The sequence below is a fragment of the Aegilops tauschii genome, chromosome 4, assembly GCF_002575655.3.
Source record: "Aegilops tauschii subsp. strangulata cultivar AL8/78 chromosome 4, Aet v6.0, whole genome shotgun sequence".
NCBI classification, from domain to species: domain Eukaryota; kingdom Viridiplantae; phylum Streptophyta; class Magnoliopsida; order Poales; family Poaceae; genus Aegilops; species Aegilops tauschii.
The window spans coordinates 243403929-243476017 of NC_053038.3; the positions used below are offsets into that span (position 1 = coordinate 243403929).

Consider the following 72089-nt stretch of genomic DNA (forward strand, 5'->3'; position numbering starts at 1 on the left):
TTTCAGCCTGCTGTTGAAGATTGGAAGGCGGAGTACGTGTTTCAGCTGCTGTTCAATCCTTCAATCATGTTGTATTATGAAGACATGCCGCCTGAGCTACGGGATATGGTTGCAAACCTCGGGCTTACTTCCCTGTCGCAGTCGCAGACGTCGTAACAATCATTTGGCATTGTTTTTCCTGGCTAAAAGCCTGTGTATGGACAAGAACTAGGGTTCATGTTGTCTACCGTGTGCTGTCTAAGGTAGATAATGCATGAAAAGACTTTTTTTCTATTGTTGTGTTTCGCCCGCTTTTTGCAGCAGCGTATATGGACGAATTTGTGTGTGTATTTTATTTTATATAAATAACTCATATAGTATATATATGTATATATTTTTTATTTGTTGACAACAAGTTCTGTGCGAACAGGCATTTGTCACGCTAATATGTATCGTACGTGTCCCAGAAACTGCATTGCATCTGATGCCGAACTTGTTCGTCCAACAAAAAGCACTGCATTTGTCTACAGGTTTGTACTGCACCAGTATTTTTTTGCTGTACTTGCTGCAGCCCCTGCATTCATGTGTGTATTCTAAAACTGCATTGCTTATGATACTGCACTGCTTTGTCTAACCAAATGCACTTCATTGTCTAAATTTGCATCTTGCAATTGGTTTTTTTTTGTTTGTATGGTATGGAGGGCTTGCCCCCCCATTTTTTATTTGTCTATAGGTTTGTACTGCACCTGTATTCCCTGTCCTTAGCGCACTGCATGCGTTAGCGCGTGGCCGAGCAGGGGGTGAGAGGGGCGGTTGTGACCCCCTCCCCACCCCCCGTGAGGCCAAGCCTGGTACGAGCCGGAGCAGGCACTCCGCGTCGCCGTATGCGTAGGCGAGTCCGTCACACCCTGTCGCCTCCCTGTCTATCTTAGGAATGTGGCTCCGAGGGTTGCGTGCGTCCTAGGGTTGAAAAAACAGAACGTCCGCACTGCGCCTGTCAACCAAGCGCACTGCGGGCGTTAGCGCGAGGCCGAGCAGGGGGTGGGAGGATGGTCGTGACCCCCCTCCACACCCCCCTGTGAGGCCGAGCCTGGAACGAGCCGGAGCAGGTGGCGACGTGGCGTGCCGCGTCACCGTATGCGTAGGCGAGTCCGTCACACCCTGTCGCCTCCCTGTTTATCTTACGGGTGTGGATCTGGGGGTTGCGTGCGTCCTAGGGTTGGAAAAATAGAATGTCCGCACTGCGCCTGTCAACCAAGCGCACTGCGTGCGTTAGCGCGAGGCGGAGCAGGGGGTGGGAGGGGGTCGTTACCCCCCTCCGCACCCCCCTGCGAGGGCGAGCCTGAAACGAGCCGGAGCAGGCAGTGCGCCGCGGCGCCGCATGCGTAGGCGAGTCCGTCACACCCCGTCGCCTCCCTGTCTATCTTAGAGGTGTGGCTCTAGGGTTGCGTTCGAACAAGGGTTGGAATAACAGAATGTCTGCACTGTGCCTGTCAACCAAGTGCACTGTGTGCGTTAGCGCGAGGCCGAGCAGGGGTGGGAGGGGGGTCGTGACCCCCCTCCCCACCCCCGTGCGAGGCCAAGCCTGGAACGAGCCAGAGCAGGTGGAGACGCGGCATCCCGCGGCGCCGCACGCATAGGCGAGTCCGTCACACCCCGTCGCTCCCTGTCTATCTTAGGGGTGTGGCTCTGGGGTTGCGTGCATCCTAGGGTTGGAAAAACAGAATGTTTGCACTGCGCTAGTCAACCAAGCGCACTACGTGCGTTAGCGCGAGGCCGATCAGGGGGTGGGAGGGGGGTGGTGACCCCCTCCCAACCCTCCTGTGAGCCCGAGCATGGAACGAGCCGGTGTAGGCGCCGCGTCGCCGCATGCGTAGGTTGGTCCGTCACACCCTGTCGCCTCCCTGTCTATCTTAGGGGTGTGGCTCTGGGGTTGCGTGCGTCCTAGGGTTGGAAAAACAAAATGTCCGCACTGCGCCTGTCAACCAAGCGCACTGCATGCGTTAGCACGAGGCCAAGCAGGGGCTGGGAGGATGGTCACGAGCCCCTCCCCACCCCCTGAGAGGCCGAGCCTGGATTCAGCCGGAGCAGGCGAGTCTGTCAACCAAGCCAGGGTGTGACGGGGGATTGTGCCATTGTAGCCAAGAGAAAAGATTTGCCAAGTGGAGGAGGCAGTTTGACGCGGGCTAGCCATGGTAGTGTTCTTGATTGGCTGGAAAAAACAATCGTCTAAGCGAACTGCAATGCTTTATTGACAGCACATGTTCCGTCCCATACCGAACTGCATAGCGGACTGCATTTTTTTAGGTGGGAAGGTACTGGAATTTTGTGCTAGTTGTGCGTTGTTGGGCTTGTTTGTTTTCGGCTATGAGAATTTGCTGGGTCCGTTGGGGTGTAAGACGCATTCGGCCCAAGTCGGCCTGTCAGCACGGCTGGTTCCCTGTGCGATGTGTGTGCGCCCAAATATTTAGTCCCACCTCGCCCGCGGAGAGCGCGCTTGACCTGTTTATAAGTGCTAGCGAGGCAGCTCTATCGAACTCCTCTGGTTACTTGTTTGGGCGCTTATACACGGCGCTCGATGCACTTATTTCTCTGACCTGTGGGCCCATGTGTGCTCCGCCCCATGCATTGTGGCTCAGAACGACTCACCTATTGTGGGTGCAGACCTATTACGAGACTGGCGGGGGCCTGGTTGCACCGGGGCGGTTAATTTTTTTCCGTATCTGAGGCATTTTATTCTTTTGCAGTATATATATTTCGTGGTAGTACAAATGATGTCATTTTAACTGCTTGCACCAACATTGCGGACTGCACTGCGTGTACCAAGTTTGTGTGTTGTGCACTGCACGAAAGTGACTGCAGCCCCTCTCATTCTTCATTTAAGCATGTACTGCACTTCATGTATACACTTTGTGAACTGCCTTATATTTCTTCGATGAATTGTATTCACCTTTGTCTAGAATGGTCTACGGGTTACATTTTTTAGAAATATTAATATTAATGGTCTTTTTTCTATAATTACTCTTGTGGATTGCATGTGGACACATGTGTACTGCTTATGCTTACCACTGTGAACTTCATTCATCTTTCTTTTTTAGGTATGATTTGTAGTCAGAGTACTTAATTTTTTGTTTAACGTTGTTTTGAATATGTTTTGTATCTGTGTAGTATGTTTTGGTATCACACATTAAATTTTTCAAAGTTGTTGGGATACTTGTTCTAATACAAACTCAGCAATCATTACCTAGTCCAAACTAAGTTACAAGCGATTCTGCATGACAAGCAAACTAAGTTCAGCAAAAGTAAATTATCATAATCAAACTAACGATACATAAGCAAACAACAGAAAGAAAATTTGATGATAATTCTAAAACGACATTGTTTTTACAAAAGAAACGTTCGATATGAAGCAACGGACATAATCAAAACCTTGCTGACATGAAACAAGGAACAACACAACTACTAAAGTAAAATGAAACTAAACATAGCCCTGTTTATTTCTAGTTGATGTATTGGATTACAACCTTGTTCTTCTTCTTCTTTGCTTATGTTTCTCTTTTTGCCCTGTCCAGACCCATTATGACATCGTAGATGATTCTCCATGACTCATATGTTGTGAATGCATCTATTTCTACATACTTGATAAGCTTGTCTGGCAGCGGGAAAAATCCCCACAGAGTATGGTCCTCCTTGCGGTTAATTTTTTTTCTCATGTCATGGTAGTGAATGTCTATCATCCTGCCGGCAACATCAGCCAAAGAGTCAAACTCCTTTTTATTGTATGGGTCTCTCCATTCCAAAGAGACCCCCTTTCTTGCTCCTCTCTCCCAAAGAGACCCCCAACCTGCTAGGAATTCTCCCTGAGATCGCATCAGATGGCGCCCGACAAGGCCAAGTCCTCGCACACCTCACCCGCCTGGTACGAGCTAGCCTTGAGCGCGCCCACTGTCTCAGAGGAGAAGCTCGCCGCCGCGCGCTGGATGACGATGGGTGATGACGACAAGGGAAGAGTAGCGGCGCTGCGGGCCAGCTCCGCAAAGCCCGAGGCTCCAGGTAGCACCTTTCGTCCCTTCTTCCTGAATAGCGTGTTCGCGGGGATGTTTCCTCCCTTTTCTAATTTCTTCTACGCCATGCTCAGCCACTACGGCATCCGTGCTCTTCACCTCCATCCCAACTCCTTTCTCCTCCTGTCAATTTTTGCCTTCTACTGCGAGGCATTTGTGGGGGTGATGCCATCTGTGGCGCTGCTGCGCCACTTCTTCTACCTACGGATCAAGGACGGACACTACGCGAGATGCGCCAATTTCGTTGCAGCCAATGGGACCAACGCAATCTCGAAGGCAGGGAAGAAAGCTGAGGGCTTCAGGAACAAATGTGTCCTTATGGATGCCAAGTGCTCCTACCCCCGGCTGTCGCTGCCGACCGGGATGCCTTCTTCTGATGAGAGTTGGCTCAGCGCGAAGCTCTCCGACCACCGGACGAAGCATGTTCTGGAGAAGATGGCCGCTGACCTGAAGGCCGACGACCCGAGGGCGCAGAAGCTGACGGGGACGAATCATGTTCAAGGAGTTTCTGGCGCAGCGCCTGGCCCCGCTTCAGGCGCATTCACGCCACTTGTGGAAGCTCGAGGACGAGGGGGACGACCTCGACCCGCGTGCTGACTCTCCTTCCGATGAGGAGCTGGACGCAGCCTTGCGACTCCTGGTCGGGGAGGACCAGGGATTTCCGCGGGACTCACATCTCCCGCTGTACCGCCGTGCTGACGGGGCAGAGATTGCTGCTGCCATGCCCGTCTTCAATGATTACGGGCTCGTGCCGCCGGTGTCCTCCGAGGCCCCGGTGGTGACGGCTCCGGTGGTTGTGTCCTCCGACGACTCTGACGGAGAGGAGGAGCAGGACTCGGAGGCGGCCCCGGAGGGGACCGGGGAGACCTCCCCTCCACACAAGGCTGATCTCCTTCGCGCCCTGCCTGACAATGACGACGCCGGCAACCACCCGGTGAGGGAGGTCCTGCCCCCTGCTGGGGTCACCACGAGGTCCAAGGTCACCCCCTCGATGAAGTCGCCGACTGGGGTCCTAACGAATAGCAGGTCGGCACTGGTCTCCCGGGGCGATGCTCCTGCCCTGACGCCGCCCGGCGACACCACCGGGCCGGCTGACGGCCTCATCTGCTCCGGGGGCTCGCGCACCGGTGCCCCATGCTGTGAGGAGCCTGGGCTCCGCGCTCCCGAGGAGGCCGCAGAACTACGCCGTCGTGGACCAGTAAGCACCTCATCCTGACTTTGTCCTTGCTCTTGCTTCTGTTGCTGCTTCATGATGTTCTCTTCTTGCACTGTCAGGCTAACTCTATCGGTGAAGAAGAAGAGAGAGGAGGCGGCTGCATCCTCGAAGGCCCAGCAGCCTGGCCTGGCCGCACCCCCTCTGGCGCAGAAAGGCGGTGAAGGCGCCCCTGCTTCCCCTGCTCGGTCGTCCTCGCGAGGCCAAGTGGACCACCCTCAGGAGAAGGTGACCTCCTCGGCGAAGCCAGCTCCGGAGGCGCCCATCTCCAGCTCGCCCGTGGATGTTGCCGAGGCTAAGAAGCTCCCTGTTTCTCTTCCTGCCATCATCAGCTCGTAGGTCTTGGCAACGATGCAGCCTCCTCTTCCGGTTGCACCGCTGGCTCGTGATCCTTCCGCTTCGCCCGACGCCCTAGAGGAGGTCCTTTCTGCACTGACGCGGCTTCGGGGCAACCTTCAAGGCGTCGATCATCGCCTGGTGGCAGGGCGCCTGGAGCTGATCTTGGGTTGGCTGCAATCTGACGTGTCTGTCACGGCGGCGTTGGGCCAGGCCGTGACAGCTTATGAGGAGGACAAGCGAGCCACCGACCAAGCCACAGCCGCCCGCGAGATGGCGCTGAAGGACGCCGAAGCCGCTAAGGAGCGCTGCCGGTCGATGGAGGCCGAGCTGGAGACCATGCGCAACGAGCGCGCGGCCGAGGCTCGCAGTCGTAAGGCGGAGGAGGAGAAGATGAAGGCCCGAGAGGACGCCATCACCGGTCATGACGCTGAGTTGGAGCAGTTGGCGAGGGCGAAGGCCGCAGAGCGCAACCACCTGGAGAAGCTGGAGCGGGAGGTGGAGCCAGTGAAAACCTAGCTGGAAGCGAAGGCGAGGGTTCTGGCTGAGGATGGCGCGGCTTTCAATTCCTTTGAGGAGAGATCCCGCGAGGCGCTGGGGGCAGTCTACAAGAAGGGCTTGGAGAAGCCGCTGGTGATAGACGACGAAGGCACCGCCTACCTGCTTCCTTATCTTGTCGTGGCGCTCGAGGGTGTCGTCGACGGGATCGGCCCCATGGTGGCGGGGGAGGCCCGCACGCTTTCTTCTTCAGCTCCGACGCGCGTCTTCAGCCATCTACATCTTCGCAACCTGAGCGCTAACCTCAGCGAGCTGCTCAAGCCCGTGGAAGAGGAGCGCTGCACAGCTGCTGCCACAGCTGTGAAGGGCCAGATGGCACCGCCAACGAGCCTGCACCACCAACTGATGGCGCCGCCAATCCTGCGACCAAGGCCAGTGACGCGGCCGATGGTGACGCGGCCGACGGTGACGCTGCCGACGTGATGGCGCTCCCCGACGACGGCACCCAAGGCTGAAGAAGAGGCTTGCTGGTGAAGAATGGCGCTCCTTCTCGCTTTATTTTCCTGCGAACTTCCCTGTGACATGAGACGTGCCTCGTGGAGGCGCTAAAACTCTGCTTGATGTTTGGAAGACAATATGTTGTGTAATAATTTATTTAAGTTCCACGATTTCCTTCCCGTTTGCTTGATGTTCTACATCGGCAGGGCCCGACCCCGCGCATACCTCAGCCGCCGTTGGGCCGTCAGGATCACCAGGACGGGACCAAGGGGTGAGGGGCTACGTGGCCAGTTAGGCTCCTGAGTCGCGATGCTCAGGAGTCCCCCTTGACATGCAAATGGCCCGCAGGAAGGATATGCAAAAATAGGCCTTAGGGTTCTACGTCGGCAGGGCCCAACCCCGCGCATACCTCAGCTGCCGTTGGGCTTTCCGGATCACCAAGACGGGACCAAGGAGTGAGGGGCTACGTGACCAGTTAGGCTCCTGAGTCGCGATGCTCAGGAGTCCCACTTGACGCTCAAATAGACCTTCATACCTGTCCTCGCCGAGGTCCCGCTCGGGAGTGGTGCACGACGACCAGGTCTGAGGGACCTGGCAGGGCGGCATACGCTAGGCGGGGCCTGAGCGTAGCCCCCGTGCCCAGCCCCCTCGCACGAATCTCCTAAGGGGAAAGCGTTATGGTAAGGCTGGACACTGAGCCGGGTGGCTGCCTGAGGTTGGTACGGCCATGAGGCCGCCCTCAGTTGTTTATCACCAGCGCGGAGCGTAGCGCTTCTGCACTTGCACGGGCATAGCTGCTCGTCAACCGTGTCGACTGCAAGCACGGAGCATGGTGCTTCCACTGGTGCATGGGTGAGGGCTCCCTCTGAGTGGAGCCCCGGGGGCATGTACAGCCCCGCCCTGACACGTGGCTTGCACGGTAGGGCTAGACGAGGTTTGTCTGGGGACCCGTGAGCCAGCACGGGACTCACGAGGCCCTACCTCAAGGCGGGTTGCGCCTGGTCTTTGTTCTTGATAGCTTTAGTGGTCCTGCGAGATGGTTAGGCAGCCTGCGCCGGACAAATTTCCTGAGGCGATCACATGGGAAGGTCAAACACCAACGACCCCAGGAGGTGACGTGAACGGGGCCGGCCCGCCAGACAGAGCTTAGTCATTGGGTTTATCGACGCTGCAGGGACGGACCCGAGCACAGACGCCGTGCCTAGCCTACTCATGCAAGGAATCCTAAAGAAAGACAACCGACGCGCGTCTCCCATGGTAACGAGGGCGGTCACGCGTGGGGTATCGGAATATCGAATAAGAAGGTGACAATCATAGGACAACTCAAGCAAAGAAGCAGGTTAGCTCAGATAGATGCAAGAACGGCACATGCCACTGGGATGGACCCGAGCGGCCTGGGAAAGATGCAGCCCGAGGGGCGCTCCCAGCAGAGTAAACTAAAGATGCAAAAGGATACACGTCACAGGGACAGACCCGTGCGACTTGGGGATAATGCTGCACGAGGGGCGCCCCCAACTGAATGAACGGGAAATAGTCACCTGATACCGTAGCCGGAGCAAGTTGGAGTAGCTGAAGATGCATGTTGAAGAGTTGATCCTCACGAGCCGCCGGGGTCCCGAGCCTCAGGAGGCTCTGCAGGCCGAGGTGGCTCCTAGAGAACCGTCGCGATCTCCTCCAGGACGGCATGATGTCTGGCCTCCTGAGCCGTCAGGATGCTCCACAGGTGGCGCTGGAAGGTGACAGCCGCGTTGGGCAAGCCGAATGGCATGCGAACGTAGCTGTGAGGTGGTCCCTTGCACGGTCCCACGCGCAAAGGCCAGAAACGTCCTTGAGACACGACCCTGTTGAGCCCTGGAATGTCGACGCAGACGCTCAGCCCGCCTTCCTCGCCAGGATGGTGAGCTGCGCCGGGTGGTGGGCGGCGGTCGCCGTGTATGGTCCTTACTTCATGAAGCTCCTGGATCGCCTTGGTGATGAACTCCTGAGCACTAGGCGCTCCTCGCCTTGTGCCCTCTTGAGGGAAACGTGCGGCGAAGCACGCCTCCACGTGGTGCCCGGGCGCCTCCCTCGTGACATTGGCTAGGTCTGAGGCCCTCCAGAAGAGAGCCCCCGAGCCCATCCTGAGGAAGGCGCCGGGCACTCCGTCCTATGCGAGGGAGGGAGGCGCCCCGACTGCGGGCGCAGATCCTGAGGTGGTGCCGCGGGAAACGCCGCTCTCATGAGGTCCTGGGTGGAACAACTACTTCTTCTTCTTGGGGATGGCATTAGGAGGGTACACGGTGCCTTCCTTGTTGGGGTTTTCGACTGCTACTGCCTGGTAGGCGCGCACGAGGGAGCACACCTCATCTCTTTCTTCACATGGGACCGTGATGATGCCGCCGCTCCCTGGCATCTTGAGGACGTTGTAGCCGTGGTGGGTCACTTCCATATACTTGGCCAAGGCTGGATACCCAAGGATGGCGTTGTACGGCAAGTGGATGTGGGTGACGTCAAAGTCGATGAGCTCGGTGCGGTAGTTTTCACGCTGGCCGAAGGTGACAGGGAGGCGGACTTGTCCTATCGGGGTGGTGGAGCCGTCGGTCACTCCTGAGAAGGGCTTGGTAGGCTGCAGCTGATCGTATGGCACTTGAAGGCTGTCGAATGTCTTGACAGACAGGACATTGAGCCCTGCGCCGCCGTCGATGAGGGTCTTGGTGACTTGGACGTTGCTGATGACGGGCGAGTAGAGCATCGGGAGGGCGCCTGCTGTTGCCGCGCACTTGAGCTGGTCTAATGAGCTGAAGGTAATGGCGCACTTGGACCACCTGAGCGGGCGTGTGGCCTCGAGCCTGGGAGGGCCGTGTTCACCTCACGAGCAAATTGCTTGAAGATACACTGAGAGCCTTGGGCTTGGGCGCCACCCAAGATGCAGGCGATGGCGCGAGGCTCTTGGAAGCCCCCGCCCCCCTCGTCCTCATGATGGTCGTCATTCCTCCATGGCGATGGCGGCAGTGAAGGGAGCCCGGCGTTGCCCTGAGGGCCGTCCTCACAGGGAAGTTCTCTCCAGGCGCCCTTGCGAGGTGGGTCCTGCCAGCGGTCCTCACGAGGCCGGTCGCGCCACTCCTGGCGGGGGCCGCGGTCCTCCCAACGTCCCCCGCTTCGTCCTCCTCCTCGGTCGTAGCCCCGGTCATTGCGCTCGTCGACCAAAGCACCCATCACGGATGGCCCTGAGCTCCTGACAGTCGCTGGTGTTGTGGTTGTGAACATTGTGGAAGGCGTAGAATGGGCGGTTGGCCTTGGACGACTCGGGGTGGTCGCAACCACGCTTCATCTCTGGTTCTGCCACGAGCACGGCAGCCCCCTTGCGCTTCACATCCTGGACCTTGGCCTTCTTGTCCTCCTGGTCGGCAGCTGGGAGCTCGAGGAGCGAAAGGCACCCTTCCTCAGCTCTTGCGCACTTGGTCGCCATGTTAAACGTCTCCAAGGCCGTGCATAGCTCCTCGTGGATGCCGACTTCTTCCTTCATCTTGACGTCGCGGACGCCATCAAAAAAGGCGGAGATGATGGCTTCGTCCGTCACCTTGGCGATCTTGAGGCGAACGTTGTTGAAGCACTGGATGTACTTCTGTAGGGTTTCCCCTGGCTGCTAATTGATGCGCCGCAAGTCACCTGCGACGGCGGGCGGTCGTGAGTGCCTTGGAAGTTAGCGACGAAACGCTCGCGCATCTCACCCCAGGAGGAGATCGATCCCGCGGGCTGGTTCAGGAGCCACGAGCGCACCCCATCTTTGAGGGCCATAAGGATCCAATTCGCCATGACCTTCTCATCGCCGTTGGCCGCCTTGATGCTTAGCTCATAGAGCTGCAGGAACTCCGCGGGGTCGGGGGCACCATCATAGCGCGGAGGCAGGTCCGGCTTGAACTTGTCGGGCCAGACGATGCTGCGCAGCTCGGGAGTGAAGGCACGGCAACCTGCTGTGGTCACCGGAGCCCGTCGCGGAGGCGGAGCCTGGTCTTGATATCCACGCGCCATCGCAGCAAGCAGCGCGCGGTCTTGGTGCTGTGGTGTGGGGAGCACAGGAGCGTTTTCTTGCGGCCGAGGGACTTCTTGGCAGCTTCCTTCTTCATGCACGGGCGCCCGACATGGCGGGTCACAGCACGGGGCCGCGCATCTTGGTGCGAGGGTAGCATCTTGACGTGGAGGTGGTGGAGGCGCTCCATGGGCGACGTCACCCGCTGCTGGAGGTGGTCGATGTAGCGAAAGGGACAGTGCATGAGAGCCCCCAGCGACGCTGACGAGCTCGGCGATGCGGTCAAGCCAGTCGTCGACCGGACGGTAACGCAGGAGCTCACGCGCCATGAGCAACGCAGCCTGCGCGTCCGTGGGCGCGCGACGAGCATGGGACGACGAGCCATCGGAGTCAGCGACGGGGTGGCGGTGCGTCCTTCCCGCCGCACGGAAGGGTGCAGCGATGAAGCTTGCTACTCGTTCCTTGCCGGGCCGGAGACGGCGTTGGCAGCGGGTGATGGAGAACGGCTGGGGGGTCCGCCGACGGGCGCCGTCTGGGTGACGCGAGCGGCGAGGGTGGCACGGCGCTCAGCACGGGCTCGGCGAGCATCTGCCATGGATCCGGTGGAGCAGCGGAGCGCGGATCTACAGAAGAAATGCTTCGGCGTACCCCTACCTGGCGTGCCAAATGTCAGATTCTGGGTTCCGGCTAACCCTTGAGGTTCGAACACTAGGGTGCGGACAAAGATCTCTCTCTCTAGCTTGCTCTCGCAACGATCTCAAGGCTTAACTCGGCGAACCCAAAGAACAAGAGCCACGAGGGTTTATACTGGTTCGGGCCACCGTTGTGGTGTAATACCCTACTCCAGTGTGTGGTGTGGTGGATTGCCAGGTAGGCTGATGATGAACAGTACAAGGGATGAACAGCCTCCCGAGGAGAGGTGTTCTTGAGCTCGGTGAACTAGTATAGTGGCCTTGGTGGAGTAGATCCAGTCCAAGATGAGATGCTTCCTACGGTGGTGGCTAGTCCTATTTATAGAGGCCCGGGTCCTCTTCCCAAATATTAGGCTGGAAGGGATCCCACAATGGCCAATTCGAAGGGGGATAACTAGTACAAGTTATCCTGACAAAAGGTGGTCTTTGCCAGCCAAAGGCTCTAGTGGTGACGCCGTGGTGGGCTCCGCGGTGACCTCCGTCCTGCCATCCTGCTGCTTTTGGTCTCGTTGCAGCAATATGGAAACATTTGCCTGATGCCTCGGGACTCCTCGCCTGCGCTTGCCCCTTTAGCACCAAAGAGGCAACGAGTACTCTGCGCCCGCTGGCGCGCACCTGGCCTTGGTCGTCATGGCTCACGTCACGCAAACCTCACGAGGTACCCCTTGCATAGATATCTCTGCTCCTCGGGAGCCAGCCTAGGGAGGCCGCCCCTGTGGAGGTCTTGCGTTGTCCGCCTCGCGAGGGTCTTTAGTAGTTGTTGATGAAGATGGGCCATACCAGGGCGCTGGATGAGCCACGCCCTGGGCCGCAGGCAGGCAAGTCTGGGTACTCCCGTTCCCTGGACTGCTTTTTGGACTGTTGTACTCTTCATCTAGCTCGTGTCTGTAGTATGTGTATGTTTTTACTGGTTTGTGTAAAGTATGAGAATTGTACTGCTAGTTTCATCGCCAAACAGTATTTTTTTGCAGAAAACCTCCCAATGAGCTATTAGGCATCTCTGACTCAAGAAGAAGGGGATTCTCTAAGTTGTTCTTGGTAATGGACACCTGAAACCAGTCAAGTACCATGTAGGCGTTGACGGGCAGCTATGTCCGCAGAGAGGCTAGAAGGAATTTGTCATTGATAGTGGCTTGAAGTCTGAGCAAGTTGTTGTCCTCAACTTCTTTGAACTCGAGGATCGTACGGTTAGAGTAACGTTTGACGTGATTGGTTTAGGTTATGAGGTTGATTTGTAATAAGTACTTTTGCGTGTCAAACGCTTCATCTTATGATATGTTTTTGTAATAAGTACTTTTGTTATCTGAACCGCTTCAATTATTATTCAGAACCTCGTGCTGCCAGTGAGCTAACTGCATTTTTTCATGGGTTGTGGATCAAAATGTGTCAATGTTTACTCTAGACAGCTATATATATAGTATACCCTATACATCATTTCTCTTTACATGGTTTAGTTGAATAACTCATAGTCAGCGGGAAATTTGTGTTTACACAAAATTTAAACTGATACATAAGTCGTACAGATATGCAAACTGCCATGTATATGATTAATTTATTGAAGTTCATCTATTTGGTCGTTAACCTGCTGCTTCTTCGCGGTGACTAGAGCGTGTCTAATGTTGCACTTTCTTTTGTTTTCTCAGGCAGTGTTGCTGGTTCTTATCTCTGCACCATTGTGTTTGTAGCCCCTCGCGTGCTGGTTGATGGCGGCTTTCATTTACCAGCACTGTGAACTGCATCCTTCTTTGCTCCTCGCGTGCTGATTGATGGCGGCTTTAATTTTCCAGCGATGTGAACTTCATCCTTCTTTGCTCCTCACGTGCTGATTAATGGCGGCTTTCATTTTCCAGTGTTGTGAACTGCATCCTTTCGTGCTCCTACCTTGTTTTTTGAACATGGTGTCATTCTCTGTTGTTTCTGTACAGCAGGTTTCCCTTGTGGTGGTCTTGTGGGCATTGTTTCTTCATGTTCTTCGTCCTCTTCAGTCTCTTCACTCTCTTTACTCTCTTCTTACTCTTCCTCCTCTTCTTCATCTGCTTCTTCTCTAAGCCACTCCTTCAGTTTCTTCATGTTCTTTGTCCTCTTCACTCTCTTCTTCTTCCTGCTCTTCTTCATCTGCTTCTTCATAAGTCATTTCATCTTAAGTTGTGTCACCATCTTCTTCTTTGATTTCATCTTGTTCGTCTTCCTCGTTTTCTGATCTTGTTCTTTTGGGGTAGGTTCTCTAATTGTGTCTCTTCCTCTTTTTGCAGATACTACAATGTCTCAGTTTCGTCCATTTCTTAGTGTTGTGAGTCGAATGTCTGTTTGGTTGTGCATCGCCATGTCCTCGGTTTTCTTGTTCATTTCTTTGTACATGTCCTGCAATTGTGGCCACTGATTTCTTTACATGTCTTGCACCTTCTTATTCCCAATGGGTGACCATCACTGTCCAGCTCAGGCTGTGGCTTACTGTTTTTGTCATCATCTTTCTCCTTGCCTGCAACCTTTTTCTGGGTTGCGTCGCCCCATTTCTTCCTTCCTCTTGTGTTTGAAACAGGAGGTGGAGGAATTGTTTCTTTATTGATAGCACCAGTTGCGCTGTGTTCGGTATTTTTACTTGCTCGACTTTATTGTCATGCTGGGATTTGTCTGCTTGCTTTAGTTTTGCTGCTTCTTCTTCTTCTTTGTTGAGCACATCAACTTCCTCGATCAGTGCCCTCATACCAGACAACGCTCTGTGGCACCCAAGGTCGGACCTTATCGCTCTGTTTGCAAGGTCCATTGTTGTTTGTGTCAGCAATTTTCTACAGCAAAAAGGTGAGCTTCCATCTTGTGTTGTTTGTTCGTAGTCTCTTCTGTCAAACGTTGCATTTGATCTTGCGTTCCGGGTGTATCTTTTCATGATGTTCACCTCAGGAATCTTGAGTACTCTCAAATGAGAAAGCATGCATAACACATGGACGCAACAGAGCCCTGTAGACAACACATGATTTCTTTGTTTTGTAAGTGAACTGCATGAAATTAATAAACACATTTTTTTTATTTTTTCATTTTAAGGAAGTGAACTTCACTCGCTTTTATGAATTACTCATGCATGTGGACTTTTGAAGTTCACTAAGTGAGCTTTCGTGCATGACTATCAGAAATTAGGATTTTTTTTGCTAGCGAGTCGCACCTATGTGTATCCAGAGTTTGCACACACATTCGTAGACACCTTTCTATGTATCGGCGACCACTTGGAAATTATGCCTTGCCCAGTCAAATGCATCCGATCTATTGTACTGGTGTACGAGATACTTTGTCGGGTTCTCATGTAACACCCCAGATGTAACTTTCCATATTTGTAACTCCAACTCTTGCCATTTTCGGTATGTGTTATGATATTCCCTTCGTGGTCGGGTTTTGTTCTTCGTTTTGCATTTTGTTCATGTCATGCATCTCATATCATGTCATCATGTGCATCTCATTTGCATACGTGTTCGTCTCATGCATCCAAGCATTTTCCCCGTTGTCCGTTTTGCAATCCGACACTCCCACATGCACCGGCGCACCCCTCTTGTTTATTTTCATGAGCGGGTGTTAAACGTTCTCGGAATGGACCGAGGTTTTTCAAGTGGCCTTGGTATACCACCGGTAGACCACCTGTCAAGGTTCATTCCATTTGGAGGTCGTTTGATGCTCCTACGGTTAACCGGGTAACCGCAAAGGGCTTTTGTGTGTTGCAGCAAACCCCCCCTCCAAACAGCCCAATAACCCATCTAAGTCACCTCCATGCTCTCGGTCATTCGATCACGATCGTGTGGGCGAAAACCGCACTCCATTTGGACTCTCCTAACTCCCTATGCCTATATAAGCACCTCCCCCTCCGAAATTTGCGTCCAAACCCTAGCCTTCTCCTCCCTCTCGCCTGGCGGACATGTCCGCGCGCCGCTGGACGAAACCCGCCGCCGCCCCGTTCCAGTGAGAGGCCGCCACGTCAGCACCGCGCCGTGCCACCGCCACCGGCCCGCCGGGCTCGTCCGCCGGCCCCCGCGGCCCGGTCGCCCGCCGCTCACGCCCTCCCGCGGCCGCCCGCCACTCCGTCCTCCTCTCGGTCATCGCCCCCGCCGTCCGCCGCGCCCGAGCCGGCGAGCTCCGGCGCCCCGCCGCCGTCCGCCGCGCCCGAGCCGGCGAGCTCCGGCGCCCCGCCGCCGTCCGCCGCCCGCAAGCCCCGACTTCCCCACGCCGTCGCCTCCGCGCCTCCGCCCCTCCCTCGAGCTCCTCCGGCCCCTCTCCGGCGACCCCGGCCCCGAGTTCCGGCCGCCGCCATCCCCCCTCTCCTCTCCAGCTCCGACCGCTGCGCGCCCCGACTCCGGCCGTCCTCGATCCACGATCCGCGCCTGATCTGGATTTGGAACCGAGAGGTTGACTCCCCCCCCCCCGAAATTCTCTGAAGTCCTAAAATATTGCATTCTGTTGCATTTTTTGACGCGTCATAACTCTGTGACCGTAGCTCCATTTCGTGCGTCTAATATATATAAATGTTCATCACGAGATGCTCTTCATTTCATTCCATTGTGCCAGGCTCATTTGAGTTCATCTTGATGCCCAAATCTCTGATGCAAGAGTGCTATGTGTTGTTTACTGCTGTTACTTAACAGGACTTGGTGATTTGTTATTTTTATTGCCATTGATGTGTGCATCTTATGGGCATGAGCTCTATAGGGGTTTTGATTTATGCCATGTCATCTTTACAGAGGGGTATGCCATGCATTTTTGTGATCTATGTGGTGACTGCTGTTATTTTGTTGCATGTATCCATGTGGCTACAGAGAGATCCATGCTTCTTTTGGGCATGTTCAGTAAGGATGTTTTGTAGATATAGTTGTGCTCTATCTATCCATGCCCTTGTTTGCATTTATAGAGGGCCCTAGCATGTCTCAATCTTGCTCTACGTTTGCTATAAAATGTTTCTGGCAGATTGTTAACATGATATTCAATTTTGCCAAGGTTGTTGTAGTTGATCCATACATGCTATGAACTTGCTCTTGCCATGGTTAGCTTCATAAACAGGCCATCTTGCTTTAGGTATGCTTGTTTTGTCATGCATGGTTTTTTGATGAGTGAATCAAGCTCACCAAGATGCCCTCATAATTTCTGTTAATGCCATGCTCTGTTTTCTGCAAAGTCTGAAACCTGTTAACGAAACTTGCTATGTTTATACGGGTTGCATCATATCTTCTGATCCTTTTTGGCTCATGGTCAGTAAGGGACTTTTGTTCTATGCATTTAGTAGGTTCATTCCATCCCTTGTTTTGCTATGTTAAGTTCTTGTAGCATGTTGATTGCTTGCTCTAAACATTGCTACTTAATGCTGTTTATGCCATGTCCAGTAATTTCACTAAGTCTGTGAACCTGATATCTTTCGCACTTTTGCCATGCTTGTTTGAAACTGTTATTGTGTGATCTAGCCATAGCTCAGTGTTCATCTTTTGTCAAGCATCTCCTGTAGTTTACTACCATATGCTTTTCTGCTATGTTGGGGTGCTGTAGCATAGCTACTTGATGTATTCTAAGTGCTATCATGTTGTTAATCGCAGAATCGTGTCATTCTTGTTTAGCTTGCCATTTGCAAACCGTGCATCCGTTTCCGGTGATCTTTATATCGATTTCGTCCGAAATCATCTCATCTTTCCAGTGGCATACTTGGTTTTCCAAGGTACTGCCTTGTCCATCCTTTCTCTTCCGGAGTACGCATACACATCGCATATCATATCTCGCATATCATGCATGTATTGCATCATGTTGTTTGTGCATTTCCTGTGATTGATTGTGGTTCCATTGCTTGTGTTCTTGCTGTGGGTAGAGCCGGGAGACGAGTTTGTGAATGAGGAACCTGTTGAGTACGCTTACGAGGATCAAGCTTTCGACAACTCTGAGAACCTTGTAGGCAAGATGACCATACTCTCGAAATCACTTCTATCTTTGCATTGCTAGTTGTTCGTTCTATTGCTATGCTGCGCTACCTACCACTTGCTATATCATGCCTCCCATATTGCCATGTCAAGCCTCTAACCATCCTTTCCTAGCAAACCGTTGTTTGGCTAAGTTACCGCTTTTGCTCAGCCCTTCTTATAGCGTTGCTAGTTGCAGGTGAAGTTCAAGTTGGTTCCATGTTGGAACATGGATATTTTTTTGGAATATCACAATATGTCTTATTTAATTAATGCATCTATATATTTCGTAAAGGCTGGAAGGCCCGGCCTTATGCCTGGTGTTTTGTTCCACTCTTGCCGCCCTAGTTTCCGTCATACCGGTATTATGTTCCTTGAGTTTGCGTTCCTTACGCGGTTGGGTGATTTATGGGACCCCCTTGACAGTTCGCCTTGAATAAAACTCTTCCAGCAAGGCCCAACCTTGGTTTTACCATTTTCCACCTAAGCCTTCTTCACTCGGGTTTTCGCGAGTCCGAGGGTCATCTTTACTTAAATCCCCGGGCCAGTGTTCCTCTGAGTGCTGGTCCAAACTAGAGCCCTTTGCAGCACCACCTCGGGGAAACTTGAGGCCTGGTTTTAGTTGTACGTACTGCTCATCCGGTGTGCCCTGAGAACGAGATATGTGCAGCTCCTATCAGGATTTGTCGGCACATTCGGGCGGCTTTGCTGGTCTTGTTTTACTGTTGAGGATATAACCCTTAGAGTCACCCGCCAGGAGGGGCCGGGTTACTCATAATAGTCATCACGCGAAGCCCACTACCGAGCTTGAAGACGGCGGGTCAATGATGGGCCTAAGATCCGGAGATAGCTTAAAGCCCATAGTGATAAACCGCCGTATGGTAAGACTTGTAGTGTAAGGCAAGAATAGTTGAGAGTCCGAGCCGGACATTCTTATGAGCCGGCCGGGACTCTGAGAGCCGCTGGGCGTCAACCTCTCTATATAAAGGGACGACTCGGCGGCGGTTTAGGGACAAGTAAGATCTCGTCGAGAGCCAGGCATAGCAATCAAGCTCCCTGGTCATCGAAACCCTAATCAATACCACCTCAACTGGACGTAGGCTTTTACCTTCACCGTAAGGGGCCGAACCAGTATAACCCCCGTGTTCCTTGTCCCGTTTAACCCCTTTAAGCTTCCTAGCTGCGATGGCTCCACGAATAAGTCCTAGCTCGAGTACATCTGCTGTGACAATTCCACGACAGTTGGCGCCCACCGTGGGGCCAGCGCACGGTGGATTTGAGTTCTTGAAGGGCAGCTTCGAAGGGCTCAAGGGATACTCTGTGGGCCGGATGACCAAGAGTCGTCGCGGCAAGCTCTACATTGACGATGCAAACTGGGGCCCCGGCGCCAGCTCAGTTGAGTACGGGTACCGGGTCCCCTTTGGCGGAATTCATGTCTTCATTGGAAAGATTGGTGAGCCGGGCCCTGAGCCGAATCTCTGCGCCGATCTCATCGAGACGGCTCAGCGTGCACGGCCCGCCTGGGCTCTACCTGCCTTGAAGCCTGCTTTTGTGGGATGTGTTCATGAGGGACTCTCTGAAGGGTCTAGATCTGGCGATGAGACGGCTGCCGGCTCTGACGGCGAGTCGTCTACGGATGAGTCAAATTCGTTGTATCAACTTCAGGATGGCAGGCTCAGGGGTTGTTCCGATGGCGACAGCATTCCGGACCCTTTAGAACCGCCGAGCCGGGTTGGAATCTTCATGGACGGTGTGCAACCTGTTCAAACCCGCCTCCGGGTCAGGAAGCCCGGTGCCTTCACCGGCTCAGGTGCTGATGGATCTCACAGACAAGCTGACGGTCCTGTTGACCGCTACGGTGGCTCCAGCGGATCAAGTTCAGCATGACACGGAGGTGGCACAGTTAAAGTTGGATCTAGCAAAGGCCAAGGAGGATCTGGCGGTGGAGGGGATCAGGATGGCTGCAGAGAGGGCGGCTCTCGACGCCCAGACTCAGCTGATTCAGGCACAGTCCTTCCGGCTCACGATGGATCAAAACGCATCCAATGAGGTCATGAGAAGGAGGCATCAAAAGGCCCAATGTTGACTCCCTCCAGTTTACGATCCTCGAAACCTCTTCAACACGCCAGGTGCAGGGTCGAGTAACCCGCCGGAGATCATAGTGCCCGGGGCTGGGAGACCAATTCAGCCCCAAGTAATGGGACCGCCCCGGGTGAACCCTGCCCCGCCTCCGTACGTGCCAATTCCTCTGGGTCATTATGCCAACCCGTTGGAAAACATGGTCGCCGCGGCGGCACGGCTGGCGGCTCTCCCAATCGATGGCGACTCTCCAACGGCGGTTGAAACCCGCCGGGTCAGGGAGCTCCTTCAGACAGCTCAGGCGCAGCAAGAGGCATACACTTACAGCTGGGACAGGATTCATTCAACCCCTCGTCCAGGCCGGAGCCCGAGTTATAGCAGACACATGGATTCAGCGACCGGCTCCAGTAATGTCCGACGCCATGACTTGCCACCTGGCCATGGCCCGGCTCATAATGGGGCCTTTCACGCAACAGACCAAGACAGAGCACGGCAAGAGGCGGAGCAGGTGCCTCAGTTGACGGCTTACCAGACACCCCCGGCTTATCCGACGGCTTCCGTCGACGTGGGTATCCCTACGAGGACTGGAGGTGTCCCTTGTTTAGTGCCAGCTCTCCGCAATGAACGTCTACCCAAGGACTTCAAAGGGCCTAGGAAGGTGCCTAATTACACGGCTGATTTACAACCCGGAGCCTGGATCGAGAGCTATGAGATGGCCATGGAATTGCTGGAGGTCAGTGAAGCGGCGATGGCCAAGTACTTCACCTTGATGTTAGATGGGACTGCCCGCACTTGGTTTAAAGGGCTGCCACCGAATTCCATCGGGTCTTGGGCTGAGCTGAAAGCCCGATTCATCCAACACTTCAAAGATACCTGTAGACAGTCTATGTCAATTGTGGATTTGACTAACTATAAACAACAGGAGGGTGAGTCTACGACACATTGGGTTCGCCGGGTCAAAGAGATAATACATTCATCTGATAAGATGGATGCCGGCTCTGCAGTCTTAATGTTGGAGCAGAATTGTCGCTTCCTGCCCCTGAAGATGAAACTCGGGTGGCTCAAACGCGACTGCAATGATATGGGTACGCTGATGGCGGCTCTCATCAAGTACGCCGACTCTGATAGTACCAAGGACCCCGCTTCAGATAAAATAGCTCTCTAAAGAGCAGCAGGCTGGGCTCTTCTCCAAGATAGACTTCGCAGAATACTTGGAAGTTGCATATATTTGACACGGAATTGGGTCCTATGTCTTGCGGCCGCAGATCGAAGAAGTTTAGAACATCCCTAAAGAATTTTGAGCCGGGCGGTGCGAAGCCCCGGCTCATGTGATCAGCAAATATCACCACCTCACCATCTCTAGGTTGAGGTCTCTCCTCCGACGGGTCAGGGGCACGATAAGACATGATTTCCTTCTTGGGCAAGTAACCCTTCTTTATGAAATCAGCTAAAGTGTCGTCGGTGACATTGGATCTCATCCAGTTGCACGTGATGGGTGCCTTGGGAGCTTTAGGAGGCATTGTGAAAGATGAAGCCTATGACAAAAGGAAAATGTCCGGTTCAATTATAAGCCGGCAGACATCTACAGTTTAATACTCAAAAGGCGGCTTATGAGAGGGGCCTAATGACATATGGTTAAGTGCATCGCGTTATTTAAGCCGCTGAAGGTATCGTGCGTAATTCAAATTGTCTACAGCTTTATCATAAATGAGCCGGAAATTTTACAGCGCGTGGCTTCTTTTAAGCCGGAAATGTGAGCCGCCATAGCTCACCGATGCAATTTTTGACTAAGTGTGGTGAAAACAAGTTTCACAGGTCGCAGTAATTATTTTGGATCAAACAGTTGGCTAAAAGGAAAAATTTCTAGACCTAGAACAGACGCAGAAAAAGTTCAAGGGTTTAAACGGAGCCTTTATGCAATGAAAGGGGATCTATGTACATTGGGAACGGGTGTGAAATAGCTACCGCAGCAGGTCTGTACAGTCTAAAGATGAAGAAAAGGTGGTAATAATGGAATCTATCAAGAGCTCGTGATGAACGGCGACGAACACGGGAAGAACAGCAAAAGAACCCTAATGCGGATCTGTTTTATGGAGTGGCAAGGGCTTACGGGTGCTGGAGAGTTGCGGAGGTCGCCGCCGTTTCTCTGGTCACGTCAGGTTGATGCAGCGGCCTGAGTCGGTGAAGACGAGGAGACCCGCGGCGGCGGCGGCGGTGGAGCTCGAGCGGCAGTACAGTGGCGAGAGGAGGAAGACGATGGAGGCGACGAGTAACTGGAGCCTCATGGGCCGGGCTATTTATAAGGTGAGGCTCATAAGTGGGCGCGAGAAACCAGGAGGCCACGGCGTGATTATCTCACCACAAAAACGCCTCGATTTTCGGGATGGCCTTTAAAGATAAGATCCGTTGAGGATATGGGGGGATAAAAAACTGGACTTAATGGAAGATGACGTCATGGCGGGTTACCAGGAATCCAGAAGATGACGTCATGGTGGGTTATAGCCTTCACACGACCATGAGCCGGAAGATCTTTTCTCTCAAAAGAATTGAAGATTGACATGAACCGGTTCGAATCAATCTGGGGCCTAATGTTGAGGATATAACCCTTAGAGTCACCCGCCAGGAGGGGCCGGGTTACTCATAATGGTCATCACGCGAAGCCCAGTACCGAGCTTGAAGACGGCGGGTCAATGATGGGCCTAAGATCCGGAGATAGCTTAAAGCCCGTAGTGATAAACCGCCGTATGGCAAGACTTGTAGTGTAAGGCAAGAATAGTTGAGAGTCCGAGCCGGACACTCTTATGAGCCGGACGGGACTCGGAGAGCCGCTGGGCGTCAACCTCTCTATATAAAGGGACGACCCGGCGGCGGTTTAGGGACAAGTAAGATCTCGTCGGGAGCCAGGCATAGCAATCAAGCTCCCTGGTCATCGAAACCATAATCAATACCACCTCAACTGGACGTAGGCTTTTACCTTCACCGTAAGGGGCCGAACCAGTATAACCCCCGTGTTCCTTGTCCCGTTTAACCCCTTTAAGCTTCCTAGCTGCGATGGCTCCACGACTAAGTCCTAGCTCGAGGACATCTGCCGTGACAATTCCACGACACATTGTCGAAATGTCTTGTAAACCGGGATTCCGAGACTGATCGGGTCTTCCCGGGGGAAGGTTTATCCTTCGTTGACCGTGAGAGCTTATAATGGGCTAAGTTGGGACACCCTCTGCCGGGTATTATCTTTCGAAAGCCGTGCCCGCGGTTATGAGGCAGATGGGAATTTGTTAATGTCCGGTTGTAGAGAACTTGTCACTTGACTGAATTAAAATACATCAACCGTGTGTGTAGCCGTGATGGTCTCTTGTCGGCGGAGTCCGGGAAGTTAACACGGTTTGAGTTATGCATGAACGTAAGTAGTTTCAGGATCACTTCTTGATCATTTCTAGCTTCACGACCGTTGCGTTGCTTCTCTTCTCGCTCTCATTTGCGTATGTTAGCCACCATATATGCTTAGTGCCTGCTGTAGCTCCACCTTATTACACCATCCTTTCCTATAAGCTTAAATAGTCTTGATCTCGCGGGTGTGAGATTGCTGAGTCCTCGTGTGGCACCCAAGTTTTTATTTGGATTTTTTTTGAAAAGATTTTATTTGACTTGAGGGGAGTGATTTAAAAATTTTTCTTCAAGAGAACTCTCCCCCTCATATATTTTCTTTATGGCAAAAATTTGATTTGGATTCACCCAAGATCTGCCTTTGACCTTGGGAGTTCTTGCTCTTCATTTGGACTCAAGACAAAATGTTTTTTTTCATTTGGGAAAAGAACTTTTGAAAACCTTTTTCTGAATTTGCACTATGGCTTTTGGAAGGTACTTTGCCACTTTCAACTATTCCTTCTTGCCATGGCATAAGTGCAAATCCGCTCTCCTAAACACTCCCTCACCTCTGGATCATGATTTACATCAAATCCAGCAAGTTGAACCTCCCCATGTATTTATTTTCCATTCAAATTCTATTCAAATATTTTCTGCCTTCTATTCTACCTCTTGGAGATTTACAGAGCAACTCCATTTTCTGTTTGGACTTTTACCACCAAACTTCTTTCCCCTCCTAGTCCTTTAAACCCTCAACCTAGAACCATGAAGATCCACTGGTCTCCAGTTCAAAATTTTCAAACTACATCAGCTGCAAGTTTGGACCAGATTTGGCAAATTTGGTGAAATTCATTCAAAACCTTCTCCAAAAATTCCAAATAAATTCATGCAGCCCCTGGGTGCTTTGAGTGGTCATCTCACCAAGTTACAGCTCCAGCAAAATTTACCTCTTTACCAAAACCTACTGTCGAACACCTGCAATGCATGGTCACTGTCAAGTTTCAGTAACTTCAGAGTTTCAGTTCAGTGCTTGCTGTCGTTTTCTTCAGAAACGGGCATCGATCTCGCTAGTACCGCCGCGTCGCCTTGCTCCTCGTCCTCGCCCACTTGTTCCTGCACCGCACGAGCGCCTGGCACCTTGCGGGCGTCGGCGACGGGCAGCAGGAGGTGCGCCACCCTGTGACCGACGCCGGCGGCGGCTTTGCGGACGCCAGCGGGAGACACGGCGCCGACGACTCCACCCAGCGCCGCCCAAACCACCGGAGCCCGCCGCGTGGCCGTCCAGTCCCCCGAATGCGCTGCCGCTCTCGTCGTGAACCGCAGGGCGCGGAGCGCGCTCTCTGCCGCCGTTGAGCCCGTGCGGTCACCTCACCGTGGGCAGACGCCATTACGCCAGGGCCAGCTCCGTTTAGCTGCAAAACGAGTCCCGTAACATCCACCGATGCTGCCCGACCGCTCAAACCCTCTGCCAACCCACTGCTCCGCCGTAATGCTCGCCGGAGATTCTCCGTTCACGGCCACCCCGTCGATCTGCCTATAAATAGAGGTCCCAAGCTTCAACTCGAGCACCCACCAGCCCTGCACTTCCTCTAGAGCACGCCTAGCCACTTGAAGAGCCCCGAGGAGGTCTCCTTCCTCGACTCCGGCCGCCGCGACCCGCCACGGGATCCAGCCCGATCCGCCCCCGTGTGTGCTCCGCAGCCTCCATTCTCTTGCCAGTAACTTCACCATGCATCTCTCGTTCTGACCCGCACTTCAATTTGAAGCTTGCAGCCCTCCACCGGAGTTCCCTATCCTCACCCGAGCCGCCGTCCGCCGGAGATAGTGTCGCCGTCGACGTGGTGCTCCCCGTTGGACGAGTCCAGCACCCACCGACGCGGAAGAAGACACCGAAGCTCTTGGTACCCTCCGTTTCTCCTAACTCGCCGTGGTTCGACGCCGGCGTCCACCGCCGTCTTCGGGCGCCGGCGAGCCTTTTCAAACCTGACATGCGGGCCCCGCGTGTCAGCCTCTGTTCTATTTCCCTGAACCGTTTTCTGTTGACGCCTTCGGGCAAAATACGTCTTCTCTCTTGCGCTTGCGCATTTCCAAACGAACCGTTTTCTGTTTTCTCAGTTAAAACCCTGGAACTTTTCTGTTTCATTACAGAAAGGTCCCTGGACAGAAACCTTTATAACTTTTTAATAAAAAGGTATTTTTGAGTGATTCTTTTTCTGACATTCTTAAAATTTTGTCTAGTTTTTTATGGGATTTATTTGGGAAATATTTGGCAAAGTTTCTGTGCATGTGTTGGTTTTCACGTTAGTACCCGTTTCGTGATTGCCGTAGGTTCCGGGAGAGGTGACGGAGCCGCGAACTTCGCCGAGCTAGATTCCAACTTCTCCGAACCAGGCAAGCATGTTTGGACATTTGATATGGCAGAAGTTTTGCATGTTCATGTGAAAGTTTGTGTGTGGCATATGAGTGTCGGTAAATATCTCGTTGCTCGTAAGGCAACGACCCGGTTGTTCCGAAGTTGCGATGACCTCTGATGAGAGGTGGCCTAATCATGTAGTGACATGAAGGGCAGCAAGCTGGTACTGTTGTAGCATGCCAGCCTTGCGTCATCCGACTTTCTTCGACGTTAACATGGTTGGAGCCATGTTATCGATCTTTTCCCGCATGTTCCAAAGTTGCGATGACCTCTGATGAGATGTGGCCTAATCATGTGGTGACATGAAGGGCAGCAAGGTGGTACTGTTGTAGAATGCCAGCCTTGTGTCATCTGACTTTTCCGACGTTAACATGGTTGGAGCCGTGTTATCGTCCCTTCCCCTTTCCGTGCTACCACATGTCTCATTGCCGGGATACGGTTTAGTAAGTTGGTAACCTCTTTCCGTGTACACACCAAACAGAGAGGCCGGGATGATGGTACCTTGGCCCAGGATTAAAGCCATTCATTCGGTCAGGGGGCATGGGTGTTTCCGGTTGGGACCGAGAGGGGGGGCACCCCCTTATAGCGCGCGTATAGAAATTTGATCCCATGCTACGCGAGGTTGTAGCCTCCCCGACTCAAGGTTTTTCTTGAATGTTGCCGAGGGTGATCCCTGGCTTCGGATGGTTGAATTGGGTGTGTACTGGTTAGACGTGTTCCTTCCAGAACACCGTAGACGGAACTAGTCCCCGTGACTACTGAAATCCGTTGGCTGTGGTTAAGTACAAACTCTGCAGAGTCAATTCTTTCCAAATCATCGTATCCATGATCAGTAGTTTATACATTATATCCATATCTATCCATGTGAAAAACTTGTCCCCGGTGAACAAGCTCAAGTGGTAAAATCTCAGGTTTTATTGTTATTTCAGTGGATGGACAAGCTTTATTTTGTGTCTCATGCTTGTGATAATTTATGTCTCCGAGCTGTTGTAATAATGAAATGTGATATAAGCCCTTTAGGTGACGTCGTGCAGACGTCCGACTGTGGCGTGTACTCGTTTCTCACTTTCGATATAAGCCCTTTATGTGATGTCGCTCAGACGTCCGACTGCGGCATGCACTGCCTTTACTTTCTGTTATAAGCCCTTTATGTGGTGTCGCCCCGACGCCCGACTGTGGCATTATTATTCCGCATTTTCCGCTCGAGGAGTCTTTCAGACACTCGTTTGGCACCTGTATTATTATTCCGCATTTTCCGCTCGAGGAGTCTTTCAGACACTCGTTTGGCACCTGCATTATTATTCCGCATTTTCCGCTCGAAGAGTCTTTCAGACACTCGTTTGGCACCTGTATTATTATTCCGCGTTTTCCTCTCGAGGAGTCTTTCAGACACTCGTTTGGCACCCGTATTACTATTCGGCAGTTTCCGCTCGAGGCGTCATTCAGACCCTCGCTTGGCACCCAGTATTTATTATCTCTATGTCTGATCGCACTGGTTAACTTATTCATGTGTTTCATGTTTGCATTTGTTATACCTTATGTCCGAACTGTCTTGCGAGTACTTTCATAGTACTCACCTGGCTTGTTGATTTGGCCAGATGTTGACGAAGGCGACCTCTTGGATGAAGAGTTTGATAGCGCGTCCGATGCCTAGAGGAGTCCCAGTCAGTCCTGCGCGATCCCGGATTTTGGTCACTTGTATCGTATACGCTTCCGCCACCCGCAATAAGTCTTCTCGAGTCTCACTCCGACGCTCGAAGAGCTGTAGTCTTCTGGAGACATATCACTCGCCTCGCGGCGATATCTCCACCATCGTCATTATCATGAGTTAGTAGTCTGCCACCCTATCCGCCGTATTCTTTTATCGGCGTGCATGTAATAAATTGTTGGGCAGTCTCTGCTCAACTTTGTATTATATTTAGTACTCCTGGTATTTTTTTCTTCTGTGACCAATGTATTGTCTATCAGTGAGAAGGAATTCTTCCTCGCTGGTCCGTAACAGGGATTGGTTTCTCAATAATTATTTTATTGAAAAACCGGTCTTGACAAGCTTGGTATCAGAGCCAGACTGACTGTAGGAAGCCACTAGGTGCGACCGCTAATCAGTGATTAGCGTCTCTTGTGCTTCTTCAGCATTTTGCAATTGTAGCTATTTTCTGTTGGTCATCTTAAAATTTATGACATGACTACTCAGAATTTTTGCCTACTTTTGTAGATGGCTGGCAACAGCTGTGAGAATCGAGTGTTCACCAACGTGCCCGAGGGGTTTTTCAAGCTCCTCGTCTCCATCACCAAGCTCGCGATCGGGCCAGCAGCTCGCCCGGTGTTCACCCTCTATCAGCACATGCTCAGTGACGACGTGTCTATGCACCAGGCTGTGGTGCAGTTCAAGGGAGGACGTCCAGCTGCACGCCACTTCCGTTTTGTGGGAAGGGCCATGCCTACGGAGAGGCATGCCATGCAGATGGCTGCCCGGGAGGCGATAGCTCGCCTTCGGGACATCCTTCCTACGATGAAGACTCGTCGCTACCGCTACCTCCCATGCCATGTGCCTTACACCAGCCACTATGCGTTCGCCTGCCATCAGGGAGAGCGAGATGGTTGTGGAGTATCTCAAGGCCCTGGAGGAGTCTTTCGACAACCTCGTAGATGATCTTGTGGCTGCCCGCATGGACTTAGTCCGGGGCGGTCCTGCCAGCAGGAAGGAGCTTCTCCACACGGCGCCGCCTCTGACATTCGTCTCGTCTTCAGCCTCGTATGCACCGGCCGTTTTGGCCACTGCTCGCCGTCTGCCTACCACTAAGGAGTTCGACCGGGTCATCGCTCCTACTCCAGTCAGAGCCGCACCGCCTGCCGCACGCGCTCTACCGCCAGTCGCCCCCGCACCATCACCGCAGCGCAGCGTCGCACGCCAGGAGCCAGCTAGAGAGGAGGAGGTTGATTCTCCTGGACCGCTGAGCCTTGCCCTCGGCAAGGGGAAGGAGATCTTCACCATCTCCGACTGAGAGCACCGAGTAGCCGCGTGTTATGCCTGCTTGTTTGATGTGTTGTTTTTATCTGTACGCTAGTTTGTGTTGGTGTGTTTGCTGCCTTCCGGAGTAGTACACTAGTTTTTAATAACATGTCAGGATTGTGTACGCACAACCTGAGTGTTGTATCTTGTGTTTGCTTTCGCATGTAAGATTTGTGTTAAGCACTTCTTCTCCGTGAAAATCATTTGTGTTTCTTGAAAACCTTGAAGCCTTTTTGATTATTGCCTTTGCAAGGGTTTTCCTGCGCTACACGGTTTTTCTCATGGGTTTTGCAAATGATACCCCAGATTGGAAAAATGTCTCGCCCATGGACTCGCTCTATGCCCAGTCAGCCAGAAGAGGTTTACAGAACACAGACCAGCAACAATTTCACTCAGGGTCAGTCCAGCCAACAGGACAGTGAAGCGGCACTATCTCAAGTATGCCGTCTCTTCGAGCAAAGCCAGCAACAGCACCAGGAGATGATGAACCATGTCATCAATATGGGAAACCACCGTGAACCCTATCAACCACATTCCAAGTTATCTGAGTTACAGAAGACTCGCCCCTCAACTTTTGCTCACACCGACAGGCCACTGGAAGCCGATGATTGGCTTCGCGAGATTGAAAGGAAACTGATTATCGCTCAATGCTCAGATCATGAGAAGGTGCTTTATGCACCACACTACCTTACTGGAGCAGCCGCAGCATGGTGGGAAAACTTCCTACACATGCACCCCAGGGAATACAACATCACCTGGGAAGAATTCAAGGAAGGCTTCCGTGGGGCACACATTCCCAGGAGCATCCTAAAGATCAAGAAGAGAGAGTTTGATGACCTGAAGCAAAGAGGCATGACCGTCACAGAATACAACGGCCAGTTTACCCAACTGTCTCGTTATGCCTACGACGAGCACATGACAGAAAACAAGAAGATGGAAAAAATCCTGGTCGGCCTGGCACCAGCATTCAGATGCCAACTGATTGTACACACCTTTCCGGATTTTAAGACGCTGGTGGACAAGGCCATCACCCTGGAGAATGAGCGCCGTAGTCTGGAAGATATCCGCAAGCGGAAGAGGGACAAGACGACTCTTGCCCGCAGCAACCGAGGCAAGACTGAGGTCCCAAGGACAGACACGAGGAGATCCACGACTACTGAGCCAAGACCCGTCGGACAATTTCATGCCAGAGACAAGGAGTTCACATACCGTCCAGGGGTCACCTGCTATGCTTGTGGTCAACAAGGGCATTATGCTAAACACTGCCCGAAGCCAAGAGACTCGGCACCCAAGCCGAACAATGGTGGAAACAATCCAGCCCCCAAGCGCAACAACTTCAATCCCAGCAACAACCACAGGAAGGGTCACTTGAACCATGTGACCAGGGAAGAAGCGCAGAATGCCCCAGACATCGTGCTCGGTACGTTCCCTGTCAACACAGTACCTGCCATGGTTTTGTTTGATTCTGGAGCTTCCCATTCGTTTGTTTCGAAGAGTTTTGTTTCGCAACATGGTTTTCCGATACTCCCCTTGGAAAAATCTATGATCATCAAGTCCCCCGGAAATAAGCAAATTGCTCAGGGTTACTGCCAAGGAGTGGTCATTGAGTTCGAAGGACTACCATTCCACGCGAATCTCATCGTGTTGGAAAGTAAAGGACTGGATGTCATTTTAGGAATGGACTGGTTGACCACCAACAAAGGATTCATCTACTGTTTCAATCGGACAGTGATTCTCACTCACCATCACGGCAAGACTATAAGAGTTTCCGCTCAAGAAAGGCCACGATCATAGAAACCAAAACTGAACAAGATGGACATCGCAGAATTAAGAAAAGTGCCAGTGGTATGCGAGTTCCCTGATGTGTTCCCGGAAGAACTACCAGGCATGCCACCAGACCGAGAGATCGAATTCAGCATCGAACTAGCACCTGGCACCGCTCCCATTTATAAGAAGCCATATAGAATGGCACCCTCAGAATTGGTGGAGTTAAAGAAGCAGATAAAAGAATTATTGGACAAAGGATTTATTCGAGCCAGCTCCTCACCTTGGGGTTCGCCTGTGTTGTTCGCCAAAAAAAGGATGGGACTTTAAGGCTGTGCATAGACTATCGAGCCCTCAATATGGTCACCATCAAAAACAAATATCCGATGCCACGAATAAATGATTTGTTTGACCAGCTCGCACAGGCCAAGGTATTCTCGAAAATTGATTTGCGATCGGGATATCACCAATTGAAGGTACGGACGGAAGATATTCCCAAGACAGCTTTCACTTCCAGATATGGGTTATACGAGTTTACGGTTATGCCGTTTGGACTAACAAACGCCCCCGCATATTTCGTCCACCTCATGAACAAAGTATTCATGAAATTCATGGACAAATTTGTAGTGGTATTCATTGACGACATTCTGGTTTACTCAAGGACACCAGAAGAACATGCTGAGCACCTCAGAATTGTTTTGGGAGAATTGAGGAAACATCAGTTGTACGCCAAATTTAGCAAATGCGAATTTTGGCTAAGAAAAGTTGGTTTCTTGGGCCATATATTGAACCAAGAAGGCGTGGCCGTAGACCCAGAAAAGGTCAAGGCCATACTGGACTGGAAGCCACCCGCGAATGTTACAGATGTACGGAGTTTCCTAGGAATGGCCGGATATTACAGGAGATTTATTGAAGGATTCTCCACTGTGGCAAAACCTATAACACAGTTACTCAAGAAGGACAAGAAATTCCTATGGACGGAAGCATGTGAGCAGAGCTTCCAAGAACTCAAGAAGAAGCTAACAACCGCACCAGTCTTAACCGTACCAGACATACACAAGAGCTTTGAGGTGTATTGTGACGCGTCCCGAAAAGGTCTCGGATGTGTGCTAATGCAGGATGGCAAAGTTGTCGCATATGCCTCCAGACAGCTGCGAAAACATGAGGAAAATTACCCAACACATGACTTGGAACTAGCAGCAGTTATACATGCACTCAAGGAGTGGAGGCACTTTCTGTTGGGAAATCGCTGTGAAATATATACAGACCATAAGAGCCTCAAATATATTTTCACACAGCCAGAGCTGAATTTACGCCAACGACGCTGATTGGAACTGGTCAAGGACTATGACATCGGTATTCACTACCACCCAGGGAAGGCAAATGTAGTGGCCGATGCCCTTAGTCGAAACCCCAGCCCGGACAGTGACGGTCAGCAAAGTTTGAGGCCTGAGTTTCAGCGAGAGTTCACTCGGCTCAACATGATGTTAGTCTCTGAGGGCACCATATCGAACCTGGAGATACAACCCACCCTAGTGGAACAAATCAAGAAGGCCCAACAGGGACACCCCAGTATCGAAGGCATAAAGAAGAAAATGAACCGTAGTAAGACTTCAGAATTCGTCACGGACAGTGAAGGAACATTATGGTACCGGGACAGGCTTTGCGTACCTAACATTGAGGAACTCAAGCAACAGATCTTGACGAAAAGCCACACCGCCCCATACTCGATCCATCCTGGGGGAACCAAAATGTACAAGGACATCCAGGAAAGATTTTGGTGGCACGGTATGAAAAGAGATATAGCCACATTCATTGCTTGTTGCGATTCATGTCAGCGCATCAAGGCGGAGCACCAAAAGCCAGCAGGGCTACTCCAGCCTAACAGGATACCGGAGTGGAAATGGGATGAAATCGGAATGGACTTCATTGTCGGATTACCCCGATCGCAACGCGGAAATGACGCCATATGGGTCATCACAGACCGACTAACCAAGGTTGCACACTTCATTCCCGTGAAGACTACCTACTCCACACAAAGACTGGCAAAACTCTATCTCTCCCGTATAGTTTGCTTGCACGGAGTCCCAAAGACTATAATATCTGACCGAGGCACCCAATTTGTCTCTAAATTTTGGGAACACCTACAACAAGCTCTGGGCACACAACTGGCTTTCAGTACAGCATACCACCCTCAGACAGATGGACAAACAGAGCATGTAAACCAAATCCTAGAGGATATGCTAAGAGCCTGTGTACTCACCTATGGATCCAGTTGGGAAGAGAGTTTGCCCTATGCCGAATTTGCGTACAATAACAGTTACCAAGCCAGCTTGCAAATGGCACCCTTTGAAGCATTGTACGGACGGAGGTGTCGTACCCCATTGAATTGGTCAGAAACAGGTGACAGCCGTATCTTCGGCCCAGATAAGCTTAAGGAGGCCGAGGAAAAAGTTAAACAAATCAGGGACAGACTCAAGACAGCACAGAGCCGACAAAAGAGCTACTATGATCAGAAGCATCGTGAGGTCAGCTTTGAACCTGGTGATTCCGTATACCTCCGAGTATCTCCTTTGAGGGGTCTGCAACGGTTCAAAATAAAGGGGAAACTAGCCCCAAGATTTATTGGACCATTTTGTGTGAAAGCACAAAGAGGCACGGTAGCCTACCAGCTAGACCTACCCAAGGAGCTGTCAGACGTCCATGACGTATTCCACGTCTCGCAGTTGAGGAAATTTGTAAGCAACCCAGAAATACATGTACCTCATGAGGACACTGATATACAACCAGATCTCACCTACAGAGAAAGGCCAGTAAAGATTTTAGAAGAGTCTGAACGGAGGACCCGTCAGAAAACGACAAAGTTTTTCAGGGTTCAGTGGAGCAACCACACTGAGGATGAAGCTACATGGGAAAGGGAGGATTTCCTTCGAGTAGAGTATCCATATCTATTTGAGGATCAGCAGAAATCTCGAGGACGAGATTTTTCCTAAGGGGGTAGGTGTTGTGGCACCCAAGTTTTTATTTGGATTTTTTTGAAAAGATTTTATTTGACTTGAGGGGAGTGATTTAAAAATTTTTCTTCAAGAGAACTCTCCCCCTCATATATTTTCTTTATGGCAAAAATTTTATTTGGATTCACCCAAGATCTGCCTTTGACCTTGGGAGTTCTTGCTCTTCATTTGGACTCAAGACAAAATGTTTTTTTTTCATTTGGGAAAAGAACTTTTGAAAACCTTTTTCTGAATTTGCACTATGGCTTTTGGAAGGTACTTTGCCACTTTCAACTATTCCTTCTTGCCATGGAATAAGTGCAAATCCGCTCTCCTAAACACTCCCTCACCTCTGGATCATGATTTACATCAAATCCAGCAAGTTGAACCTCCCCATGTATTTATTTTCCATTCAAATTCTATTCAAATATTTTCTGCCTTCTATTCTACCTCTTGGAGATTTACAAAGGAACTCCATTTTCTGTTTGGACTTTTACCACCAAACTTCTTTCCCCTCCTAGTCCTTTGAACCCTCAACCTAGAACCTTGAAGATCCACTGGTCTCCAGTTCAAAATTTTCAAACTACATCAGCTGCAAGTTTGGACCAGATTTGGCAAATTTGGTGAAATTCATTCAAAACCTTCTCCAAAAATTCCAAAGAAATTCATGCAGCCCCTGGGTGCTTTGAGTGGTCATCTCACCAAGTTACAGCTCCAGCAAAATTTACCTCTTTACCAAAACCTACTGTCGAACACCTGCAATGCATGGTCACTGTCAAGTTTTAGTAACTTCAGAGTTTCAGTTCAGTGCTTGCTGTCGTTTTATTCAGAAACGGGCATCGATCTCGCCACTACCGCCGCGTCGCCTTGCTCCTCGTCCTCGCCCACTTGTTCCTGCACCGCACAAGCGCCTGGCACCTTGCGGGCGTCGGCGACGGGCAGCAGGAGGTGCGCCGCCCGGTGACCGACGCCGGCGGCGGCTTTGCGGACGCCAGCGGGAGACACGGCGCCGACGACTCCACCCAGCGCCGCCCAAACCACCGGAGCCCGCCGCGTGGCCGTCCAGTCCCCCGAATGCGCTGCCGCTCTCGTCGTGAACCGCAGGGCGCGGAGCACGCTCTCTGCCGCTGTTGAGCCCGTGCGGTCACCTCATCGTGGGCAGACGCCATTACGCCAGGGCGAGCTCCGTTTAGCTGCAAAACGAGTCCCGTAACATCCACCGATGCTGCCCGACCGCTCAAACCCTCTGCCAACCCACTGCTCCGCCGTAATCGCTCGTCGGAGATTCTCCGTTCACGGCCACCCCGTCGATCTGCCTATAAATAGAGGTCCCGAGCTTCAACTCGAGCACCCACCAGCCCTGCACTTCCTATAAAGCACGCCTAGCCACTGGAAGAGCCCCGAGGAGGTCTCCTTCCTCGACTCCGGCCGCCGCGACCCGCCACGGGATCCAGCCCAATTCGCCCCCGTGTGTGCTCTGCAGCCTCCATTCTCTTGCCAGTAACTTCACCATGCATCTCTCGTTCTGACCCGCACTTCAATTTGAAGCTTGCAGCCCTCCACCGGAGTTCCCCATCCTCACCCGAGCCGCCGTCCGCCGGAGATAGTGTCGCCGTCGACATGGTGCTCCCCGTTGGACGAGTCCACCACCCAATGCGAAAGAAGACACCGAAGCTCTTGGTACCCTCCGTTTCTCCTAACTCGCCGTGGTTCGACGCCGGCGTCCACCGCCGTCTTCGGGCGCCGGCGAGCCTTTTCAAACCTGACATGCGGGCCCCGCGTGTCAGCCTCTGTTCTATTTCCCCGAACAGTTTTCTGTTGACGCCTTCGGGCAAAATACGTCTTCTCTCTTGCGCTTGCGCATTTCCAAACGAACCGTTTTCTGTTTTCTCAGTTAAAACCCTGGAACTTTTCTGTTTCATTACAGAAAGGTCCCTGGACAGAAACCTTTATAACTTTTCAATAAAAAGGTATTTTTGAGTGATTCTTTTTCTGACATTCTTAAAATTTTGTCTAGTTTTTTATGGGATTTATTTGGGAAATATTTGGCAAAGTTTCTGTGCATGTGTTGGTTTTCACGTTAGTACCCGTTTCGTGATTGCCGTAGGTTCCGGGAGAGGTGACGGAGCCGCGAACTTCGCCGAGCTAGATTCCGACTTCTCCGAACCAGGCAAGCATGTTTGGACATTTGATATGGCAGAAGTTTTGCATGTTCATGTGAAAGTTTGTGTGTGGCATATGAGTGTCGGTAAATATCTCGTTGCTCATAAGGCAACGACCCGGTTGTTCCGAAGTTGCGATGACCTCTGATGAGAGGTGGCCTAATCATGTAGTGACATGAAGGGCAGCAAGGTGGTACTGTTGTAGCATGCCAGCCTTGCGTCATCCGACTTTCTTCGACGTTAACATGGTTGGAGCCACGTTATCGATCTTTTCCCGCATGTTCCAAAGTTGCGATGACCTCTGATGAGAGGTGGCCTAATCATGTGGTGACATGAAGGGCAGCAAGGTGGTACTGTTGTAGCATGCCAGCCTTGTGTCATCCGACTTTTCCGACGTTAACATGGTTGGAGCCGTGTTATCGTCCCTTCCCCTTTCCGTGCTACCACATGTCTCATTGCCGGGATACGGTTTAGTAAGTTGGTAACCTCTTTCCGTGTACACACCAAACAGAGAGGCCGGGATGATGGTACCTTGGCCCAGGATTAAAGCCAGTCATTCGGTCAGGGGGCATGGGTGTTTCCGGTTGGGACCGAGAGGGGGGGCACCCCCTTATAGCGCGCGTATAGAAATTTGATCCCATGCTACGCGAGGTTGTAGCCTCCCCGACTCAAGGTTTTTCTTGAATGTTGCCGAGGGTGATCCCTGGCTTCGGATGGTTGAATTGGGTGTGTACTGGTTAGACGTGTTCCTTCCAGAACACCGTAGACGGAACTAGTCCCCGTGACTACTGAAATCCGTTGGCTGTGGTTAAGTACAAACTCTGCAGAGTCAATTCTTTCCAAATCATCGTATCCATGATCAGTAGTGTATACATTATATCCATATCTATCCATGTGAAAAACTTGTCCCCGGTGAACAAGCTCAAGTGGTAAAATCTCAGGTTTTATTGTTATTTCAGTGGATGGACAAGCTTTATTTTGTGTCTCATGCTTGTGATAATTTATGTCTCCGAGATGTTGTAATAATGAAATGTGATATAAGCCCTTTAGGTGACGTCGCGCAGACGTCCGACTGTGGCGTGTACTCGTTTCTCACTTTCGATATAAGCCCTTTATGTGATGTCGCTCAGACGTCCGACTGCGGCATGCACTGCCTTTACTTTCTGTTATAAGCCCTTTATGTGGTGTCGCCCCGACGCCCGACTGTGGCATTATTATTCCGCATTTTCCGCTCGAGGAGTCTTTCAGACACTCGTTTGGCACCTGTATTATTATTCCGCATTTTCCGCTCGAGGAGTCTTTCAGACACTCGTTTGGCACCTGCATTATTATTCCGCATTTTCCTCTCGAGGAGTCTTTCAGACACTCGTTTGGCACCCGTATTACTATTCGGCAGTTTCCGCTCGAGGCGTCATTCAGACCCTCGCTTGGCAACCAGTATTTATTATCTCTATGTCTGATCGCACTGGTTAACTTATTCATGTGTTTCATGTTTGCATTTGTTATACCTTATGTCCGAACTGTCTTGCAAGTACTTTGATAGTACTCACCTGGCTTGTTGATTTGGCCAGATGTTGACGAAGGCGACCTCTTGGATGAAGAGTTTGATAGCGCGTCCGATGCCTAGAGGAGTCCCAGTCAGTCCTGCGCGATCCCGGATTTTGGTCACTTGTATCGTATACGCTTCCGCCACCCGCAATAAGTCTTCTCGAGTCTCACTCCGACGCTCGAAGAGCTGTAGTCTTCTGGAGACATATCACTCGCATCGCGACGATATCTCCACCATCGTCATTATCATGAGTTAGTAGTCTGCCACCCTATCCGCCGTATTGTTTTATCGGCGTGCATGTAATAAATTGTTGGGCAGTCTCTGCTCAACTTTGTATTATATTTAGTACTCCTGGTATTTTTTTCTTCTGTGACCAATGTATTGTCTATCAGTGAGAAGGAATTCTTCCTCGCTGGTCCGTAACAGGGATTGGTTTCTCAATAATTATTTTATTGAAAAACCGGTCGTGACACCTCGTGCCTCACAGATTCTAGCGAAACAGTTGCAGGTGCCGACGATACCAGTGCAGATGACACAACCGAGCTCAAGTGGGAGTTCGACGAGGAACGTTTTCGTTACTATGTTTCTTTTCCTGATGATCAGTAGTGGAGCCCAGTTGGGACGATCGGGGATCTAGCATTTGGTGTTATCTTATTTTCATTTGGATTTGACCATAGTCGGTCTATGTGTGGATTTTGGATGATGTATGAATTAATTTATGTATTGTGTGAAGTGGCGATTGTAAGCCAACTCTCGTTATCCCATTCTTGTTCCTTACATGGGATTGTGCGAAGATGACCCTTCTTGCGACAAAACCACAATGCGGTTATGCCTCTAAGTCGTGCCTCGACACGTGGGAGATATAGCCGCATCGTGGGCATTACAAGTTGGTAATCAGAGCCATCGCCGACTTAGGAGCCCCTTCTTGATCGAATCCCTGGCGTTGTTGAGTCTAGAACAAAAATGTTTTGAGTCATAGGATTATATATATCGGAGAGTAGGATTCTTTTTACTCCTCAATCCCTTCGTCACTCTGGTGAGGCCTCCTGACGTAGAAGTTTTGACTCTTCTCTCCTCAAATTTCACAAAAAAATATTTAGGATCACGCGGGTATCTTGGAATCGTTCCGATGGTTTTGTGACGAGAACATTGTTCTTGGTGCCTCCTGACATTTAGGGGTTGTGGCAGTGTCCTGGGGAGTTGAGCTCCGAGGTGTTGTCGTCACAATTTTATCGTTGCAGTTCTGGAATACCTGAATTTCGCCGACATCGAAAATCTCTTTTATGCAGTTGTCGGTGAGATCACCTCGACGCCACCCAGTACTGGGGCGGGAGTTCGGGAGTATTGCCATAACTCGTATAACAGATGCTTTTCGAAGGTTGAGGTACACGATTTCCGAAGGTTTCTTGGTTATGTGTTGACGGATGGATACAACTGGATCTAGGGATTGCTAGTTTGGGTGATATATATTTTGTGTCCCCTGTATCCCCAACACCAGATTGCATAACCAGAAAGTTTCGGGAGTTTATAGGTGGGATTCATGTAGCTCTTAGCATTTCTTCTCGCAGATATTTCGTTTGTGATTGGGTAATCCTAACCACTTATTTGTTCCACTCATACCTTTTTATTTTATTCATCAATCTCTTATCAAGTGGCTTCTCACCTTAATGGAAGTGTGATGATTTACTATGGAATTCATTCATTCATCCTCATTCGAATGTTTATTGTCAAGACTATATGTTGCAATTTCTATCCGTTGATTCAACTTGTCTATTTGTCTATCAAGATGCTAACGGATGTCACCCTCTTCAGGATGGCTCCGCCAACGCGTCAGAATCCGGAACACAATGAGGGCAGTCAGGCAAACCCTCCGCCACCACCTCCGCCTCCGGAGGCATGGCAAGCTATCATGGCAGCCACCATCGCCAATGCTCAGATGATTTTGCAACTCTTGCAAGAATGCACCCAAGGGCAAGGCAATCAAGGAAATCAAGGCCAAGGCAACAATCAGCCTCACTTTGCTACCCTCAACCAGTTCCTCGCTAATCAGCCGAAGTCTTTCAGCTACTGTGCCGAGGCCACAGACGCCGATGATTGGCTCGTGGACATCAACAAGCATTTTGAATGTAGCAATGTCAGGCCTGAGGACTTTGTCAAGTTCGCTTCTTTTCAACTCAAGGATCAAGCTGCCGAGTGGTATCAACAATACAAAGATTCCAGAGGAGGTCGTGTGATTACCTGGGATGATTTCCACCGAGACTTCAAAGCTCACCACATTCCACAAAGTGTTGTTGAGAGTAAGCGTGGGGAGTTCTGCAATCTCAAGCAAGGCAGCATGTCCGTGTATCAATACAATACTCAGTTTCAGAAACTCGCTCGCTTCGCTAAGCAAGACGTTCCTGATGAAAAGAGCATGATCTATCAATTCAGAGGTGTCCTCAGAGAAGATCTGCAATTACCTCTCGTGCTTTTTGAGCCGACCAAGTATGATGATTTCTACAACATGGCACTGAAACAAGAGGTTGCTCAGCTCAAGTGTCAGGCTTCTAAGAAGAGAGTCAGGGACGCAGTTCAGTATTCTTCTTCCTCACTAGTGGCTGCTACGCAACAGAAGTTCTGGTTGCCTCCTCCTCCTCTGTTTCGTCAGCCTTTCCAGCAGAAGAACAAAGGTGGCCATGGATCTTCCCACTCATCCAACCCTGGCTATCAGAACAAGTCTCAGAATCAAGCTCCAAAGTCGAATGCTCCTTATCATCGTCCTCTCTCAGAGGTGACTTGCAACAAGTGTTAGCAGAAAGGTCACTATGCTAACAAGTGCTTCAACCAAAGAAGTCTTCCGCCTCCTCCTCCTCTGAGATCTTCTAGCAATGCAGTGGTCAAGCATAATCCCAAGTCTGCAAAGCTGAACATGATGAATGCAGCTCAAGCGGAGGAATCTACTGATGTGATAATGGGTAATCTCTCAGTTAATGATATTCCTGCAAAAGTTCTTTTTGATACTGGTGCATCGCATTCTTTCATTTCAAGACCTTTTGTGGCTATGCATGATTTGGTTACTCAAGTATTGCTGAGTCCTTTGTCTATTGTTTCCCCGGCTCGGCAAATGACTTCTCGAGTATTCGTTCGGGATTCTGTTATCAAGATGGGCGATTATAAATTTCTGGCCAAACCAATTGTCCTTGGTGACTTGGATATTGATCTAATTCTCGGCATGGACTGGCTTTCTAAGCACAAGGCTCAACTTGATTCTGCTGCCAGGGAAATTCAGTCGACACACTCTTCTCAGGATGTTATCATCTATGCCGCTCGTGATGAAACCATTCGGTTGTTTTCTCTCAATGAGAAGGGCGAGTTGGATGCTATTTCTCAGATTCTAGTCGTTTGTGAGTATCAAGATGTCTTTCCAGAAGAGCTTCCGGGTATGCCTCCTCACCGGCCAGTTGAGTTCGTTATCGATCTTGACCCTGGCACTAAACCCGTTTGCAAGCGCCCTTACAAGCTTGGACCCAAGGAGCTGAAGGAATTGAAGAAACAACTCGATGAACAAGAGCGTCTGGGCTTGATCAGACCGAGTTCATCTCCATGGGGTTGTGGTGTTCTTTTTGTCTAGAAGAAGGATGGCACGGACCGACTTTGTGTCGACTGCCGTCCATTGAACAAGAAGACAATCAAGAACAAGTATCCACTTCCCAACATCAATGAGCTATTCGAGCAACTTAAAGGTGCTAAAGTATTCTCCAAGCTTGACCTTCGTATGGGTTATCATCAGATTCGCATTCGTGAAGAAGATATTCCCAAGACAGCATTCAGAACAAGCTTTGGTTCTTATGAATATAATGTCATGTCTTTCAGCCTTGTCAATGCTCCTCCAACATTCTCTCGGATGATGAACTTCATCTTCAACCCCTATACCAATGAATTCGTCCTGATGTATCTCGATGATATCTTGGTCTTCTCCAAGAATAAGAAGGATCATGCCAAACATTTGCGATTGGTGCTCGACAAGCTCAGAGAGTATCAATTCTATGCGAAGTTTTCCAAATGTGAGTTTTGGATTGATGAAGTTCTTTACCTTGGTCATATCATCTCTGCCAAGGGCATCGCTGTTAATCCCAAGAAGGTGTCCGCAATTGTGAAATGGGAACCTCCTCAGAATGTCAAGCAGCTCCGCAGTTTTCTGGGTCTTGCAAGCTATTGTCGAAGATTCGTTGAGAATTTCTCTAAGATTGCAAAGCCTCTTTCCAACCTCCTCCAGAAGCATGTGAAGTATGTCTGGACTCCTGAGTGTGACGTTGCTTTCAACACTCTCAAAGAGAAACTCATCACAGCTCCTGTCTTAACTCCTCCTGACGAATCCAAGCCATTCGAAGTTTTCTGTGATGCTTCTCTTCAAGGTCTCGGTGCTGTGTTAATGCAAGAGAAGAAAGTTGTGGCCTATAACTCTCGTCAGTTGAAGCCCAACGAAAAGAACTACCCCACTCATGATCTTGAGTTGGCGGCAGTTGTCCATGCATTAATAACATGGAGACATCTCTTGTTGGGAAGAAAAGTGGACATATTCACCGATCACAAGAGTCTCAAGTACATCTTCACTTAGCCCAACCTCAACCTCAGGCAAACTTGATGGGTCGAATTGATTCAAGAGTACAATCCGAGTATTGAGTATACTCCAGGCAAGGCCAATGTCATTGCAGATGCTTTGAGCAGGAAGGCTTATTGCAACAGCTTAATTCTCAAGCCCTTCCAACCGGACCTTTGTGAAGCTTTCCGCAAGCTGAATCTCCAAGTTGTTCCTCAAGGCTTTCTTGCCAACCTCATAGTCTCTCCTACTTTGGAAGATCAAATTCGTGAGGCACAACTCCTAGATACCATGGTGAAGAAAGTGAAACGTGGTATTGACAAGGGTCTTTCCAAATACAAGTGCTATCGCATTGATGACAGAGACACTTTGTTCTTTGAGGACCGGATTGTGGTTCCTAAAGGTGATCTAAGGAAAGTCATATTGAACGAGGCACACAATTCTTTTATTTCCATCCATCCTGGAAGTACGAAGATGTACCATGACCTCAAGCAGTCGTATTGGTGGACTCGAATGAAGCGAGAAATCGCTCAATTCGTGAATGAATGTGATGTCTGTCGAAGGGTGAAAGCAGAACACCAACGACCAGCTGGTCTCCTCCAACCTCTTGCTATACCAAAATGTAAGTTTGATCATATCGAAATGGACTTCGTGACTGGATTTCCAAAGTCCAAGCGCAGAAATGATGCTATCTTCGTTGTCATCAACAAGCTTACTAAAGTGGCTCATTTCCTTCCAATCAAAGAATCTATCACAGCAGCTCAGTTGGCAGAGCTATACACCTCCAGGATTGTCTCCTTGTACGGCATTCCACAATTGATTTCTTCATATCGTGCAAGCATTTTCACGTCTAAGTTCTGGGACTCCTTCCAGAAGGCCATGGGCACCAACATTCGCTTCAGCACAGCTTTCCATCCTCAAACTAGTGGCCAAGTCGAGCGAGTCAATCAAATCCTTGAAGATATGCTCAAGGCTTGTGTCATTTCCTTTGGCATGAAGTGGGAGGATTGTCTTCCATATGCCGAATTCTCCTACAACAACAGCTTCCAAGCGAGTTCGGGCAAGGCCCCATTCGAGATTCTATATGGTAGAAAGTGTCGTACTCCTCTGAATTCGTCAGAGACTGGTGAACGCCAACTTCTTGGCAATTACTTAATCACAGAGGATGAAGAAATGTGTAAATTCATCCGTGAAAATCTCAAAGCCGCGCAATCGCGCCAGAAGAGTTACTATGATAGTAAGCATCGTGATTTGGCTTTCGAGATCGGAGACCATGTCTACCTCCGCGTCTCTCCAATGAAAGGCACTCGTCGCTTCGGTATCAAGGGGAAGCTTTCCCTAGAAACGTGGGTCCTTTCAAAATCATTGGCAAAAGAGGCGACCTCGCCTATCAACTTGAGCTTCCCTCCAACATCGCGAACGTGCATGATGTGTTCCACGTGTCACAGCTTCGCAAGTGCTTCAAGACTCCTGAGCGCACCATCAACTTTGAAGAGATTGACCTCCAAGAAGATCTATCTTATCATGAGCATCCCGTTGCTACTCTTGAAGAAACTGAGCGCAAGACTCGCAACAAGTCAATCAAATTCCTGAAAGTGAAGTGGTCGCACCATTCCGACCGAGAAGCCACCAGGGAACGCGAGGACCACCTCCGTTCCGAATATCCGGAGTTCTTTCAGTCCTAGATCTCGGGACGAGATCCTCTCGTAGTGGTGGAGTGTTGTAACACCCCGGATGTAACATTCCATATTTGTAACTCCAACTCTTGCCATTTTCGGCTATATGTTATGATATTCCCTTCGTGGTCGGGTTTCGTTCTTCGCTTTGCATTTTGTTCATGTCATGCATCTCATATCATGTCATCATGTGCATCTCATTTGCATACGTGTTCGTCTCATGCATCCGAGCATTTTCCCCGTTGTCCGTTTTGCAATCCGACACTCCCACATGCACCGGCGCACCCCTCTTGTTTCTTTTCGTGAGCGGGTGTTAAACGTTCTCCGAATGGACCGTGGTTTGTCAAGTGGCCTTGGTATACCACCGGTAGACAACCTGTCAAGTTTCATTCCATTTGGAGGTCGTTTGATGCTCCTACGGTTAACCGGGTAACCGCAAAGGGCTTTTGTGTGTTGCAGCAAAACCCCCCTCCAAACAGCCCAACAACCCATCTAAGTCACCTCCATGCTCTCGGTCGTTCGATCACGATCGTGTGGGCAAAAACTGCACTCCATTTGGACTCTCCTAGCTCCCTATGCCTATATAAGCACCTCCCCCTCCGAAATTTGCGTCCGAACCCTAGCCTTCTCCTCCCTCTCGCCCGGCGGACATGTCCGCGCGCCGCCGGACGAAACCTGCCGCCGCTCCGCTCCAGTGAGAGGCCGCCACGTCAGCACCGCGCCGTCCCACCGCCACCGGCCCGCCCGGCCCGTCCGCCGGCCCCCGCGGCCCGATAGCCCGCCGCCCGCGCCCTCCCGCGGCCGCCCGCCGCTCCGTCCTCCTCCCGGTCATCGCCCCCGCTGTCCGCCGCGCCCGAGCCGGCGAGCTCTGGCACCCCGCCGCCCGCGCGCCCTGGCTTCCCCACGCCGTCGCCTCCGCGCCTCCGCCCCTCCCTCGAGCTCCTCTGGCCCCTCTCCGGCGACCCTGACCCCGAGCTCCAGCCGCCGCCATCCCCCCTCTCCTCTCCAGCTCTGGCCGCCACGCGCCCCGACTCCGGCCGTCCTCGATCCACGAACAGAGAGGTTTACCCCCCCCCCCCCGCCCCCAAAATTCTCTGAAGTCCTAAAATATTGCATTCTGTTGCCTTCTTTGACGCGTCATAACTCCATGACTATAGCTCTGTTTCGTGCGTGTAATATATCGAAATGTTCATCACAAGATGTTCTTCATTTCATTCCATTGTTCGATGCTCTTTTGAGTTCATTTGATGCCCAAATCTCTGATGCAAGAGTGATTTGTGATGTTTACTGCTGTTACTTAACAGAACTTGGTGATTTGTTATTTTTGTTGCAATTGATGTGTGCATCTTATGGGCATGAGCTCTACAGCGGTTTTGATCTATGCCATGTCATCTTTACAGAGGTGTATGCCATGTATTTTTGTGATCTATGTGGTGACTAGCACAAGCATGCAAACTAGGCTTCGTGATGTTTCTGTTTTCTGTGACTGCTGTTATTTTGTTGCCATGTATCCATGTGGCTACAGAGAGATCCATGCTTCTTTTGGGCATATTCAGTAATAATGTTTTGTAGATACAGTTGTGATCTATCCATCCAAGCCCTTGTTTGAATTTATGGAGTGCCCTAGCATGTCTCAATCTTTCTCTACTTTTGCTATAAAATGTTTCTGGCAGACTGTTAACATGATATTCAATTTTGCCAAGGTTGTTGTCGTTGATCCATACATGTTATGAACTTTCTCTTGCCATGGTTAGCTTCATAAACAGGCCATCTTGCTGTAGGTATGCTTGTTTTGTCATGCATGGTTTTGTGATGAGTTAATCAAGCTCACCAAGATGCCCTCATAATTTCTGTTAATGTCATGCTCTGTTTTCTGCCAAGTCAGAAACCTGTTAACGAAACTTGCTATGTTTACATGGGTGCCATCATATCTTCTGATCCTTTTTGGCTCATGGTCAGTAAGGGACTTTTGTTCTATGCATTTAGTAGATTCAGTCCATCCCTTGTTTTGCTATGTTAAGTTCCTGTAGCATTTTGATTGGTTGCTCTGAACATTGCAACCTGATGCTGTTTATGCCATGTCCAGGAATTTCAGTCTGTGAACCTGATATCTTTTGCACTTTTGCCATGCTTGTTTGAACCTGTTATTGTGTGATCTAGCCATAGCTCACTCTTCAACTTTTGTCAAGCATCTCCTGCAGTTTACTGCCATATGCTTTGTTGCTATGTTGGAGTGCTGTAGCATAGTTACTTGATGTATTCTAAGTGCTATCATGCTGTTAATCGCAGTATCGTGTCATTCTTGTTTTGCTTGCCATTTGCAAACCGTGCATCCGTTTCCGGTGATCTTTATATCGATTTCGTCCGAAATCATCTCATCTTTCGAGTGGCATACTTGGTTTGCCAAGTTACTGCCTTGTTCATCCTTTCTCTTCCAGAGCACGCATACGCATCGCATATCATATCTCGCATATCATGCATGTATTGCATCATGTTTGTGCATTTCCCGTGATTGATTGTGGTTCCATTGCTTGTGTTCTTGCTGTGGGTAGAGCCGGGAGACGAGTTCTTGAATGAGGAACCTGTTGAGTACGCTTACGAGGATCAAGCTTTCGACAACTCTGAGAAACCTTGCAGGCAAGATGACCATACCCTCGAAATCACTTCTATCTTTGCTTTGCTAGTTGTTCGTTCTATTGCTATGCTGCGCTACCTACCACTTGCTATATCATGCATCCCATATTGCCATGTCAAGCATCTAACCATCCTTTCCTAGACAACCGTTGTTTGGCTAATTTACCGCTTTTGCTCAGCCTTTCTTATAGCGTTGCTAGTTGCAGGTGAAGTTGAAGTTGGTTCCATGTTGGAACATGGATATTTTTTTGGAATATCACAATATCTCTTATTTAATTAATGCATCTATATATTTGGTAAAGGGTGGAAGGCTCGGCCTTATGCCTGGTGTTTTGTTCCACTCTTGCCGCCCTAGTTTCCATCATACCGGTATTATGTTCCTTGAGTTTGCGTTCCTTACACGGTTGGGTGATTTATGGGACCCCCTAGACAGTTCGCCTTGAATAAAACTCTTCCAGCAAGGCCCAAACTTGGTTTTACCATTTGCCACCTAAGCCTTCTTCCCTCGGGTTTTCGCGAGCCCGAGGGTCATCTTTACTTAAACCCCCGGGCTAGTGTTCCTCTGAGTGCTGGTCCAAACTAGAGCCCTTTGCAGTGCCACCTCGGGGAAACTTGAGGCCTGGTTTTAGTTGTACGCACTGCTCATCCGGTGTTCCCTGAGAACGAGATATGTGCAGCTCCTATCGGGATTTGTCGGCACATTCGGGCGGCTTTGCTGGTCTTGTTTTACCATTGTCGAAATGTCTTGTAAACCGGGATTCCGAGACTGATCGGGTCTTCCCGGGGGAAGGTTTATCCTTCGTTGACCGTGAGAGCTTATAATGGGCTAAGTTGGGACACCCCCAGCAGGGTATTATCTTTCGAAAGCCGTGCCCGCGGTTATGAGGTAGATGGGAATTTTTTAATGTCCGGTTGTAGAGAACTTGTCACTTGACTTAATTAAAATACATCAACCGTGTGTGTAGCCGTGATGGTCTCTTCTCGGCGGAGTCCGGGAAGTGAACACAGTTTGAGTTATGCATGAACGTAAGTAGTTTTAGGATCACTTCTTGATCATTTCTAGCTTCGCGACCGTTGCGTTGCTTCTCTTCTCGCTCTCACTTGCGTATGTTAGCCACCATATATGCTTAGTGCCTGCTGCAGCTCCACCTCATTACACCATGCTTTCATATAAGCTTAAATAGTCCTGATCTCGCGGGTGTGAGATTGCTGAGTCCTCGTGACTCACAGATTCTAGCGAAATAGTTGCAGGTGCCGACGATACTAGTGCAGATGACGCAACCGAGCTCAAGTGGGAGTTCGACGAGGAACGTGGTCGTTACTATGTTTCTTTTCCTGATGATCAGTAGTGGAGCCCAGTTGGGACGATCGGGGATCTAGCATTTGGGGTTATCTTATTTTCATTTGGATTTGACCGTAGTCGGTCTATGTGTGGATTTTGGATGATGTATGAATTAATTGATGTATTGTGTGAAGTCGCGATTGTAAGCCAACTCTCGTTATCCCATTCTTGTTCCTTACAAGGGATTGTGTCAGGATAACCCTTCTTGCGACAAAACCACAATGCGGTTATGCCTCTAAGTCGTGCCTCGACACGTGGGAGATATAGCCGCATCGTGGGCGTTACATCTCAGGGCACCGTTCTGCTCTGAATGCAGTGCTACGGTAGAGTGTTTCTTTGAAATCTGCAAACCAAACTGGGTTGTTCTCTTTACCTCTGACTGCATGATCAGAAGTGCAGTGTTACGAACCAGAGAAATGAAATTTTTGTTTGTTTTTGTAGTTGTATTTTAGCAGTTTTTGATGGAAATTTTGTTTACCTCATTTGCTACTGTCTCTACGTGCTCGACGGCCATCCTGGTCAAAATGCACTTGTCCACCTGCTGAGCAAACAGATGGAGATCATGCTTCTCTTTGACAAAGTTTTTCTTTAGTATGCGGTTCATGCTCTCGCTTCTCTGCGTGGAAGTCATCCGAGCACAGAAAATTTCCTTGTAGTAAGCTGAGATCCACTCGTGCCTGTCATCCCACAGCGAATTAATCAATTCGTTGTTTTGCAAGTTGTATTTCTGAATGAGGTCCTTCCATGCTCGTTCAAATTCTGATGGCATTAGTGGGTGGTTCAGCACCGCATTGAGGTCATCCTTGAGTTTCTCGTGCACCATATACAGCAAGGCGAGGTGGTCTTTGTACTTCTTCATGATATGCCACCGACACAACTTATGTAGTGTATCTGGGAGGATAGTTTTTAATGCTGCCTTCATCGAAGAACACTGGTCTAAGAAGGCACAAATAGTGTTTTTTTCTTAAGTTGTTTGTGTGTGTGTAAGATAGATGGAAGAAATATAAGTGTACCAAACAAACGTAAGTATACAAGTGTTGTTTTTTTGTACATATGAGCATAAAGATTGGCGGCTTGTTGTTCATACACTTCATAAATGTTTTGAAAACCCAGTCAAACGACATTATTGTTTCATCTCGCACGAGGGCAACAGCAAATATGGTGCTCTGTAGATGATGGTTAACTCCCACGAAGACTCCCAACGGCATGTGGAATTTGTTAGTTTTATATGTCGTGTCAAATGTAACGCAGTCTCCAAAATCTTCATACGATCCTTTGCAACTTGCGTTGGCCCAAAAGACGTTTCTTACATGGTTATCTGCATCAATGTAATAATCATATAAGAACTCTGGGTTTATCTTCTGCATCTTCCCGAAGAAATCCAGAAGTTTCTTGACGTCATCTTGGGACTCTTCTCTGGCAAACTTCTGTTTCCCGCATTTCAAAGGCAATGCAAACTCATCTCATCAAACAGGAAATAATTACTGACAAAATGCTCAACTGATATGCTCTTTGACGTGCTTACTTGTTTACCCAGTCGCGGTAGTATGTCCCATGTGCTGCAGTCGACCGGACATACGCGACGGCGTTGATATCATCTAAGCGTGTGTGTGGTTGTCCAGTTGCATGTCTTTCACTAACTAGTCAATCAAAGGATCGTCTCTTTTGTGCAATCGCATGTGCAAAAGCATCCCGGGGCTTTCCAGCATCTTGTAATTGTGGTTGAGTTCGACCATTTCTACCACAAATTTGCCATCCTTCCTCTTTTTGACCTTAATTTTTGCCTTGCAGTCAATCCTTTTTGATGTCTTCTGACGTTTCCGGTTATAATCTGACATAGTCTGCTTGTGCGTCCCTTCTCTTGAGCAGACAATGTAGGCATTTGTCCTGTGTTTTGCCCTCTTGCATATGCCAAACCCTGCACATCTTGCATAATTGTTGTAAAAGTCCCATGCCTTCTCGTACGTGGTGAACTTCATTCCAGCGGCAGGTATGAGGTTCAGTGGCATGTTTTTATTCTACATTAAGTGCAATGCTCTATGAGATAAATTGTTCTGTTCTATTTTTAAATACGAGGAGTGCATACGAGTTTTCAGAAGAATCGACTGTATTAGATGTTAGCTCAAACCTCACAAGAAATATCAGTGTGCACTGCAATGTTATCTGAATGTACTACAAATATTTTTTTTTCATAACATAAACTTACATGTGTGTAGAGTCGTTCACCCGATGGTGTTTGCAGCTCGCCGGGTTCTATTGGACATGGCGGGTTTATAGCAGATCTGTGTAGTTGAGGATCTCACGGCGGCAATAGTGAGGAGGATTTGTACCTGCCATGGACTTTTGACCGAGGCACCCTTGGTGGTCGTAGTGTCGAAGTTGATGCAGCAGGTCTACTTTGGGCTCTGTTTTTCGGTGCAGCAGGTGGACGTGGTGGTAATCCAGTGTTGTGATGATGTCTTAGTGGATTGATTTGAAAATTTTGGAGCGGCGGCACATCATCATAGTCATAATAATCATCTGCTGCAACATCATGTTCAACTACATTATCATTGTCTGTTCGGACATGTTGTCCAAATGTAGTGAACTCGTTCTTATACTCTGGGTTGAGAACAGTTATTGGCGCATCTTCATCGTCATCATCTTCATCATCCCGTCGGTGAGTGCCCTCCCACAAGAAGGTGACGTCATCGTCATCTTCGCTACCTCTTCTTCCTGGAAAAAATCCTCTTCCGAAGAGTATTGCATGTTGTTTGTTGTCGTGAAGAATTCTCGAGGAATCTCAGGGGTAACCCAGCCAGTATCTCTTTCAGAAGAAGCTTTACTCTTCTGAAAGTTGTTGTTCTGAGTGTTGTCAATTATGCGTGGCATTTTGTATCTGCTGAACTTCATTTCCGGCGCAAAATGAACGAGCTGCATTGTCAGGTTAAATGAACTGAATCATGCGAACTGCAATGTGTTTGAAAGGGTACTGCGAACTAATGCACGCTGACTGCATCACCCCGCAAGGTGAACTGAAGCAACCATACTGCATCGTTGTCCGTAATGAGCCTATACAAGCATACTGCATAACTGAGCAAGCGTACTGCATAACCGAGAAAGTGCACTGCATTTTTCCCCACGACGAACCGAAGTAACCGCACTTCATCGTTTTTGGAGGCGTACTGGACTGCGTGTACTGCTTTGTCTGGAATAACTCAACTGAGATGGTTGAGGAAGTGTACTGCTTACCTCGTGTTGTAGTGATTTCTTTCGTTTGCAGGAGGAAGTTCCCTTCTCGTCCGTCTACACAACTTTTGCGTTCGCCCGTGTAGTCCACTTGCCCTTCAGAAGTTCATGAGCGGTCTGGACGTTGCTCAAGGTGAACAGAGACAGAGGATTTGCTCTTAAGGTCGTTGCAGACTTAATCCAAGAAGGTGCTGTGGATAAAGGAACCTTGCGCACAGTCCTCCTTGCTCGAATTGGTTTGATGTCGAGGCAGCACAAATCCACATCTGATGAAGTACAGGTAATTGAAGCACCGGAGAAGTTTGGCGGCGGCGCTACCGAGCTGCTGCCGCGGAAGAAGGCCGATATGCGAGCGGGGGAGGCCTTGCTCGGTTGCTGCCACTGAAGAAGGCCGAGAGGCGATGGGCGGTGACGCTGCTTGGCCGCTGCCACTGACGAAGGCCCGGAGGGGAGGGCGGCGTCGCTGACGGCCGCCGCTGCAGAAGAAGGCCGGTTGGGGAGGGGAGGCGCCGCTCCCAGGCCGCTGCCGCGGGAGAAAGCGGGGACGGCAGGGGCGGCATCGCTCCCAGGCCGCTGCCGCGGAATAAGGTTGGGAGGGGAGGGGCGGCGGCGCTCCCAGGCCTCTGCCGCAGAAGATGGCGGGGAGGGGAGGAGCGGTGGCGCTCCCAAGCCGCTGCCGCGGTAGAAGGCGGGGAGGGAGGGGCGGCAGCGCTCCCAGGCTGCTACCGCGGTAGAAGGCGGGGAGGGGCGGCGGCGCTCTGGTAGGGGATGTGCATAATAAGGTGGGTGTTATTAGAATAAGACTCTTAAGGGGTATTATCATAGTAGACCCACCCTATATATATATATAAAGAGGGAATGGGCCAAGATCCGGCGGTTGAAGCAGATGTGGACTTGGCAAAACGCATGACTTTGAAACGAACTGGGCCACACGCTCCGCCGCTTGCCTCATGCCCTTGCGTGGAGTCGCCTGAGCCGCCGTCACCGGCCTCGGCCTCTTCAGCCGCTCTTCTCCAGGCCGCCCCACATGATGGTGTTCTTCTGTCATGGCCGCTTCCATCGCTGTGCGCCCTGTCTTTGCTGCCACGGCGTGCTCCACCTTTGGCAAGCCGCCGCCCCTCCAAGCTACGGCCGGCCCCGAGCCGCCCTGTGGAGCCGCGTGGCGCCTCGAGCCTCCGTCATCATTTCACCCTTGAGAAGACCCGCCCCGCGCCGACCGACCTTGAGCCGCCCCTGCAAGCCACCGCGCCAACCGGCCTTGAGTCGCCGCTACCGCCTCGCGCCTCCGCTGCCGCCCGCAAGGCGCTCGTCGTCTAGCAGATGCCCCTCGGCCGAGGCGCCTCGGCCGTCGCTGCCGCCTTCGCCGGCCCTGCCTTCATCTTCCTCCGCCCACGCCTTGTTGGAGTCGCCCAGCCGCTGCTCCTGCCGCATGTTGAGCCGGTGCCGCTGGTGTGGTCAACGGCTGCACCCCGCGCCACCACCTGCCATTGCTACCGCGGTCTTCACAAGCCGTTGCGGCCAAGACGACCTTGCTCTGCCTCACCGGCGGCCCGCCTGTGCCGCGCCTCACCTGCCCCTGCATGAGGAACTCCCGCGCCTCCCTGGCCCGGTCGCCGGCTCGCATCCCATGTACAAACTGCTTCAAGGATGCTGGTGTTTCTTCAATGGAGATTGATGAGTTTTTACTGGTTAGTGGTATGACAAGGGTATCAATCCTGATGAGGCTATTGCCATGGGAGCTTCCATTCAGGGTAGCATCTTGAGGGGTGTTGTGAAGGAGCTTTTGTTGCTGGATATCACGCCCTTTGGTATTGAGACTCTTGGAGGCATCTTCACAACGCTAATTAACAGGAACACAACAATTCTAACCAAGAAGAGTGTCAGTCAGTACAAAGACAAGGTTCCTGCTGATGTCTTGACAGAAATACAGTCTGATGTCTCTGATCTGAGAGCAGCAATGACTGGCGATGATTTGGACACCATAAAGTAGAAGCTGGAGGCAGCGAACAAAGCAGTTCATCGATCCACCAACATGTGAAGGTAACCGGTGCAAGTGACAGGACCTGGTGATTCAAGTCCCAAGGCTGTTGCTGGAGAAGCCACTAGCAAGCTGCGTGTGCATGTGTGAATTTTCAAATAGCAAAATCATGTCAAAAGAAAAAAGGGGGCAAGCCCCCACACAGAGAAACAAGCTACACGATTCGCGGTCTGAGCTAAACACACACAAAAAGGGGCTAGTACTACTAGGTGAGGGGCACAGCCCACTTCAAAATTTGATGGATGGGTGACTATTTGATTGGACGTTAAGGCTCGGTCAAATTACTTACTGGCTCCGAAACATACATCAGGTGAAATCTATCCGGTCTATTTTTATTGATATATTTTTATTCCTCTGAGCACAATTACTCTGGCTTGCGATATTGTTTATGCAGGAGAATTGTTCACTGCAAGGGCGATGGTCATGTCATGGATATATAGCTCGCCTCACCATTATCATGCGCTAGCATCTTACCGTGCTATGATGCTTGATGAATATATGTGCAAGACACCGCCTCTGTAGTCCAATTTACATCAACAGGACGCGGCTGACTTGCCCGTCCGCGCGGCTTACCGCGCCTGCGATTGACTCGCCCATCCGCACGGACTTACAACACTGTGGCAGATTCATCTGTCTGTACCCGCGACCCACTCACCCGCGTCCGTGCCGCCTCTGATGCTGCGTCGTCTTTACCATCTGTCTCCTGTGGTGTGGTCTACATCAACACACTAGACCGCACCTGTATGCACAAGCTGTTTAATGGGCGCACACAAGTCGCCGCTCCTGCTGCCCAGTATATTCCAATGATTCTGACGCAAGTCATGATATATTATTGGCCCCTGCCTCCACCGGATGGCTCAATGGATGGGCATACAAGTTGGTGTCACTGCAGTTTGTTTAAACTTCAGCAACCAGCTGGGATGAACCACTGGCCGGATGACTGACATAAATCATACGGGGTCATTTATAAACCACCACGGGCGACCTCAATCTTCCGTGGATTTATCTCCCATTATCAACGCTAAGGATATGCAATGACTTTTTGTGAAGATCATCGACTCGCCGCCTCACATCCAGCTTCAACACATTCCAGTGTTCCGCTGTTTAACTATATGCCGGTTTATATCACAGTCGAGTATGGAGAATCTCAAGCCAACTCCTCAAGTCGTCTTAAGACTCAGGGGCTACACAGTTATGACTCAACAAAGTTGGCCAATTTAAGCAAATTCAAGAACCCTGGGTTATTGCAGGGAAGATAACCCGGTCCCGGAGGTTACTGCCACATTGGCAAAAATTTAAAGGCCGTCAGAAAATTCTGGCTTAAAAGGTGCCTGGTAATCAAAAAGTTCCGCCTCAATAGAAGATTTCCGGGTTATCAGAAAAGATTCTGGTTCAAAATCCGGCTCAAAGGAAATCTCTATCCCACAAAGTTTTGAGTTCTCAATATCTGGTTCAACATCCGGTTCAAGAGGAATCCATCTCTTGCAAAGTTTGAGTTCTCCAAAAATTTAAAGGTTGCCAAAGAGAACTGGTTGCCACGATGCGTGGTTCAAACATGGGTATCTTTCCATATAGGCTTATCCAACTTAGCAAAGCCGGCATCCCTGAACTTCAGGGCCTCTGTCGTTTCATTTCTACATATCTGAGTCGTTGTTAATTGATCATAAGGTCACTAGGGGGCTTCCAACCCATCGGGTTTAGCTTTCATACCCTCTTGGTCAGCCTGAGTTGCCACATTATGAGCTACCCCTGCTTGTTTGCAACTGGCTACTCTGCTAGGTGACCCGTCGAACTCTTAACAGTCAATCTTTTTTAAGACCCTGAACTTGTTAAAGATAATATGGCGGTTTGTGTCACGTGAGAGCCGGCTTACAGTGAGCTAGGATAAACTCAACAGCTATGCGGCCTTTGAAGCAAACATGAGGCCTGTGAGCCAGGCTATGCGGCCTTTGAAGGCAAACATGAGGCCTGTGAGCCAGGCTATGCAGCCTCTGAAAGAAAGCATGAGGCCTGTGAGCCAGGCTATGCGGCCTTTGAAAGAAAGCATGAGGCCTGTGAGCCAGGCTATGCGGCCTTTGAAAGCAACCATGAGGCCTGTGAGCCAGGCTATGCGGCCTTGAAAGCAAACATGAGGCCTGTGAGCCAATTTTTTTGGTCGTGCCTTAAAAGCCAGCTTAAAAAAATATTTGAGATTTGCGTATTCTTTGTTTTGGTCTTTTCAGACATTTTTATGTTTTCAAATTTTTGCTATGATGCAAATTATGAATCCCTGGGTCATACTGGCTCCGGTTTATCTTGCTCATATTTGAGCCTTTGTGTTATTACCCGTCCTTGCTTTTGACTTTAAGTCACCAGTATAATTTTGGCTATAAGTCGCCATTATACTATTTTTAATGATTTTTTATAACCATAAGTCTTTGGGTTGTAACCCGCCGTGGATTCGAGCTTTAAAAGCTGGTCTTTTTGTCGAGCCTTAAAAGCCGACTTATGAAATATATTATTGTGCATATTTGCAATTTTTATAACATTTCTGTTTGCGGGGGTTATCAATTCTTGATTTTTACAAAGGCTATAAGTCGCTGGGTTACTTCCCGCAGTGCAATTGATGCGCATTAGGTCGCCATCGGCCAAGAGCGGTCGGGTATTTAACTCCGGATTTACTTGTCAACAGCCAAGGTCTTGTGATTATAAGTCGCCAACAAGCAAATTGCTGAGTTTTTCACAGCTACGGTGGGTTGATGATAAGTACAATTGTTCAAAGGAAAAATATTCATTACAGTTGCTTATCAAGCACCTATTTTTTAACCAGGGTTATACATTTCAATCTTTAATAGCCAACATGGCTAGATTTTCTTTATGGTTGTCATAACCAGTATTCAATGATTGAGGTTTTCATACCGCATTATAATATTCAAATCTTTAAAAGCCAAACATTGCTGGAATTTCGTTATGGTTATCATAACCAGTATTGGATGATTGACGTTTTCGAAGGCCCATTCAGAGTAATGGCTATTATCCCTTGTCCAAAAATACCAGCTTATAGCAAGGATCATGGTTCAATATTGATATGCAAAGCATTTAGTAACATCATCCAAACAGTGGATATGATTTTATTCTACAATGGAGGAATAGTCCCGAGTCGGTACAGGCATACGACCCGGCACTTGGGGGCTACTTTATTCAAAGCAAGATTACATCAAGTATGCAAGTCCCATGTAACTGCAAGCATGTACCACGACACTTGGGGGCTAATGCAAGGTCATTTTTAACTCACCTTTTTAAAGACCTGACCTGTCACATAGTGATGAGCCGGCCCTTGGGGGCTACATCATATGATGTTATTTTCAATGAAGTACATGTAACGTCCCAACCCAGTATTATCTTACTAAGCCGGCCTTTGGTGGTTACATGTTGCTATTCAAGTTTTCATAATCAGATCTACAAAGTCCCTGCTCATTATTTCATAATGACTCGAACCTTGGGCACTAAAATGGTTGAAATTTTATGAGCATAAGACAGTTACAAGTCCCAGGTTGCTGCAGTCAAGACAACCCGACACTTTGGGGCTACACATGTGAAGTACAAAATGTTCAGTTTAGGACTGGCGACTTAGAGGAACAACCTGGATTTCTCCAAAGTTGCAGTATTTATATTAAAGCAAGTCTTAAGCTATCACTTTGTTCTACTCAAGACTTGGGGGCTACAGGTAATATGGATATAAGGGAGGTACACCTTCAACTTCTCAGCTTTGAGTAGACCGGGTATCATATTCTTAGTGGAGAAATTTGCTATGTTTATCTCCTCCAGCTATTCATAGAAGGGCACGAAGAGCCGACTCAATGATTGGAAGCTATATTTACAGAAAGCGAGAACCAAGTCATCACAAGATTGACCCGGGCTGGGAGAACCTAGACTGTGAGGATTCATCTTATAAGGATTTGGCCTGAAAAACTCAGGAAGACAAATTACAGAACCCGACGTCGGCAACAATCATGACCCGGAATCATCAGTTTTTTATAACCCGGAAATTTTGGCAATCATAACTCGGCAAGCTCTACATATTCAAACCAACTGAACCTCAGAGTAATATTTCAAGACCAATATTTTTGTCAAGTCAGAGCATTGGAGGCCGACTCAAATGGATTCTTTGTTACAATATTTTTCTACAAGAAAATTCACTATGAAGCTGGCCTATTGGCCCAGATTTTCCAGGAGAAGGAAATGACAAGGACTTAAGGATGAACAGAAGCCGGCTCAGAAGAATATTTGACCCGGTGCACAACCTATCAAAGTTGTTCTTGTGTTCATTTTGTAGGATCAGTTTAACATGGATAAATCCAAATTAAACTGGGGGCTAATGTTGGGGCTATACCCCACGGTGTAACCCAGCCTCATGTATGACCTGGCTGGAGCTTGGCGACTCACTGGTCACCCGCCCAAGCTTGGCGACTCACTGGTGACCCGTCCGAGCTTGGCGACTCATTAATGACCCAGCGGCCAGGTCAGATGAATGACAAGACCAAACAGCCCATAATGTCGCTCATGGGAAGGCCGACTCATGTTATGGTGGGTCGCCTTGAGAAGGAAGGCATAAGGAATATTTCCCTTACAAGGGAAGGTCCTAATCCTACTAGGAGTCCATATATAACCCGTCCCTCCAACTTATATAAGGAGGGGCAGGGCACCCCAAGAGGGACAAGTTTTGGGGGACAGACAAGTCTTAGACAAGATCAAAATAGATGTTCTCGAGATAGAGGTAGCGAAACCTCGCCCTTCTAACCGAGATCGTCATGATTATCAATATCAATCAAGCAGGATCTAGGCTTTTACCTCATTGTGAGGGGCTAGACCTGGGTAAAACCTTGCGTCTCTCGTCCCGCTCAACCCCTCCCAAGCTACCAGTTGGATGCGTTGGCCTCACGACTAAGTCCGTCACACTAGGACATCTGCCGTGCCAAAACCACGACAGTTTTTCTCTCAGTGGATCTTAAACTCAAATCACTCGGAGAGGGGTTGCTCAAATCTGAAGCGGAGCAGCCAACAGACAAAGTTGGAGTGGGGTGGCTATTTATACCTGCAGCCTTCCCTGATGGGAAATGACCAAATTAGACATCAAGATCAGCCAGTGGCCAAATGACAGGAGTCCAACGGTAGGATTTGAGCACAATGGTAACATTAATTGGGGAGCAATTAATGCTAACTCCTAGTCTCTTGCTGGCAACTATTTGTTTAGAGGACAAAGAGATTTCTCTCACATCTTTCACAGGTTCTGGCTAAGCATCACAATATATCTAAGCATCGAGAACCTATACCCCTCTTAATAGTACGGAGGTCCTATGACTCGAAAGAACGAAATACGAACAATGAAATGAATACTACGTCTTCACTTTGCCTTTGTCTTCCATCGCTGCACTCAATTTCTTCGGACGACAGTGTTGTATCAAAGGCTTTGCTTCAGCAAAAAACTTTCTAGGGGTCGATTTCTTCACATCAATCTGCTCGACTCTATTGCTTCAGCTCATTTTTTCTACAACTCAGATAAACTTCGGTGAAGTTCCTCGAACTCAGCACCGGAGATAGCATTATCTTCGGGTGTGTATGGACTTTTTCTCTTTGTATGCACTAGTAGACAAATCAGACCATACTTGTTTGTGTCAACACTCTCCAAAACACAAGGTAGGCAGATATTGCACCAACAATCTCCCCCTTTTTGGACGACTGTTGACAAAATAGATCACATCGAATGATAGATAATGAAAGGAATGTAATGTGAAGAATAATGAAAGATGAGAGATAATTACGAAGATAATATATTCTACCCCCTAAGTTATGCTTCAGATCATGACGAACCAGAAGAACAATATTATTCTTCGTATGAGTGTCATTGACAAAAGATCTTATACTTGATTTCTTTCAATGCCCTCGATGGTGTCTGAGGTGGTTCCTGTTACAAAATCTTCAAAGAAGGTTAGATGTAAGATAAACGTTGAGTGATTTGTGAAAAGGATATATTAAGAAGGTTTTCTCAAAACACAATTTGAATCCACACGAGATATATATTCCTGCATGATTGCTATACGATACATTCAGAGCAAGACAATAGTAAGAATACATTAATCGGAGTGGATATGCTTCTGATGTGGTTTCCCTCTCATAGAGAGATAATAGCGAGGGAAAACACTATTCATAAAAGCTTAAACTGGTATACTCTTCCTGCACGGTTAGATAATGAAGGATAAAGAAAAATCAGCACATATCCAACCATAAGAGTCATAAATTGCTTAGTACTCGAAGTACTTATCCTCCTTGATCAAATATGTTTCCTTGTAAGATAGATAATTATCGAAGATCATCATTCACAGGAAAAAAACACGATCGTACCCGCAGACAAATAGTGCGAAGAAAATGATATTGAGGGTGGGGGGTTATTAACTTTACTTGACGAGCGAGTGTTTCAGCACCACAAGCGGTGCGATAAGTTCAAGAAGCAAACTATTCAAGGGGAAACCAAAGAGCGAATGAAAATACCCTACAAACCCCGATAAACTATCACTCGATGCAATTCTCCCCCTGTTTGTCAATAAGTGTCAAAAAGGAAAGAGAGGACATACGAGGAATTACTCCGTGGGAGAGTCTCCGAATTCAAATTAAAACCACTCAATGAATTAGAGTCTGAAGAATGCGGAATGATCGAGGCAGAAGGAGGAGTAGTAGCCTGAGCTTTGGAAGACTTGGAGCGATGAACATCTGGCTTGTAGACAATATTACCAGCAGTATCTGCAATTTCTTCGTCATGATTGACAAACAACAGATCCGTTGAAGCCGAATGTTTTGGGAGCACTAGAGTTTGTCTTCGGATGCGCGGAACAACAAGAAAGTCCAGGTGGTCATACTCCTTGAAGAGGCCCTTTTTAGCTAAATCCTTGCGAGAGTAATGCTTTCTCAACAAGGTCCATGTGCACTTCCTTGCATCCTTCTCATGTAGACGAATTTGACGAGTGTGATTATGAATCAGACAGCTCATTCATTAATTCCACCTTTTCTTTTCTATCCATCTTGAATGCTGGGTGTGAATACAAATCTCATAAAGAGATGGATTTTCCTCATGTGGGATTTGAACCATGGCTTCCTTAACCTTCGGTGCACTTTCAGACCCGGAAACATTTGCAGTATTGTCAACAGGTTCCATCCCTTTCTGTTACTATTCACAATGCGCAGAGTGTCACAAACTAGTGGCATGAATACCTTCGGTATGTAATCCCAGAAAAGTTCTCATTAGTGAGCTGCTCGATCAAAAACATGATCCATAGAGCATAAGGCTTCAATGACTGAGGGAGATCTGCAGCGCATGCGAGATTTCGAATGAAAAGATCTGGAATGTCAAACTTGATTCCTTGAGATTTTGGCACAGGTGCATTCCCCACGATTCCTTTGATGGAGTTTGGTCTGTTTGTTGGCGTGATGATATTGCACATAATGTGAAATAGTACTTTATTGTCATAGGCAACTTCTTCGGATCAACATCAATGCATTCGTCACCTACCATGGTGGGATCCATCAGGACATGGAGTTGTGCTTCAGACACTTCCCAGAAATGCAGCCTATGCGCTCTATCATTCTCAAACTCACACTGAGAAATATTTATCAAGGCCAGAAAATGATTTGCTGAACATTTGATTCTTTCACTGCCAGTCATTCACTCAAGCATCCAGGTTGAGGTATTTCCAAGCTCTCAAAGAATAATCTCTTTGTTCCACCCGTGATTGAAACACATGAATCCCATCATTAGAGCATGTTCAATATGCTCAATTGCAAGATGGAAACATAGCATTTTCTCAAGTTCAACAAAGTTCAATATCTTATGATTGAAAATTATGTGCTTGCCGAACAAGATCCGAGCATAGTAGACAGCTTGTTCTTCAGTGCAAAACCTAGGTGATAATGTAGTCCTTTCTCCTTCATAGAGGTTGACCCCAAAGAATGCAAGATTCGAGGAATGAAGCTATTCATTGAATGCGGGGCCGTTGGAGCCATAATCAACTGGAAATAGGGGAAATGATTCTTGAGGATTTTTTCGATTTTCTTCGTCACTAATTTCCATCGGCTAAACATCATCAGAGGCTGGCATGTGAGAGCCTGGATTTTGCCTTCTCTCTTTTTTTATCGGACTTGCCTTCTCTCTCTTTCCGGACTTGGTTTTCATCGTGGTTTTTGCCCTGATTTGATTTGGATTTTTGGATCAATTGAAATGGACTTGTCACTTGGGCATATACTTGGCTTTCACCCAAGTGACCTAACTACCTTAACGGTGAAGTATAGCGGTTCTTGAAACGCTTTTTGGAAAGACGTGTCTCTTGGAAGAATTCTCCTTCATATGTGTCTGGGTTAATGTGAGGTTCATAATCCTCTTCCTTTGGGGGAGATAGTCTAGCACGTGGCGGCACTTCATAAACGACATCCCAACCTTTCAGATTTGGATTAGTTTGGCAGGCCCACGGTAGATAGAATACTTGGGTCGCCTGTTGAGCCGTAATATAGACATCAGGAACATCTAAATGGGTGCTTTGGTTGATTTCAACTAGCCCTATATGTTCATGAGTCCTTCTAGTCTCCTTCGGCTGAAACCAATAACATTTGAAGACTACGACATTCGGTGGGTTTTCACCATAGAATAGAAGTTCATAAATTGCTTCAACTCTCCCATAATACTCGGTACCTCCTTCGCCGATAGCAGATACACAACAATTTGTAGACTTTCCGTCGGCCATAGATAGCTCTTTGCCATAGGTACGAAAGCGATACCCGTTGATGTCGTATTTGTCAAATGAACGGACCTTATAGTCAAAACCATTAGCGACTTGTCTCAATTCGGCGTCCATAGACTCTGAATTAGCCTACAAGTTTAATATGAAAGGATTGTTGCATTACGCACAAATTAGCGAATGAAACCGGGATAGCCGCCTACAAATTAGCCTACAAGTCTAATAGAAATTACCGTTTGTTTGAACCAAGAGATGAAACCGGGATAGCCACCTCCTTGCTTTGCGAGAAGCTCATACTCTTCGACAGAATCCTTTTGGATCACCGCTCCATACGAGAATAAGGCGACGTATCGACTGTATGAAATATCCAGGAATAAGAGCAGTTCAAAGGAAATAGAAGTTGCGAAACTATGTACCGAGAACTTACTCGATGTACGGCCGCACTTCTATCAGGTTGTTGAAGACATACAACGAAATGGTCCGCCATTGTTCGTTATCCAAAGATACTGGATTTGAAACACTGGCTGGTGCGAGATTCCCTTTGAATAGGCTGAGGTTGGATCCACCCTTTTTAGGGTCGTCAGCATTGTACCGAGGCTTCGGATTATGCAAATGACGTTTTTTGGCTTCGTAGTGTGTTGTCACGAAGTTTGCCGCCTCCTCAGTGATGAATGCCTCAGCCATCGATGCTTCAATTCTACGTTTATTTTTACATTTTTGTCGAAGCGTCTTCTGCATCCTCTCAGTTGGGTAGCACCAACGATTTTGCATGGGCCCCCCAAATCTTGCCTCGGTTGGGAGATGCAAAATCAAATGTTGCATTGGATTAAAGAAGCCCGGTGGAAAGATCTTCTCTAACTTGCAGATCAACTCCGGCGCCAACTCTTCCATTTCTTCTAGCACGCCAGGCGATAGTTCTTTCGCACAAAGAACACGGAAGAAATAGCTGAGTTCTGCCAGTACTAGCCATTCATCCTCAGGGATGAAGCCACGCAACATCACCGACATTACCCGCTCAATCCATATGTGCCAATCATGACTCTTGAGACCAAATATCTTCAATTTATCAAGACTGGCTCCCCTCTGTAGATTCGCTGCATACCCATCGGGGAACATCAACTGCATTTTCACCCACAAGATAATTTCCCTCATAGCTGGCCTTCCAAGATTGAACCATGCCTTTGGCTTCGTCCAGTTCTGCTTTCCTTTCGGTTCTTTCATGTTTTGTAACGGCCTATCACATAGCGCCTCCAGATCGACTCTAGCCTTAGTATTATCCTTTGACTTCCCATCTATGCCGAACAATGTACCAAAAAGTGCCTCGGCGATATTCTTCTCAGTGTGCATCACGTCGATGTTGTGTGGGCAAAGGAGGTCTTTGAAGTAAGGCAGATCCCATAAGCATGTTTTGTGAGTCCAGGCGTGCTTAGAATTATACCCCTTGAAGTACCCTGGACGCTCTGGATCTGGCTCGAGAGTGTTTAACTGATCCAGGGTCTGTTGGCCTGTCAATGCAGGTGGTGCAGAGTTTTTGACAACTCTACCTCTGATGAAGTTCTTCTTGTCTTTCCTGAACTTATGGCGAGGATTCAGGTACTGTCTATGCATGTCGAAGCAAGAAAACTTGCGACCGCCCTGAAGCCAACGAAAGTCAAGAGCTCCCTTGCATGTGGGGCACGGGAACCTTCCATGCACACACCAGCCAACGAATAACGCATATGCCGGCAAGTCATGCGTCGAGTACATGTACCAGACACGCATTATGAAGTTCCATTTGCTATAGGCGTCGTATGTCTTGAACCCATTATCCCAGGCTTCTTGTAATTCTTCCTTAAGCGGCTGCATGTACACATTCATATTTTTCCCCGGATAGTTGGGCCCTGGAATTATCAACGTCAGGAAAATGTTCTTTCTTTGCATAATCTGTCCGGGGGGGAGATTGAGTTGAAAGACAAATACGGGCCAACAACTGTATTGGGCTGCCGTCATACCAAACACACTAAACCCATCCGTGCTGATGCCGACTCGAGGATGCCTCGGATCTGCCGCTTTGTCACCATGTAATTCATCAAACTTTTTCCACGCAACACCATCCGATGTGTGTACAATCATCAGATTACCATCTGCATCTAGTTCGGTTCTTTTGCCCGTTTTGTGCCATGTCATCTGTCTGGCCGTCTCTTCGACCATGAAAAGACGTTGAAGTCATGGTACGATTGGCATATACCAAAGAACACTAACGGGGATTTTGGTCTGTGTCTTCTCACCCATATCGTTGTCTACCACAACATACCTGGAAGACTTGCAAATGGGACAATAGTTCAAGTCCGCATAGTCAAGCCTAAACAAGACACATCCTTTCTCACAGGCATGTATCTTATCATAGGGCATCTTCAGTGCACGGAGGATTTTGTCCGACTGGTACAGGTTTGCAGGCATTACATGGCCTTTGGGTAGAAAGCGTCCAAATACTGTCATCATTGCATCGTAGCATTCTCTGCCCAAGTTGAACTGAGCCTTCAGAGCCATTACTTGTGAGATGGCATCCAACTGACAAAGCTTAGTGTGCTCATGGAGCGGATGTTTTGAAGACTCCAACATTTCATTGAAGGCCTTTGCAGATTCCTCCATCTCCTCGTCCGAATCCCGAGCATCATCGAAGTCTTGCACCATGTTTTCCATCCCGGTACCATGCTCGTCGGTGCGACGACGATCCACCTCAGCTCGGTCACGTTGGGCAGACTCACCATGAAATGTCCACACCGTATAATCGGGCGTAAAACCACTCTTCTGCAGGTGTTTGCCCATTTCAGCCTCTATCCTCTTTTCCCAACTGCCGCACCGTAAACAGGGGCACCAGGTTTTCCTCTGGCCATTTGCAAATGCGGCTCGCACAAACCCCTTGGTTTTTGTGAACCATTCAGTGCTCCATTTGTTCTGACCAGTGTGACCGGTGTACATCCACGCACGATCACTCATCTTGACTTTCAGAGCTACTAGACACACAACAAATATATATATATATATAATTCACCAAGTATATATCTATCAGTTGATCTACTTTGTCAATTTTATTACGTCCATGCAACCTACACTCTAATAGGTAATGATAGGTCCTAATCCCACCCGAGTATGTTTAGATTGGGTTCATTTTCCCATGCTATGCTCCGAATCCTACGCAAAATTTCGGCAGCACCTCCCCGCTGTTCTCCTCATACACGTCTCTGCAATAAACAGAGAGGATGTGTACCCAGAGAACAACAGGGGAGGCACTGACGAAACTTATGTGTCGGATCCGGAGCAAAGCATATGGGAAAACGAACCCAATCTAAACATACTCGGGCTGTCCATGGATAGCGTTGGACAATTCGAAAGAATCAAGGTTATAAATATGCAAATGCATGCATATTTATAACTATGACGCTTTCGAACGGGAGACACATATTGGTTACGCATACTGATGATTCAAGACACATATATAGCTAGCTATCAAGTTTCATCGGCACGAACACCGGAACAGAGCAAATAATTAACGGGGGAGGAGGACATGTCATTTGTGCTCACCCACGAACGAAGGGGCAGAGCTCGTCAAACGCACGGCGAGGTCGTCGACCACCAAACCTCGCAGCGATGAAACAACCGCACATTTAAATCTACCCGATCAACACAATTATATATGATGTTTTCATAACAAAATTGAAAAATTTATGACCTAACTAATAATTCACAAATATATGACCCCATCGGCCTCTGCAAGGCCAAAGAACACCTTTTCGGGAGGTGTCGGGGGTCGGGGTGTCGTGTCGGTGTCGGGGTGCCGTGTCGGGGTCGGGGTGCTGTTTCGGGGTCGGGGGGTCAGGGTGTCGTGTCGGGGTCAGGGGGTTAGGGGGTCGGGTGTCGGGGTGGAGTCGGGGTCGGGTGTCGCGGTGTGGTGTCGGGGTTGGGGGGTTAGGGGGTCAGGGGGTCTTCACATTCTTCTACTACTTCTACTTCTTCTCATTCTTCTACTTCTTCTCATCCCCCGTCTTCTACTTCTTTTCTTCTTCTTCTTCTTCTTCTTCTTCTTCTTCTTCTTCTTCTTCTTCTTCTTCTTCTTCTTCTTCTTCTTCTTCTTCTTCTTCTTCTTCTTTATCCTCCTCCTCCTCCTCCTCTTCTTCTTCTTCTTCTTCTTCTTCTTCTTCTTTCTCCTCCTCTCCTCCTCCTCCTCCTCCTCCTCTTCTTCTTCTTCTTCTTCTTCTTCTTTCTCCTCCTCCTCCTCCTCCTCCTCCTCCTCCTCTTCTTCTTCTTCCTCTTCTTCTTCTTTTCTTCTTTCTTCTTCTCCCTCCTCCTGTTCCTCCCTCCTCCTTCTACTTCTTCTTCTAAACTAAAACTAAAACTAATCTAAAATAAACTAAAACTAAAACTAATCTAAAATAAACTAAAACTAATCTAAAATAAACTAAAACTAAAACTAATCTAAAATAAACTAAAACTAAAACTAATCTAAAATAAACTTAAACTAAAACTAAAACTAAACTAAAACTATAACTAAAACAGAAACTAAACTAAGATAAACAAAAAGAAACTAATTAAACAAAAAAAAGGGGGAGAGGCTCACTTGGTGGAGGGGGAGGCCGGACGGCTGCGGCGGCCGCTGGAGGAGGCGGCGACCCGGTGGAGGGGGAGGCCGGACGACCGCGTCGGGACGGGGCGGGGACAGCCGCGGCGCGGCTTCCCGACGTGAAAGAGGCGGCGGGGCCGCGGTGGAGGTCGTGGAGGGATGCAGGGCGGCGGGGCGGCAGGCTACGCCGGACGGGGTCGACGGCGGCGACGCGGGCCGGTGTGGGTGGGGGATGGTGAAGGAGGGGAGGGGCGGTGGGGGCGGGGTGAAGTGGAAGGGGCGGCGAGGGTGCGGTGGAGGTCGGGGGTCGCAGGGGAGGGGTGTGGGGCGGCGGGGCAGCCGGCTACGGCAGACGGGGTCGGCGGCGGCGGCGCGGGTGTGGGTGGGGACGAATGAGAGAGTGGGGAGAAGAGACGGGGCGGGACGGCCGTTAACGTAGCCGCCTCTTTGCCGTCAGCCAACGGTCGGCAAAGAGGTGGGGCCGGTGGGCTTGAGTTGGTTAAACAATAACTTGACCCACCCACCTCTTTGCCGTCTGCTAGCGGACGGCAAAGATTCTTTGCCGTCAGTCAGAGGACGGCAAAGAACTGGCTGATGGCAAATACTTCGTTTGCCATCAGCCACATCTTTGCCGCCGTCAGCCAGCGGACGGCAAAGAGGTGGCAGACGGCAAATAAGTGGATTCCAGTAGTGCCGCATCCAACATGGTTAGCAAATCCAGTGGTAGTGTGCAAGGTAAATGGGAAATGGAGGCTTTGCGTTGACTTCACAGACCTGAACAAGGCCTACCTGAAGGCCCTTCCCCCTACCACGCATGGATCAAATCGTGGATTCCACCTCTGTGTGTGATCTGCTCTCCTTTTTGGATGCATACTCTGGGTACCATCAGATATTTATGTCCAAGGAAGACGAAGAGAAAACTGCATTCATAACCCCATGTGACACGTACTGTTTTGTGCGAATGCCTTTTCGTTTAAAGAGTGCTGGATCCACTTTTGCAAGAGTTGTACAAATTGGTTTTGACCGTCAGCTGCATAGGAATGTGGATGCTTACATGGATGATATAGTGGTCTAGACCAAGGACAAATCAACCCTCATTCATGATTTGGAAGACACCTTTGCAAACTTGCACAAGATGAAATTGAAGCTGAACCCTGAGAAGTGTGTGTTTGGTGTACCCTCTAGCAAGCTCCTTGGTTTCTTTGTATGCCAGCGGGGGATAGAAGCCAACCCAGACAAGATCAGGGCAATTGAGCAGATCTAAGCACCCAAGGCTGTCAAAGATGTGAGGCGTTTGACTGGATGCGTTGCCGTGCTAAGTAGGTTAATTTCCAAGTCTGTCGAGTAGGCCTTGCCTTTCTTCAAAATATTGAAGAAGACATGACCTTTGAAGTGGACCTCGGAGGTAGAAGCAGCACTACAAGAGTTAAAAGCATACCTTTCCTCTGCCCCCACCCTAGTTACTCCTAAACCACAAGAGCCGTTGTTTCTATACTTAGCAGCAATGAATCAAGTGGTTAGTGCAGCACTCGTGGCACATCGAGAAGTGGATGAAGAGGCAGCTGCATTAACTACCCCCTCCGGAGGTGAAACTGAACCAGTCATGGCAGAATCAGACATAGACCAAAGAAATGCAGAGCAAGTAAGTGAAGGCAGTTCGAAACCGTGGCAAGGAAGAAAGTGGTGCAACAACCTGTGTGCTTTGTCAGCTCTCCGTTAGGGGGGGGACTAGGTCAAGGTACTTTTGGGTGCAAAAGCTGTTCTTCGGCCTTGTCATGGCCTAGAGGAAATTGCGCCACTACTCCCAAGCCCATGAGATCATGGTTGTTACCCGTTTCCCACTGTAGCGCATACTGAGGAATCTTGAATCCACTGGCAGGATAGTTGAGTGGGCTCTGGAATTATCCAGCTTTGGCCTGAAGTACGAAAGTACCTCAACTATCAAGAGCACAGTGTTCGCAGCGTTCATTGTGGAATGGACACCTACTCCAGAAGAAGAAGTGCCAGAGATAGTTATCCCGGGCAAGGAGGCACCTCAAGAATGGATTATGTATTTTGATGGTGCTTTTTCATTGCTAGGTGCCGGAGCTAGCGTGCTCCTTGTTGCACCCACTGGAGAACATCTCAAGTATGTGGTTCAAATGCCCTTTCCCTGGGAGAAAGCCACCAACAACACTAATGAATATGAAGGGCTCCTTGCCGCACTCAGGATTGCAGTTGAGTTGGGAATCAAGAGGTTGATCATCCATGGAGACTCACAGCTGGTGGTGAGGCAAGTTAATAAGGATTACCAGAGTCCATTGATGGAGGCATATGTGGATGAGGTAAGGAGGTTGGAAGAACACTTTGATGAGAGCACGTGCCTTGTGCAGAGAACCACATTGTCGATCACCTGTCAAAGTGTGCGGCACAAAAGCTCCCTATGGAACCAGGGAATTTTGTCCTCCACCCTGAGGGAGTCCTGGATTAGGGGGTCCTCGGACAGCCGGACTATGTACTTTAGCCGGACTGTTGGACTATAAAGATACAAGATTGAAGACTCCGTCCCGAGTCCGGATGGGACTCTCCTTGGCGTGGAAGGCAAGCTTGGCAATACGGATATGTAGATCTCCTCCCTTGTAACCGACTCTGTGTAACCCTAGCCCCCTCCGGTGTCTATATAAACCAGAGGGTTTAGTCCGTAGGACAACAACAATCATACGATAGCCTAGCTTCTAGGGTTTAGCCTCTACGATCTCGTGGTAGATCAACTCTTGTAATACTCATATCATCAAGATCAATCAAGCATGAAGTAGGGTATTACATCCATCGAGAGGACCCGAACCTGGGTAAACATCGTGTCCCCCGCCTCCTGTTACCATCCGCCTTAGACGCACAGTCCGGGATCCCCTACCCAAGCACCGCCGGTTTTGACACCGACATTGGTGCTTTCATTGAGAGTTCCACTGTGCCGTCACCACAAGGCTTGATGGCTCCTTCGATCATCGGCAACGATGCGATCCAGGGTGAGGTTTTCCTCCCCGGACAGATCTTCGTATTTGGCGGCTTCGTACTGCGGGCCAACTCGCTTGGCCATCTGGAGCAGATCGAGAGCTACGCCCCCGGCCATCAGGTTAGGTTTGGAAACTTGAATTATACTGCCGACATCCACGGAGACTTGATCTTCGACAGATTCGAGCCCATGTCAGGTGCGCCGCACAATCACGACGAGCATGACTTAACTCTGCCGTCGGACAGTGTTCGGGAGATCACACCTGCAAACACTCTGGCGCTCAATCCGGAACAAATTGTGCCATCTGAGGACGGGTGGATGGACCCCGCCACGGAGGCCACACACTCAGTGGCGATAGAGCTGAATACTGACTTCACCTCCTACGAGACCCGTGTTGCCAAACCTTGGATTCGTCCCCGGCCATGGGCTCCGAGCCGCCTGCGTCCGTGCCTATCGAATCCGATTGGGCACCGATCATGGAGTTTACCTCCGCGGATATCTTTCAGCACTCGCCCTTTGGCGACGTGCTAATCTCGTTGAGGTCTCTCTCTCTGTCAGGAGACCCTTGGCCGAACTATGTCCGGCTAGAATGGGATGCAGACGACGAAGAAATTTGCTCCCCACCCACCGCCCACTTAGTAGCCACTTTCGATGATTTAACCGACATGCTCGACTTCGGCTCCGAAGACATCGACGGTATGGACGACGATGCAGGAGACCAACAAGAACCACCGCCCACAGGCGCTTGACTGCCACCTCATCATATGACATATACATGGTGGACACCACCAAAGAAGGCGATGGCGATAAGACAGCGGAGGATAATCCCTCCAAGAAGCAATCCAAGCACCGACGTCAGCAGCGCCGCTCTAAGTCCCGCCATAGCAAAAGCAGCGATACCGGCACAAGAGACAATAACGCTCTGGATAGTGCCGAAGACAACGACAATCCTTTCCAGCCAGACCTCGAGCGGGAGGATGAACAAGCTAGCCCTCCGGAATAGGCAGCAGACGGAGAATCAGAGGATGACAATTACTTGCCTCTCTCCGAAGACTAGGTGAGCCTCGGCGACGAAGAATTTATCATGCCTGAGGATCCCATCGAGTAGGAGCGCTTCAAGCACCGGCTTATAGCCACAGCAAATAGCCTGAAGAAAAAGCAACAACAGCTTCGAGCTGATCAAGATCTGCTAGCGGATAGATGGACTTTAGTCCTTGCGGCCGAGGAATACCAACTCGAACGCCCAACCAAGAGTTACCCAAAGCGCAGGTTGCTACCCCAACTCGAGGAGGAAGCATTAAAACCTACATCACCAGCGTATGATGCGGCGGATCGGCCACCTCGTGGCCGAGACAGAGGGGCATATCAGCCCGAAGTCCAGCCCGCACCTCGTCGCCAGACAACCAAAAACACCAAGGCCCGGGGCAACACGCGGGACCTGCGAAACGTATAGGAAAACAAAGCAGGGCATATAAGATTGATCTACGGATCACGGGGTCGCGCCCCAACGCGTGACGATGAGTGTCATGCTGGATACACTAAAAGCAAATCCGGACGGGCCGAATACAGCAGACAAGACTCGTATGAACTGCGTCACGACATAGCCCGGCACAGAGGCGCCGCACACCCCCTATGCTTCACCGATGAAGTAATGGATCAAGAATTCCCAGAAGGATTCAAACCCGTGAACATTGAGTCATACGATGGCACAACAGACCCCGTGGTATGGATCGAGGATTTCCTCCTCCACATCCACATGGCCCGCGGTGATGATCTACATGCCATCAAGTACCTCCCACTAAAATTCAAAGGACCAGCTCGGCATTGGCTGAATAACCTGCCAGCAAACTCCATTGGAAGTTGGGAGAATTTGGAAGATGCATTCCTTGACAACTTCCAGGGCACTTATGTGCGACCACCAGATGCTCATGACTTGAGCCACATAACCCAACAGCCTGGGGAATGGGCCAGGAAATTCTGGACTCGGTTCCTAACTAAAAAGAACCAAATCGTCGACTGTCCGGATGCCGAGGCCTTAGCGGCATTTAAGCATAACATCCGGGATGAGTGGCTCGCCCGACACCTCAGCCAAGAGAAGCCGAAGTCCATGGCAGCCCTAACGACACTCATGACCCGCTTTTGCGCGGGCGAGGATAGTTGGCTGGCTCGCAGAAACAACACATCAAGGAATCCCGGCACTTCAGATGCCAAAGATACTAACGGCAGACCACGTCGTAACAAACACAAGCACCGCAACAATGGCGATAACGCCGAAGACACGGCATTATCCGGGCCCGTCTAGTTTGGACCGTATACTCGATCGCTCGTGTCAAATTCACGGCACCCTCGATAAGCCAGCTAATCACACCAACAGAGAATGCTGGGTGTTCAAGCAGGCCAGCAAGTTGAATGCCGAAAACAAGGACAAGGGGCTGCATAGAGACGACGAGGAGGAGCCTCGGCCGCCCAACACAGGAGGACAGAAGAGGTTCCCTCCACAAGTGAAAACAGTGAACATGATATACGCAACCCACATTCCCAAGAGGGAACGGAAGCGTGCACTAAGGGACGTCTATGCGATGGAGCAAGTCGCCCCAAAGTTCAACCGATGGTCCTCTTATCCGATCACCTTCGATCGCAGGGACCACCCAACAAGTATCCGTCATGGCGGATCTGCCGCATTGGTCCTTGACCCCATCATTGACGGATTTCACCTCACTCGAGTCCTTATTGTCGGATGTGGGGTTCCGGCAAACCCTTAAGGTTCGAACACTGGGGTGCGCGCGAAGTCTCTCCCTCCTACCGATCTACGCTCTAGCTCGCTAAGCTCTCGCAGACGAACTCGACGAACTCGCAACACAGAAAGACACGAGGTTTATACTAGATCGGGCCACCGTTGTGGTGTAATACCATACTCCAGTGTGGTGGTGGTGGATTGCCTCTTGGACTGATGACGAACAGTACAAGGGAGGAATAGCCTCCTGAGGTTGAGGTGTTCTTGTGCTTGTGTAGATGAGGATGATCTGAACCAGTTCGGGATCAGTTGCCTCCTACTGTGGTGGCTAGTCCTATTTATAGAGGCCCTGGTCCTCTTCTCAAATATCGAGTGGGAAGGGAGCCAACAACGGCGGGCAAATTTGAAGGGGGACAACTAGTACAAGCTATCCTGACAAAAGCGGTCTTCGCCTGCGAAAAGCTCTGGGGTGACACCGTCTTGGGCTCCACGATGACCTCCGCCTTGCCGTCCTCCTGGTCTCGGTCTCGTTGCACCAATATGGCAACCTTTGCCCGATGCATCGGTACTCTTCGCCTGCGCTGGCCTCCTTAGCACCAAAGAGGAAATAGGGACGCTGCGCACACTGGCGCCCGCCTGGCACCCGCCTTGTACCGTTCGTCATGGCTCACGTCACGAGAGCCTCATGATGTTTACCTTGCCTTGATATCTCCACTCCTCGTGAGCCTACTTGGCTAGGCCACTCCAGAGGAGGTCTTGCGTCGTCAGCCTCGCGAGGCTTGGACCCTCGCGACGGTCTTGGGTGCCTTGTTGACGAAGATGGGCCGTACAGCCTGCTGCTTGCCATGCTGTGGGCCGCAGGCTGGGGACCCCAGTTCCCAGAACGCCGATAGTAGCCCTCGGGCCCAAGGTGCGCTCGGGCTTGGCTTCGCGGTTATGCCAAGGGTCAAGTTTGGAGCAC

The 72089-nt window shown here is 49.7% G+C and overlaps 1 protein-coding gene across 1 annotated transcript; it reads right to left on the bottom strand.

Annotated features, from left to right (window-relative positions):
* Positions 1-13299: 13299 nt before the first annotated feature.
* Positions 13300-47633, bottom strand: LOC109762562 (protein FAR1-RELATED SEQUENCE 5-like). The gene is made up of 3 exons (XM_020321432.1): positions 47253-47633; positions 47148-47153; positions 13300-13404 (listed from the first exon to the last, which is right to left on the bottom strand). Exons 1-3 carry the CDS (start codon positions 47631-47633, stop codon positions 13300-13302), a joined length of 492 nt encoding a protein of 163 aa, XP_020177021.1.
* Positions 47634-72089: the final 24456 nt, after the last annotated feature.

What these genes read in the sequence shown, in the direction of transcription:
- LOC109762562 (XM_020321432.1), bottom strand. Translation starts at nt 47,633, where the DNA reads ATGAAGAAGTACAAAGACCACCTCGCCTTGCTGTATATGGTGCACGAG.